The 51,664-nt window shown below is 43.9% G+C and overlaps 3 protein-coding genes across 4 annotated transcripts; all 3 read right to left on the reverse strand.

Annotated features, from left to right (window-relative positions):
* Positions 1-689: 689 nt before the first annotated feature.
* On the reverse strand, positions 690-14,813 carry LOC106604293 (vesicle transport protein SEC20). Of its 2 annotated transcripts, XM_014198788.2 has the most exons (6): positions 14,583-14,813; positions 14,219-14,311; positions 6,637-6,728; positions 6,340-6,444; positions 6,077-6,195; positions 690-2,093 (listed from the first exon to the last, which is right to left on the reverse strand). In XM_014198788.2, the coding sequence occupies exons 1-6, from the start codon at positions 14,661-14,663 to the stop codon at positions 1,897-1,899; spliced, it is 687 nt and encodes a 228-aa protein (XP_014054263.1). In that variant the 5' UTR covers positions 14,664-14,813; the 3' UTR covers positions 690-1,896. The 2 variants fall into 2 exon arrangements, with proteins under 2 accessions (XP_014054263.1, XP_014054264.1); XM_014198789.2 differs by lacking the exon at positions 14,219-14,311.
* A 738-nt stretch (positions 14,814-15,551) lies between these two features.
* On the reverse strand, positions 15,552-18,733 carry atp6v0e1 (ATPase H+ transporting V0 subunit e1). The gene is made up of 4 exons (XM_045717917.1): positions 18,470-18,733; positions 17,980-18,027; positions 16,641-16,774; positions 15,552-15,771 (listed from the first exon to the last, which is right to left on the reverse strand). Exons 1-3 carry the CDS (start codon positions 18,571-18,573, stop codon positions 16,681-16,683), a joined length of 246 nt encoding a protein of 81 aa, XP_045573873.1. The 5' UTR covers positions 18,574-18,733; the 3' UTR covers positions 15,552-15,771; positions 16,641-16,680.
* A 1,490-nt stretch (positions 18,734-20,223) lies between these two features.
* On the reverse strand, positions 20,224-24,145 carry LOC100194649 (ribosomal protein L26). The gene is made up of 4 exons (NM_001245841.1): positions 24,130-24,145; positions 23,091-23,266; positions 22,726-22,866; positions 20,224-20,389 (listed from the first exon to the last, which is right to left on the reverse strand). Exons 2-4 carry the CDS (start codon positions 23,256-23,258, stop codon positions 20,261-20,263), a joined length of 438 nt encoding a protein of 145 aa, NP_001232770.1. The 5' UTR covers positions 23,259-23,266; positions 24,130-24,145; the 3' UTR covers positions 20,224-20,260.
* Positions 24,146-51,664: the final 27,519 nt, after the last annotated feature.

Consider the following 51,664-nt stretch of genomic DNA (forward strand, 5'->3'; position numbering starts at 1 on the left):
ACACAACAAAACGTGGGAAAAAGTCAAGGGGTGTGAATACTTTCTGAAGGCACTGTAACACATTAAAAAGCCCTTTAGCCAACATTGTGTGGGGGAGCCCACTTCCCCTCACTCTGTGGTACTCAGTGTAGAACACAGTTCAGAGCCTGCCACTAAACAGGACCTATTCACATTTCAAGATCATGCACACCTCTCCTCTTGATTGACACTATCACGGTGCTATGTAAGAATAGCTCCATTTGCTTGACATAGAGCCGGGGCCATGCTATAAGTGTGCAGCTAAAGGGACAGGATGAGGAATTGGAAGAGCACAAATGGCTGCCACTTTAAAACGAGTAAGAACCGCTTAGCCTTCTCTTAGGTCTATCGACTCTCTCCACATGTATTCGCTAACGTGTCTCACTGTAAGAACACTAAAAAAGTTATATTGTCACATATAGGTGTAGGGAAATGTGTTGTTTTACAGGGTCAGCCATAGTAGTACGGTGTCCCTGCAGCAAATTATGGTTAAGTGCCTTGCTCAAGGGAACATCAACAGATTTTTCATCTTGTCAGCTCAAGTATTCAAACCAGCAACTTTTAGGTTACTGGCCAAATCCTCTAACCAATAGGCTACCTGTACCGTCTGTCCCCACTGATTCAGAGCCAGATATGATCCATAACAACACACACAACTGAGACAACTCAGATAGACAAAGTCAGAGGCCTTTATTGGTACACTGAATAGAAACATCAACATGAAAACAGATTTTTATTTCCCAAATGACATGTGAGACCGTCTTCATGTAGAGGGTAGAGAGGTCATGCAGCCACCAGCCCCCCTCTCCCCACATCCCTTCTCCCCCTCCAAGGTGTTGAAAAGGCAACGTCAGATAACAGGTCCACGCAAATCTTAAAATAACCTCCTCTCATCCTCCACCCCCGGTGGAAAGAAAGGGAGCAGGGACCAGGAGAGTGAAACGGGTCAGAATAATCTGCTTTTCCGGTTCCTATCTGAAGAAAGGCAGAGACGCATGTTTCCTTATCGCTGGCAATGTGATTACTGCCACAGCTTTTCAGATTTGTTCTGCCCTGGTGCCTGGCCTGCACAGACTGTACAGTTCCCCCTGCTGCTAGCTTTTCTGCCCTGGTTGGTCAGCACTGTACCCAGTACTGTTCACCCTGCTGCCAGCTACTGGGAGTAGGCCTCACCACTGCTGAGTCAAGTTAGCTAGCTCCATAAGGAAATACTGACAACCAGACGCTAGACCAGAGTCACTGAAACTTGTGTGGATGATATGTACATCCCACATGTCCACACTGGTGCTTGGGGAAAAATGTTTTTACACAATTTCATAATGTCAACATTTTATTGTGATAATCTCTTCGAAAACTGATTACGTTACAGAGAATGTGTTACACATTGACATGAACCCCTATACTTTAAATAATACTCCGGCGTAATTGGAATCACCAATTAAATAAGGCTACTGGTAATATCCATTTATTTCTCTTTCAGAGCAGGATATAAATAATTGGACAACAGCTTTAACTTCCTGCAATGGAATAATACATTAACATGATAATCATAAGTGGTTACATTAACCATCAAACTTTCCTATAAGGATTGCAAACAGCTGATGGCAGTCTGATATTTCCTTCCATGACAGACGCATAGTGTTTAAAATAGGCTTATCCCGGAAGCCATTACTACTGTGTGTGCGCACAAGACTTTAAATGTTGATATGGAATTACATGTGTCCACCTGTGGCAGGTAGGAATGATAAATAAGCAGTATATTCATCTGCCAATACTCATGTCACACAACTCACTTGTCGTAAATTAGCTTATATGATCATAGTTACTCTAATCAAAGTCGCTCTAAAAGTTACTTAGTTTAAGTTAGTTGTGTCTGGTCTAGAGGAAGAAGAAGACTCTCTTCTTGAGGATGTAGAAGACCGTGGCGAGGAAGAGTGCGAGAGCGAGGAAGATGAGCAGTTTGTCAGTGAGCTCCCTGCGGTTGTACTTAGTGATGAGCTTTCTCCCCAGCTGGATGGTTCCGGTCATGGCCTTAAACTCATCGTTGGTCTCCAGGACCGCCTGAGACGAGGTTGCTATGGAGGAGAGAGTCCACACTAGGCTTTGGCAAAGACTTTGTGTCTGGACATATCAAATAGCTGACTGTTGAAATGTGTCAGCTGCTTATGTTTGTATTTGAAAAAAGCAACTGAGAAACAGTCCTTGTGTCCTCCAATTTGAGGGCTTTTCAAATCAAAATCAAATCAAAGTTTTTTGGTCACATACACATGTTCAGCAGATGTTATTGCGGGTGTAGCGAAATGCTTGTGTTTCTAGCTCCAACAGTGCAGTAATATCTAACAATTAACAACAATACACACAAACTTAAAAGTAAAAGAATGGAATTAAGCAATATATACATTTTAGGACAAGCAATGTCGGCGTGACATTGACTAGAATACAGTAGAATACAGTATATACATATGAAACTCAACTGTAAAATGGCACCGGAAGAAATGGCAGCAGTTTTACGGACGCCCAACCAATTGTGCTATTATTTATTTTTTTCACATTATTTGTAACTTATTTTGTACATAATATTTCTGCCACCGTATCTTACGGCAGAAAGGAGCTTCTGGATATCAGGACAGCGATCACTCACCTCGGATTAGACAAAGATTTTTTTCTACAACAAAGACGACGCACGGGACATTCTCCAAACACCCCACAGGACCGACATCCCCGTTATTTGCAAGAAGAAGCGACGCAGGTACAGAGGACAAAGAGCCGGATGCCTGGTCAGGACCCGGAGAAGGCGACTGGGAAAGCTGCCGTTACCGTCAATACTACTCGCCAACGTGCAATCATTGGACAATAAACTAGACGACGTACGATCACGTATATCCTACCAACAGGACATCAAAAACTGTAATATCTTATGTTTCACGGAATCGTGTCTGAATGACAACATGATATTTAGCTAGTGGGATATATGCTGCACCAGCAGGATAGAACAGCACACACTCCGGTAAGACGAGGGGGGACGGTCTGTGCATATTTGTAAACAACAGCTGGTGCACGAAATCTAAGAAAGTCTCTAGATTTTGCTTGTGTGAAGTAAAGTATATTGTGATAAATTGCAGGCCACACTACTTGCCTAGAGAGTTTTCAGCTATACTTATTTACCACCACAGACAGATGCTGGCACTAAGACCGCACTCAGTCAGCTGTATAAGGAAATAAGCAAACAGGAAACCACTCACCCAGAGGCGGCGATCCTAGTGGCCAGAGACTTTAATGCAGGGAAACTTAAATAAGTTCTACCAAATTTCTATCAACATGTTAAATGTGCAACCAGAGGGAAAAAAATTCTAGATCACCTGTACTCCACACGCAGAGACGCGTTCAAAGCTCTCCCTCGCCCTCCATTTGGTAAATCCGACCACAACTCTATCCTCCTGATTCCTGCTTACACGCAAAAATTAAAGCAGGAAGAACCAGTGACTCGGTCTATAAAAAAGTGGTCAGATGAAGCAGATGCTAAACTACAGGACTGTTTTGCTATCACAGACTGGAACATGTTCCGGGATTCTTCCGATGGCATTGAGGAGTACACCACATCAGTCACTGGCTTTATCAATAAGTGCATCGAGGACATCGTCCCCACAGTGACTGTACGTACATACCCCAACCAGAAGCCATGGATTACAGGCAACATTCGCACTGAGCTAAAGGGTGGAGCTGCCGCTTTCAAAGTGCGGGACTCTAACCCGGAAGCTTACAAGAAATCCTGCTATGCCCTGCGACGAACCATCAAACAGGCAAAGCGTCAATACAGGACTAAGATTGAATCATACTACACCCGCTATGATGCTCGTCTTATGTGGCAGAGCTTGCAAACTATTACAGACTTCAAAGGGAAGCACAGCTGTGAGCTGCCCAGTGACACGAGCCTACCAGACGAGCTAAATCACTTCTATGCTCGCTTCGAGGCAAGCAACACTGAGGCATGCATGAGAGCATCAGCTGTTCCGGATGACTGTGTGATCACGCTTTCCGTAGCCGATGTGAGTAAGACCTTTAAACAGGTCAACATACACAAAGCTGCGGGGCCAGATGGATTACCAGGACGTTTGCTCCAGGCATGTGCTGACCAACTGGCAGGTGTCTTCACTGACATTTTCAACATGTCCCTGATTGAGTCTGTAATACCAACATGTTTCAAGTAGACCACCATAGTCCCTGTGCCCAAGAACACAAAGGCAACCTGCCTAAATGACTACAGACCCGTAGCACTCATGTCCGTAGCCATGAAGTGCTTTGAAAGGTTGGTAATGGCTCACATCAACACCATTATCCCAGAAAACCTAGACCCACTCCAATTTGCATACCGCCCAAACAGATCCACAGATGACGCAATCTCTATTGCACCACACTGCCCTTTCCCACCTGGACAAAAGGAATACTTATGTGAGAATGCTATTCATTGACTACAGCTCAGCGTTCAACACCATAGTACCCTCAAAGCGCATCACTAAGCTAAGGATCCTGGGACTAAACACCTCCCTCTACAAATGGATCCTGGGCATCTGGACGGGCCACCCCCAGGTGGTGAGGGTAGGTAGCAACACATCTGCCACGCTGATCCTCAACACTGGAGCTCCACAGGGGTGCATGCTCAGTCCTCTCCTGTACTACCTGTTCACCCACGACTCTGCATGGCCAGGTACGACTCCAACACCATCATTAAGTTTGCAGACGACACAACAGTGGTAGGCCTGATCACAGACAACGACGAGACAGCCTATAGGGAGGAGGTCAGAGACCTGGCCGTGTGGTGCCAGAATAACAACCTATCCCTCAACGTAACCAAGACTAAGGAGATGATTGTGGACTACAGGAAAAGGAGGACCGAGCACGCCCCCATTCTCATCGACGGGGCTGTAGTGGAGCAGGTTGAGAGCTTCAAGTTCCTCGGTGTCCACATCAACAACAAACTAGAATGGGCAAACACACCAAGACAGCCGTGAAGAGGGCACGACAAAGCCTATTCCCCCTCAGGAAACTAATAAGCTGCAACATCGAGAGCATCCAGACTGGTTGCATCACTGCCTGGTACGGCAATTGCTCGGCCTCTGACCGCAAGGCACTACAGAGGGTAGTGCGTACGGCCCAAGACACCACTGGGGCTAAGCTGCCTGCCATCCAGGACCTCTACACCAGGCGGTGTCAGAGGAAGGCCCTAAAAATTGTCAAAGACCCCAGCCACCCCAGTCATAGACTGTTCTCTCTACTACCGCATGGCAAGCGGTACCGGAGAGCCAAATCTAGGACAAAAAGGCTTCTCAACAGTTTTTACCCCCAAGCCATAAGACTCCTTAACAGGTAATCAAATGGCTACCCGGACTATTTGCATTGTGTGGCCCCCCCAACCCCTCTTTTACGCTGGTGCTACTCTCTGTTTATCATATATGCATAGTCACTTTAACCATATCTACATGTACATACTACCTCAATCAGCCTGACTAACCGGTGTCTGTATGTAGCCTCGCTTCTGTATATAGCCTGTCTTTTTACTGTTGTTTTATTTCTTTACTTACCTATTGTTCACCTAACACCTTTTTTGCACTATTGGTTAGAGCCTGTAAGTAAGCATTTCACTGTAAGGTCTACACCTGTTGTATTCGGCGCACGTGACAAATAAACTTTGATTTGATTTGAAATGGTGGAACCATCTCCACATTGTTCTCACCAGTGGTGCAGTGGAAGGTAAACACACGCAAACAGCATTTACGCACCTTTTTATGTTGCTCAAACGTTTACCCACCTATTACAAAAAAGTGCATTGTAAATATAGGGAGCATTACTTTATTCACTGTGAAAGGCGATCAGCGTTTACCCACTTTTTACCACTACATCACTGCTTCTCACTCATCTAGTTCTTCCAGATGTGTAAACACTGAAAGAAAAGGGAGCTAGGGGACGGGGTCAGGGGCCGAAATTATAAACACTACTACTCCTCTCAGAAACACAGAATATGACATGATTTACACTGTGTACTCTAGGGGGCGCCACTCACCCAGCGTGGTCATGGTTTCCTCGCTCTGCGTCACCTGCTGTGACATCATCCGGCTGATGCTCATCAGGCTCTCAGTGATGTCACTGGACGACTGGGCCAGCCCCTCTTTGGTCACCTTTCTGATTGGAGGAAAAAATAAAGACATTCTAAATCTTCAGAGTAACAGACAACAATAAGACAGAAACTATAAACACACAGTGAAATAAGGGAACGACAATGAAACATTACAGAAGAGTATCTAGAAACAGCCAATATCTGTTTACCTATGTCTAAGTTCACTATCTCCTCCATAGAGAAGAGATTCCTTCTCCAGGTTGTCTAGTGACAGTTTACTGGCCAGGTTGGCCTTCCTCCATGCTGTCTGGTTACTGCAGGGATAGGAAATATACAGTTTCATTAGGATGCTTGCTTATAGTTTATGCACTACCACTATATGTAAAAGGTCTATGGAAAACACCAGAAAACCATTCTAAAGGAGACATGCATCCTACTAACTACTACAGATTGGATCCAGCACTGAAGAAACAGCAGTAATCCACACTCCTACCATGCTCTCTTACCTGACCATCTGCTTGCGGTGTCTGTCCACCTCACTGAGTAGCGCCAACTTGTCTGACTCCTTGTCCTGCTCCCTCCCCATCTGATCTAGGTCCTGTCAAACAGTGATCATTTCGTCAACAATAACTATGACGAAAAATACTCGTCAAGTGCCTATTTTTCCTGACTAAAACTATGACGATTACGAGACGTCCTGGGAAAAAAAAACATAACTATTACAAATTACTTTTCATTTAGTTGACGAAAATGTGACGGGACGAGAATTCCATGTGAGATTAATCAACATTTAATTTAACATGAAGCTCATTTTCATCCATTTTGTCCAATCCAACGCATGCATGCAGAATATTTCATGCAATCCTCTCATTGACAGAATTGACATCTTTCAGTTGCGCGGTCTGATTGAGCTGAGCTGATCTGCCCGGATCTCCCACACAGTTCCCAGACGGTCTCTTCAGTCACTCGTCAATCTTCTGAACGGATGCGAAGCCAGGACAATGGACTTGTAACTAAACTCAACTATAAAGATGTTTTACTCTCGCACTCTTACTTTCAAGGCTATTTTTGCTTTGATCACATCAGAAGCTCTATTTTCCCATGTGCGCTGTTACTCATTAATCTGTGTTGCCGCTCTCGCGCCACAGACCGCAAACGCGACATGCGGTTGCGGTTGCTTTTTTCCTATGCTAAAAACGAATGCTATTTGTTGAATATTAGAAGTACATTAATACTTCTGGCATTTTTGTAAAGCTCATATCCCCTTTTCAATGAAACCACTTACAGTTGAAGTCGGACGTTTACATACACCTTAGCCAAATACATTTAAACTCAGTTTTTCACAATTCCTGACATTAAATCCCAGAAAATATTCCCTGTTTTAGGTCAGTTAGGATCACCACTTTATTTTAAGAATGTGAAATGTCAGAATAATAGTAGAGAGAATGATTTATTTCAGCTTTTATTTCTTTCATCACATTCCCAGTGAGTCAGAAGTTTATATACACTCAATTAGTATTTGGTAGCATTGCATTTAAATTGTTTAACTTGGGTCAAACGTTTCATGTAGCCTTCCACAAGCCTCCCACAATAAGTTGGGTGAATTTTGGCCCATCCTCCTGACAGAGCTGGTGTAACTGAGTCAGGTTTGTAGGCCTCCTTGCTCACACACGCTTTTTCAGTTCTGTCCACAACATTTCTATAGGATTGAGGTCAGGGCTTTGTGATGGCCACTCCAATACCTTGACTTTGTTGTCCTTAGAACATTTTGCCACAACATTGGAAGTATGATTGGGGTCATTGTCCATTTGGAAGACCCATTTGCGACCAAGCTTTAACTTCCTGACTGATGTCTTCAGATGTTGCTTCAATATAGCCACATAATTTCCCCTCCTCATGATGCCATCTATTTTGTGAAGTGCACCAGTCCCTCCTGCAGCAAAGCACCCCCACAACATGATCCTGCCACCCACGTGCTTCACGGTTGGGATGGTGTTCTTCGGCTTGCAAGCCTCCCCTTTTCCTCCAAATATAACAATGGTCATTACGGCCAAACAGTTCAATTTTTGTTTCATCAGACCAGAGGACATTTCTACAAAAAGTACGATCTTTGTCCCAATGTGCAGTTGCAAACCTTAGTCTGGCTTTTTTATGGCGGTTTTGGAGCAGTGGCTTCTTCCTTGCTGAGCGGCCTTTCGGGTTATGTCGATATAGGACTCGTTTTACTGTGGATATAGATACTTTTGTACCTGTTTCCTCCAGAATCTTCACAAGGTCCTTTGCTGTTGTTCTGTGATTGATTCGCACTTTTCGCACCAAAGTACGTTCATCTCTAGGAGACAGAACGCGTCTCCTTCCTGAGCGGTATGATGGCTGCGTGGTCCCATGGTGTTTATACTTGCGTACTATTGTTTGTACAGATGAACGTGGTACCTTCAGGCGTTTGGAAATTGCTCCCGAGGATGAACAAGACTTGTGGAGGTCTCCAATTTGTTTTCTGAGGTCTTGGCTGATTTCTTTTGATTTTCCCATTATGTCAAGCAAAGAGGCACTGAGTTTGAAGGTAGGCCTTGAAATACATCCACAGATACACCTCCAATTGACTCAAATGATGTCAATTAGCCTATCAGCCATGGCATCATTTTCTGGAATTTTCCAAGCTGTTTAAAGGCACAGTCAACTTAGTATGTAAACATCTGACCCACTGAAATTGTGATACAGTGAATTATAAAAGTTAAATAATCTGTCTGTAAACAATTGTTGGAAATATTACTTGTGTCATGCACAAAGTAGATGTCCTAACCGACTTGCCAAAACTATAGTTTGTTAACACGACATTTGTGGAGTGTTTGAAAAACGAGTTTTAATGACTCCAACCTAAGTGTATGTATTTGGGTTAATTGGTCAGCACTAATATTTGGCTTTGCCTTTTAGGTTATTGTCCTGCTGAAAGGTGGATTTGTCTACCAGTGTTTGTTGGAAAGCAGACTGAACCAGGTTTTCCTCTAGGACCTTATTTGCCTGTGCTTAGCTCTACTCTTTATTTTTCTACAAAAAAACTCGCTAGTCCTTGCTAGTGCTGTTGGGGTGACAATATTACCGCCACACCGGAAGTCATGACTGCAGTAAAATGCCACATGACAGTCGAGTCACGGTAATGTCCTTTAATGCACTCTGGACATGCTTTGGTAGTACCGAACTTGCTAACTACCATCCGATCACTAACGACCTGGTAGTCCGGGCTCTATTGTCCCGCTAACCCCTCTGACAATGTAAATATAATCGAAAATCACATCAAACACTTGTCATCAAATCAGTAGGCCTATCATACTTTTATAACGAACGTCACTGTGACGATCAATTTGAAGAAAGAAGTTCAACAGCAGGTTGAAACAGTGTAAAACATGGTTGTTGTGGATGTTGTTTAAAGCCTAACAGAACGAAACGGTCAGCGCTTTCTAAGGTGACGATTCATTCAAAACACCCATACGCATATTAGAGTTTATGCATAGGCTTATGAGACCAAAACACTTAATTAATACTATGATTGTGCCCTTATACAATACATAGCCTACTGCATATTACTCATGGCAGAAAAACATCAAACAAAACTGATTTAAGATCTTTGGTAGATAATTGGTCTAGCATATACTCCAAAATTAAACACATTTGAGTACTCGCCTTTGAGTGTGGACAGTGTTATTATGCATACTGGATTATGCAGACTGGTTACCCTATTCTACGCTCCAACATGTCTATCCATGAGTCGGTGAGAGAACATAGAGCCATAGTCGATGCTGTTGGTTCATTGATTGTACAGGGCTGCTTACAGTTAGACTATAATTAGTGTATTTGATTTTGAATAGCCTAGTAATAGGGAATGTTTTATATTTTCATAATTAATTGAGTGACACATTACATTTAGCTATACAGAATATCTCACCACCATGTGTTTCCTCCTCCTCTCTCTCTATTCCTTTCCAGATTTCGCAGACAGGCTGTCAACAGTTTAGTGAAATATGTTTCGTTGCGAAAACATGTTACCATCGATGTTCCCGAACAGGTTTCACTTGGTTTCCAAATTAAGCACTGGTTAGCTACATGAACAAGGTTGGAGCGCACATAGCATGCAAGCTGGGGCCAGTTGTACTGTTAGAGGGGCCGGTTACATTAGACGTTATTGTTGTCATATCGTTTTCTTCACTGCATTGCAGGCATTAGCAGGCAAAAGACCATGTTCATAATCATCATCGTTGCCACTGTCTAATAACGGATGTAAAAAAAGAACGATAGCAAAAATTTGTGATGTAAAAATTATTTCATACTCCACATTTAGGGGGGCCACAAGGGGGTCCAAAATTGTTGTCACAGGGGCACTGGCCCCCTCCCCCCAGAACCGCTAGTGCTGCCCATTTGATAATGAATGGTCCATTCTAAATCGAAACTAATTGTACATACTGTATTAGTAAAGACAAGATTAAATTGAGAATTGTCTGATGTGAAAATATGATCGCTTGATGAGAGAACAGCTGTGCAGCCTGAGGCAAGGAACAGAGCGCAAGCTTTTTCTGCTACTTTCTCAAATCATCACAAGCCTATAGTCGCACCATACAGCCCATATATGTTTTGATTTCTAAGACATTCTAATGTTTGTATCATTCACAACACAAGTTGTCAATTAACTCTAAATCTAGCTCAACATAGCCACTTCATACGCGCACGTGCTCCGGAATGGGAAAAATATAATTTCTATTTTATTCAGCTAAGCTCAATTATATTCTTTTTACTATAAAATCATATAACATAAAATCATTTTATGGGACTTATAAGCATATCTTGTCAGCTAAATGAACAAGCCTACAGCATGGAGTTTATAGCCAGATAACATAGGCCTACAGTAGACCAACTCATATACTGTTCTTCTGAAATACATTTTCTTCATATCATGTTTCTTTAGACCTGACAAAAATAAATAGTGGATTTATTGTGATGATGTATATTACATTTATTAGATTTTTGAAAATGTAGATGTTCTAAAGGCGTGCATCAGTGAGTGGTATGAGTGGAGTCCTGGAGATGCTAAACGTGTTTATGTTAATAAACTCGGCAACTGTTTTAAAGTCGCCATTAGCCCCATGGTGAAATCACTGAGTGGTTTCCTTCCTCTCCGTCAACTGAGTTTGGAAGGACGCCTGTATCTTTGTAGTGACAGGGTGGTTGATACACCATCCAAAATGTAATGAACTTCACCATGCTCAAAGGGAGATTCAATGTCCACTTTTTTTTCATTTTTACACTCAACCAACCTTACAGATAGATAATTGTATATGCGTGGGGTACAGAGATGGGTTAGTTGTTCAAAAAATCATGTTAAACGCCATTATTGCACACAGCGTGAGTCCATGCAACTTATCACTTAGGCAAATTTTTACTCCTGAAATGATTTGGGCTTGCCATAACAAAGGGGTTGAACACTTATTGACTCAAGACATTTCAGCATTTCGTTTTTTTATTACTGTGTAAACATTTCTAAAAACATGATTCCACTTTGACATTATGGTGTAGATGAGTGACACAACATCTACATTTAATGAATGTTAAATTCAGGCTGTAAAACAACAAGGTGTGAATATTTTCTAAAGGCACTGTATCTAGCAGTGGCCATCTGGCTAGTATCAAAAAGGGCTTTCTACAAAATAGCAACATCAGCACCAAAGATTTGTATTGTTACATCTGTGTCAGCAGAGAGAGTTTTGAATCTAGACCATAAGCAATATGCACAGATATGCATTTCCAAACAACGCTACTGCCACCTTCTGGTTTGGAGTATTATAACAAGGCTGAGTGGATGACGTCTTCCAAGGTCTTTGCTGTGTGAACCTTTAGAAACTATTGACTGTTGACACTGTTCAGCGGTGCTATGTACTGTCGGCAGGCAAACGTTTGACAATCCTACCGGTGTGTCTGAGCTTTTAAAGTTGGATTTATTTGGATAGTCCATCTGTAGATGCTCTACAGACTATATACTAACCCTAAACGTAAATCTTAACCTTATTCTAAACCTAACCTTAGCAAGCAGTTGCTTATCATCCTATTGTTTGTTGATAGTATGACCATCTGTAGAGCAAATCCACACAATCCAAATAAACTGACCGATATGACTAAAATCTTACTACGACTAAAATGTCTTTTAAAGATGAACTAAGACTAAAACTAAAATTGCTGCCAATATTAACACCACTGTCAAACACTCAGTTATAATGTGTCCTACAACTAACATTGATGTATACAGCTCAATATGAACTGATGTATCCAAGGTTTGAATCTCAATAGTCTTAAGTCTCCCTTCAACATATCTGATACAGTGGGCTCCAAAATTACTGGCACCCCTGACTGGCAATGCACAAACAATGCTTAAACAACAATAAACAATATAATTATAGAGATAAACTCAAAATACCAACATGTGAGAAATACTGTACTTTATTCATGTTTCAATGGAACCAACCAAAATAATTTATTGATTTAATTAAAAATCAATGTCCTCCAAATCAAGGTTTCACAATTAATGGCACCCTTAAATATTATTGTAAATAACATCTACGAAAATTAAACCACAAATTAAATTCCACTTATTTAAGTTTATCTAAGTCTTAAGGAACTGTATTGAGCCATTACATCACTTCCTGTTTCACTAGGGTATAAAAATGAGGTAACACACATGCAATATCCCAACACCACGAAGAAAAGAAAAGAACTGGCAGTTCAAAAGAGACAGATGGTCGTAGACCTTCATAAATCTGGTAATGGCTACAAGAAGATCCACAAACAATTGAATATACCACTGGGCACTGTCAGGGCAATTATTAAAACATTCAAAAGATATGGAACAGTTGAAAACCTCACGGATAGAGGACACAAATGCATTTTGCCCCCCAGGATAGGGAGGAGGATGGTGAAAGAAGCAACAAAATCCCCAAGAATCACTGTGAAAGAATTGCAGGCCTTGGTGGCATCTTGGGGTCACCAGGTTTCAAAAAGCACCATCAGACGCCACCTCCACAACCACAGGCTCTTTGGAAGGGTTGCCAGATGAAAGCCCTTAATGACCCCAAGACACAGATGCAAGCGCTGGGAGTTTGCCAAATGTCATTTAAATTATGACTGGAAGAAGGTGCTCTGGTCAGATGAGACCAAAATTGAATGTTTTGGTCAGATACAGCATCGGCATGTTTGACGTCGAAACAGAGATGCATACAAGGAGAGGAACCTCATACCCACAGTGAAATATGGAGGGGGGTCAGTGATGTTTTGGGGCTGGTTAATTCCAGAGGTCCTGGGGCACTGGTTAAGATTGATGGCATAATGAATTCCACCAAGTATCAGGCAATTTTGGCTGACAATCTGGTTGCCTCTGCCAGAAGGCTGGGACTTGGCCGTAGGTGGACTTTCCAACAAGACAATGACCCGAAACATACCTCAAGATCCACACAGAAATGGTTCTGTGACAACAAAATAAATGTTCTGCCCTGGCCATCTCAGTCGCCGGACCTCAATCCAATCGAAAACCTGTGGGCTGAGTGGAAGAGGGCATTTGATAAGCGCAAACCCAAGAATGTGAAGGATCTTGAAAGGATCTGCATAGAGGAATGGTCCAAAATCCCTCCAAATGTGTTCCTTAACCTTGTCAAACATTACAGGAAAAGACGCCATGCTGTTATCCTTGCCAGAGGTGGTTGCACTAAGTACTAAATGAGGAGTGCCAATAATTATGAAACCTTGATTTTGGTTCAATTTATTTTGTATTAAATACTTGTATAATTTTGGTTGGTTCCCTTGAAACATGAATAAAGTACAGTATTTCTCACATGTTGGTATTTTGAGTTTCTCTATAATTATATTGTTTATATTTTGTAAAGTTTTGTTTGTGCATTGCCAGACAGGGGTGCCTGTAATTTTAGCCCACTGTAGATCTGGACAGGTGAAATCTCCACCAGGCAGTTGAAGGACAGGAAATGAGGAATGAAGGCTATTTGTTTTTTAGAACATTGAAATGTTTTTGAGACAGGAGGATTAACTGTCTCTTACCTGAATCCGTAGCCTAAGGTTGTTGAATTTTGCTTTCACTTTGGCATTCAACTCTGTCAGCTTGACGTGTGGTCCTATACACTCATTGACATCCTAATGTCAATGAGTAAATGAGAGATATAGATAAAATCAGACAAATGGTTTTGTCATATATCCAAAGGTTCAAAAAGATGATCAGTCCAAATCTATTCAGACTCCCGGCCATTGTACCAAAATGGGTCAGTGGCCAACTCAAAAAAAAAGATAAGAGCCCAACCAGCTGCGACAGAAAATAAGGTTATTCTCCACAATGAGTACATGACAACATACAATATCGTTGCATTATATGGTCTAGAACAATAACCTACTGAATCAATATTCATACCTGTACAAGAGCTTTTATTTCCAAGTCATATTTGATGATTTCTTGCTCGCATATTCGGACGTGGACATCCGACGACGCCATGTTTGACAACAAACTCGTCTACGGCAAGCGAGGAGTAACTGAATTGACTTTCCCATAGTTCGTAGAAGTAGCGCGTCTCTTTACTTACACAGCAAAGAGGGCATTTCGGTCGTGAGCAACAAGAACCGGTTTAACAATGCAAAAACATGTAAATCAATACGTGGATTGATTGATGACGTTTAATATCTAACATTTCTAAGGACAATTCTGAATGCCATCACACAGACACAATGAAGGACACATGGAATAAAAAAAAGGCTGCATTACATGCAACATACATATTAATTTATGGGGTACGGCGAGTCCAATAATGGACTAAAGGAACCTAATGTTACTGTTTAGAGGGGAAATGGCTCTGGCAGCCAAAACAGCCAAATACTCCATCTAAACATGATTCAATTGTCCATTGTGGTAAGGTTCTAGAAAAGCCCTCTACTTTCAAACCACATCAAAATAATTTCACAAATGCAAAATATATACTTACTGCACTGATTTAACATGGTTGCATCTGACAGTATTTTTTTGTGACACATTTGTGGCGTCTTCCATTTACACACAGGTGTTCATAGACACAATCACAGGTATCTAATTAGCATGTAGTCGCTTCTTTCTTCCTGTCTTTTTTCCATAAACAAAACGCTGCAACATGGAAATATGGCAGCGTGGGAACCCTAACCTATAAAAGGTGCGTAGTAATTTCACCATACCACAAGCGATGAGTGTTAACGTTTAGAGCAACAAAACTCCCCTGGCCAGATTGTCAATAGGCGCTAAAGGTATTTAGCATCTATAAATGGGCTAGGCTAAATAGCAACATGCCTTGACAAGATCATATATCAATGTTAGAGAATCAAAATGTCATACAGCACATCACACACCATACAAATCAAAGGTTGATACTTTATTCTTAAAGCACTAAAGAGGATTTCTCTAGAAAAGTCCTTTTGGTGATCCGTTTGTACAAATCATCTTTGCAGGCATCTCTCCACTCTCACTAAGGTCAGGTGTCAAAGGCTGGGTTAAGGCTTAAGCTGTACAAGAACAGTTCCCTTTGTGAGGTGATAGAGTGAGGGCTTCATTGGTGTACAGCAGTGAGTCAGGTCCTCCCCTGCAGAGAACAAACAGAAAATTGTACAGATTAAAATAGATAAAGAGAGGAAGCCACGACTACAGACTATTGACAGAGAACGGTTTATTTCTTCATTGATTGATTTAATCTAGTGGCCAACAACATTTGCAGTTAAAAGGCTGAATCGCAGTATAGACTTACAAAATATAACAAAATAAATTGAGTGATGATATGGACCTCTCAGGTGTATCTGACTGGGTTTACCTGTAGCAGGAGAGGGGCCGAGGGCTGGTAGACTGGTAGACTAGGGCCAGTGGGTTTACCTGTAGTAGGAGAGGGGCCGAGGGCTGGTTGACTAGGGCCAGTGGGTTTACCTGTAGCAGGAGAGGGGCCGAGGGCTGGTTGACTAGGCCCAGTGGGTTTACCTGTAGTAGGAGAGGGGCCGAGGGCTGGTTGACTAGGGCCAGTGGGTTTACCTGTAGCGGGAGAGGGGCCGAGGGCTGGTAGACTGGTAGACTAGGGCCAGTGGGTTTACCTGTAGTAGGAGAGGGGCCGAGGGCTGGTTGACTAGGGCCAGTGGGTTTACCTGTAGCTGGAGAGGGGCCGAGGGCTGGTAGACTGGTAGACTAGGGCCAGTGGGTTTACCTGTAGTAGGAGAGGGGCCGAGGGCTGGTAGACTGGTAGACTAGGGCCAGTGGGTTTACCTGTAGTAGGAGAAGGGCCGAGGGCTGGTTGACTAGGGCCAGTGGGTTTACCTGTAGTAGGAGAGGGGCCGAGGGCTGGTTGACTAGGGCCAGTGGGTTTACCTGTAGTAGGAGAGGGGCCGAGGGCTGGTAGACTAAGGCCAGTGGGTTTACCTGTAGCAGGAGAGGGGCCGAGGGCTGGTTGACTAGGGCCAGTGGGTTTACCTGTAGTAGGAGAGGGGCCGAGGGCTGGTAGACTCATAGACTAGGGCCAGTGGTAGTAAATGTACCAGATGGTATCATTCTTTAGAGCTGGTCCAAACAGAGGGTTGAGCTGGGCCAGGATCGCTATCAGCCAGCTGAAAACATACAACACATACTAATGATTACACAACTACACATCTCTGTCATGGCTTCAATTATGTGTAATGGCTTTGTTTGTGCTCCCCAGGAAGAATAGGAGCATTTAAGGCATCTGATGGGGATCTAAATGAAGAATAAAGATACTTGTGCATGTCTTTCACTTTTAGACATTCTTGTTCTACCCTATAGTAATGGACAAACATGACAGCAGGGTCAGCTATAATAGAGGAAAACAACTAAGTGCTCAGTACAGCAGACTAGTTTCTTCCCTCAGCTGCTGTGGAGACTATCCCCATTACATGGTCTGCACTGGCCCCTGGTGGAGATATGGCAAAATAACATGACACGGTTATCTGCTCGCCTAACAACTTTGAAAGCTAAATAATTAACTATGAAATGAAATGGCATCTCAGGACTAACAGGTTATATTGAATGGGATCATTACCTACCGTACAAGTAACAAGTGTACTCTGGGATCATTTAACTACAATACTCTGGGATCATTTAACTACAATACTCTGGGATCATTTAACTACAATACTCTGGGATCATTTAACTACATTACCCTGGGATCATTTAACTACAATACCCTGGGATCATTTAACTACAATACCCTGGGATCATTTAACTACAATACTCTGGGATCATTTAACTACCGTACAAGCAACAGGTGTACTCTAGGCCTACACTTATTTTCTCTAACCGGCAAAACCGACCATGATCAACTTTCAGCTTGTCTACATTTGTGACAGACTGGTAAGCACTATGTATTGATGTTGGGGCATTGAAATCGAGCTGCAATTGGAGAATAACCTAAGGGTAAAGTGTTCTCTCTCTGTGCCTATGTGGGACATATGCATAGCACATAACTATCTCCAAATATAAGCTAATAGTCCAGTTTCACACTTTCATGGAAAGCAACTTAGCTAGGCCCAACATTATGCATGATGCAAGACTCAAACACACAACACTGGGGTGTAATCAATACGAGTTTCTAGTCAACAAATTCAGGTAGGTCCCTCACAGTTTTGTTCCGTTTGCTCTGTTTGGTTCATAAACAGTAAACGGTTTCCGTAATGAATACACCCCTGATGTTGCCTGCCTGCACCTTGTGCCAACCAACTGAGCCAAATAAATATAAGAAGGGCCCTCAGTGATACTGTGAAATATTCTGCTACATTCCTGAGAGGACTATACTTACAACAGGTAGCAGCAGACAGCAGTTAGCACCAACATTGTAACTATCACTCTGTGGGGGGGGAGAGAGAGGCATTATTCCACTGGGCCAAAACATTACTACAAAGTAGTAACAAGACATTAGGCTATACATTTGTACCACTACAAAAAACATGACTCATATCTATGGTTTATTATGACGCGTGTTCATTTCTCAGATGTACTACTAGACCTAGTTCATGCAGATAGGGCTTCATCATGCCAACTTGAGTCACCTGCAAGTGACAGAGCAGATGGGCACTAGACATGGACTGGGGAAGTTCCAAAATGACATCTTGATTTGTCTATATTCCATTACATTTTTATCCAACAAGGACAAAGAAGTTTAAAAACATTGTCAAATGTTAAAGTTTATTCTAGTTAAAACTAGAGCTTACTACTAACTTTTCTTGTTAGCAACATGTAAGTTAGCTAGATAGTGTTTTTCTATCATGTTAGCTAGCTAATATACTTACCCTCTGTTCGGTCCTTTGGGGATAAACCACGGCACAACTCCACCAATAATCCCCCAAAACAGAGTCATTACCGACATGGGAATTACAAAACTAAGCGCCGCCATGTCTGTCTTTGTAAATAGCTTTAAAAGTAGAGAAAGTAAACGTATACACTTGGCAACGCGACTCAACGCCAAAATAGCGAAGTGTTGCCGGACTAGGAAGTATGGATCACATGATGTCGCCACAGTAAACTGGGCGTGTGGCGGTAGCAAAAGAGTTTCATAAACTGATCCTAGACCAGTGTTTTCTCGAGGAAACTGATCCTATGGGAACATTTTGTTTTTGTAGGGTTTTTGGATAAACGCCGAAAATAAGGTCTGTGGTAACACAGGCTTATATCTTATACATTTTGTTCTATGAGATAGGCGTCATCACCTAACGTTACTTTTTGTGAATTTTGAAGCATTTACGTAATAAAAACACAAAGAACATAAAAGGCTTAATAATTCATAAAATAAATGTTAACTGGCTGATATTATCTCATAGAAACAAAAAGTATAAGATCTCCTAAACCTCAAAACTCTATTCTTTCCACATTCATTTTCCACATAGGAATGGCTGAACGAACCAGAGATATATTTTCCGGTTTTTAGGACTACAAGCTGACGAGCTCTATTCTCTCTTCGTTATTACACGAAGTCTAAAGCCATCCAACTATTTCATTCATGCAAACCTTTACATTTTCCTTGGCTAAAGCTTGGGTTTGTATAGGCAAAACACTGCCCGTTTAGTGCTAAATTAACAGTCCAGTGCTAAATTGATACGGTTTAACATTTAGATTAGATCATGATATCAGGGGATACAGATGATCCTAAATCAGCACTCATACAGTAACCACGTTTCCATCCACACTTTTTATGCGAATAAAGTCAAAACTTATTAAAACCAAGAAGTGTTGGTACAATCTTATTGGTACAATCTTGGTACAATCTTCGTCAGACGGAGGTGTCTTTTCGTGTCGGTAAAATGTGTTATGCGACAAATTGCGGTGGAAACCTTTTTATGCGCAAATATTGATATACCATCATATCGAACTAAACTTGTCAAGCGATGGCATGTTGTGTGGTCCTCCCACTACAACTCGGGAAAGCATGCTCCCGAGTGGCACAGCGGTAAAACATTGCATCTCAGTGCTGTGTCACTAAAGACACTGGTTCGATTCCAGGCTGTATCACAACCGGCCCTGATTGGGAGTCCCATAGGGCGGCGCACAATTGGCCCAGCGTCGTCCGGGGTATGCCGTCAATGTAAATATTTTTTACTGACTTGCCTAGTTAAATAACATTTGGCTAGATTAAATACATTATGAACTTCACAGGGGGTGGTGAAAGTGCACGATGATATTGATGCTCCTATTCAATAAATATCAATGGTCTTAATCTAGTGACATGATCGATGTTTGAAAAACAGTCTTGCACTTATCCATAATAATCTCAATATGTAGACTAGCCAACCCACACAGTATCTGTGAGTGCAGGTGCCAAGACCAGAGTAGGCACATTTGCTATTTAACGCAAGTTTGACAAAACTATCCGTAGAGTTCAAAATGTGATGTAAACACATTGAACTTTTGATTTTTATTCAGGACATGAAAACGTAATTGGAAAAGAAAATTGTGTGCACAAAGATTGTGAACCATCATGCAATCAGGCTGGTTCCACCATGCTAAACCAGAGTAACTTTAATACTTCCATTTACGACAGACAATGAAATTGATTTGTACAGCAGTTTATTGTAAGCAATAGATTTTCACTCTGCCATCTTCTCAATGGTTTCCTCCTTGTATTTGCCCTTCTCCTTTCCGTCAGCGCGGGACTTGGCCTTACGCTCCAGGATCTTCTTGCGATCCTTGTCCAGCTTTAGCCTGGTGATCACAACCTGGGAGGGAAGAGGGAAAAGACAGATGTGAGGATTTATTCTAGGTCGACTTCGATAAAAACAGTGGTGAAAACCGATTGTGAACCCCAAAATGAATTCCTCTTCACGAAGAAACATCTCAGCCCCAATACTAGTTAAACTACACCATGAAGAAACATCTCAGCCCCAATACTAGTCAAACTATACCATGAAGAAACATCTCAGCCCCAATACTAGTCAAACTATACCATGAAGAAACATCTCAGCCCCAATACTAGTCAAACTATTCCATGAAGAAACATCTCAGCCCCAATACTAGTCAAACTATACCATGAAGAAACATCTCAGCCCCAATACTAGTCAAACTATACCATGAAGAAACATCTCAGCCCCAATACTAGTCAAACTATACCATGAAGAAACATCTCAGCCCCAATACTAGTCAAACTATACCATGAAGAAACATCTCAGCCCCAATACTAGTCAAACTATTCCATGAAGAAACATCTCAGCCCCAATACTAGTCAAACTATACCATGAAGAAACATCTCAGCCCCAATACTAGTCAAACTATACCATGAAGAAACATCTCAGCCCCAATACTAGTTAAACTATACCATGAAGAAACATCTCAGCCCCAATACTAGTTAAACTATACCATGAAGAAACATCTCAGCCCCAATACTAGTCAAACTACACCATGAAGAAACATCTCAGCCCCAATACTAGTCAAACTATACCATGAAGAAACATCTCAGCCCCAATACTAGTCAAACTACACCATGAAGAAACATCTCAGCCCCAATACTAGTCAAACTACACCATGAAGAAACATCTCAGCCCCAATACTAGTCAAACTATACCATGAAGAAACATCTCAGCCCCAATACTAGTTAAACTATACCATGAAGAAACATCTCAGCCCCAATACTAGTCAAACTACACCATGAAGAAACATCTCAGCCCCAATACTAGTCAAACTACACCATGAAGAAACATCTCAGCCCCAATACTAGTCAAACTATTCCATGAAGAAACATCTCAGCCCCAATACTAGTCAAACTATACCATGAAGAAACATCTCAGCCCCAATACTAGTCAAACTATACCATGAAGAAACATCTCAGCCCCAATACTAGTCAAACTATACCATGAAGAAACATCTCAGCCCCAATACTAGTCAAACTATACCATGAAGAAACATCTCAGCCCCAATACTAGTCAAACTACACCATGAAGAAACATCTCAGCCCCAATACTAGTTAAACTATACCATGAAGAAACATCTCAGCCCCAATACTAGTCTAGCAACATCAGAAGCCAGCCAGGCTTCGGAAGATAAATTGTGAGTTTCTGCGAAACAGTGGACTTTATCTGCAACTCAGCATGCAATCCCAATCAGAAATGACAAATACACATCCAGACATAACATGGAGAGCCATTCTATTAGACAAACGAGAAGAGCCCTCTAATTCTACACAAGACCTGGGGAATCATATCAAATGTATTACTACTAATAGCACTGATGTCCAAGACTGGCTGGAGCCTAGGCCAAAACCTTATCTTCAGTTTCACAATTTAACATTGAGCCGAGACAATGTCCTACATGTCAGGTAAATGCAGTAAGTGGAGCACTAGCATGTAGTCAATGTTTCCTCCCCAGTTCAGCATACATTGGGTGCCTGTCTTACTACATGTTGTTCAAACCAGTCAAGTCATTCAGTAACTTACAGTCAGGCTGACTATATTCAACTAATCTTCCTTCGTAACAGAAAAACACCCGTTGCATTGACATCCGAAGGCTGAAACCAGTGGTGATTGGCAAATATCTACATTCGCTCAATTTACCCTCACCAGGCACCCTACCGAAACATTTGAACTCTTTCTAAATTAATTGTGCTTTGATTTTGCGCCTCCTTCTCAAAATACATTGGAGAACGTCAGAGGGTGGGAGAAAACATCTTGAAACTGAGGTGTCACCCAGACTTGTCCAACAGAAACATGCAACTGTTTTTTGTTTTTTTATCTCCCAATTGCGCCAACTGAACATGACACAGGTGTGGTGACCACTTAGCTTGGACACTGAAAAAGCTGCATGTATTTAAACATTCCAACAGGTATCCATCAACAGGTAGCTGCTGAGAAGGGTAGTTATTTAGATGTTTTTAACACCCCACAATGATACAATACAAAATAACGATTTGTTTAAAAAAAAAAACATTGTGAACCACTCAAATTGAGTTGAGAAACTAAAACAATGATTATCCAACATGGTACAGAGGTAATATATAATACATCTATACACATAAACAAACAAAGTACATGCATGTGACTACAGGTAGACGCTAGAGCCTTACCTTGCTGGGGTGGATGCCGACGTGCACCGTGGTTCCGTTGGCCTTCTCTCTCTGCACGCGCTCAATGTAGATGACGTACTTCTTCCTGTAGACCTGCACTACCTTGCCAATCTGCTGGCCTTTGTAGTGTCCACGGACAACCTGCACAGCACAAACATGGAAAATGACATTAAAAACAACATCACCCACTTGAACAAAATCCTAACACTAATTTGAATTGGTCTGAAATCAGGTGTTAGTTCGGGTCTGGCCTGTATTACAGGGCTGGAATTGTATGTAGTTCCTCATGCATGTTAGTAGCAGCCAGTAAGGCAACCTCAGAATTAGTGTAGTCTGTTGAAACGCGTGGTTCTGGGGGTCTTTACCTGGACTTCGTCGTCCTTGCGGATAGGCATGGACCTCGCATTGTACTTCTGACGGAGCTCCTTGGAGAGGGGGGAGGACATGATCTTCCTGCGGATGTGTGAGGGGGCATTGAAGTGCCTCTTGCGGTTCTTACGCCGCGAGGATGTCACAAATGGATTCAGCTTCATGTTGATGGCTGCAGGGCAAACATCAGATTAGAGGGTTAGCATTGACCGACAACTTGCTACATGTCAATCATTTGTAGTTTAGGCTGTGTGTTTGTTACAAGTAACAAACCAACACCACAGCATAGTTTATGTACAACACAAAGTGACAGAGCCAAGAGATTTCCCACCTAAAAGGTAACGTTTGTTCGCTAGCCTTATAAACGAGTACCTCAAGCTGCAAAATGTTAGTAAGGTGAAGCTAGTTAGCTACATAGATGGGTAACGTTAGCTAGAGTCATTTTCTGGATCTCATGTCAATACCTAGCTACAACAGCTAACGTTAGTTAGACTTCAGGCTATCCGCCCAACAAACAGCAGAACTAAGATTGAACAATGCAGAAACAATCACCGAGAACACTAACTGGAAGTTTATACACAGATCTATGATCTGCTATGCACGCGTCATATCCATGCATTAAACATGACATGGGTACACACAGTTAGCATTAGCAACCTAGCTAGGTAGCCATGTTAGATGATTGTCAAGCGCAGTTGACTTCAGTGTTAGTGAAAGACAAACTACACATCAATGCCATGGGTTTCTCTAAACGAAACACTATGCGAACATATCGTGTAATTAACGTTCAGGCTCGGTTGAATTCACAGCCTGTCTGCCATTCTCTAGAGTTGGTAGCTGCCAACACAGGTGGAGGGATGCAGATTACGGGACGTTTGATATAGCCATTAATATCCAATTTGTCTCCAATACTGACCACTATAGAATAATAACAGGGGTACCTGACTTTACATGTACTTTTGGGGATGTACAAAAGTGTATAACATAGGATGGATGTTGATTACGTTGGTGAAATTGTCAACCAGGAATTCTTACCCTGCCGATAACTCTTCTGTGGCCGGCGGAAAAGAGACCTTCATTGTACTTCCGCTCCGATTAGTTCACACACGAATCCCGCGAGAAGTACATTCACAGTTAGCAGGACAGGAAAATGGTCAAATTCACGCACTTCTCAAGAGAACATCCCTGCTTATCCCTACTCACTAAACACATATGCTTAATTTGTAAATTATGTCTGATTGTTGGAGTGTGCACCTGGCTCTCCGTAAATAAATAAAAAACAGAAAATGGTGCCTTCTGGTTTGCTTAATATAAGACATTTGAAATGATTTATACTTTTACTTTTGATACTTAAGTATATTTTAGCAATTACATTTACTTTTGATACTTAAGTACATTTAAAACCAAATACTTTTAGATTTTTACTCAATAACTACTTTGAAGTGAATTTCACTTTTACTTGAGTAATTTTCTATTATGGTATCTTTACTTTTAAAGATGTAAAGAGAATTGTATGAGAAGTATGAAAATTGGGTACTTTTTCCACCACTGAACCTATGCACAGTGGCGGTTCTAGACCATTTCAACTGGGGGGGGGCAAGCTTGGGCCAGTTGTACTGTTAGAGGGGCCAGTTACATTAGACGTTATTGTTGTCATATCATTATCTTCACTGCATTAGCAGGCAAAAGACCATGTTCATAATCATCATCGTTGCCACTGTCTAATAACGGATGTAAAAAAAGAAAGATAGCAAAAATGTGTTATTTAAAAATGATTTCATACTCCACATTTAGGGGGGCCACAAGGGGGTCCAAAATTGTTGTCACAGGGGCACTGCCCCCCCCCCTCCAGAACCGCTAGTGCCTATGCATCATACTGTATGTGTAGATGGCTTGACAGAAATGGTAGCAGAAGGGGAATGTTGAACTTTTGTTGCACACATATCCAGATGATACTGCGTTCTCATAGGCTTACAATTATGTTTTGATTATATCTTGAACAGTAGCTAAGATTATATTTGGTTGTGATCTTTGCAAAATAACTATTTTGGATGCAGCAGTTGTTAGCTAGAATGCTAACACTCATTGATTTAGGCTGTAGCAAAAGCTATCCAAAGAGCCATTTTACTAGTTGAAGTTGTGGTGTTTTTTTTAAAGTATTTGCAGTTAATTTATGATGATGACACACATTAGATCTAATCTAAAAGTAGTCTGAAATTCATTCATAAGCAACATGTAAATAGAGGCTTTTTTTGCTGGTGTTCTATAAGAACTCCCCCTTGTTCTGCCACCAATTTGCGCGCATCGCCCTCGTCCGTGAATTTTTGTAAACACAGAAAGTGTTCTATGGAAGTATGCTATTGTAGAATATTAGCAATATGGATGTTGACCAAGAGATGTCGCCATAAACCATGATGTAATTCCTTCGGACCTCTTGGACCTGTCAAGAGTTTCCATCTTCACTGGCTCACCCTGATCATCAATTAGTAGGCTAAACATCCGGAGAAGAGACCTAATACAAACTACTTTGTAGCCTGTTTATTGAGGCTTGCTTGACAAGGATTTATCACCATCATCATCTAGGCTATTTGTCAGTTTATTGAAAACATTATTCATATATTATCTTCTGTAGCCTAGCCTAAAACTCATGAAGGCCAAGAGCTGAAACACGGTGGCTTTACTTTTAACTATATATAAATTAGGCTATTCTGAGGAACCTCTGTCCTCAAAGAGGTGCGTAATTTCCCCTTCACTTCGCTCTCTAAATTATGGAATGATCTAGGCTACTTCGCTTTACTTTGCTCTCTAAATTATCAAATTATCTAGGTTATTTATTAAGAGGAGGGGGGGTAAAGGTTCATTTTGAATCACGCCAAGACAAGGCAATTTCCAACTCCGCCACACACTACCCCGTACCCCTCCAGCCCCTCCCTACCCACTCCTGTCAGATATCCGGGAAAAGAGGCGCACAACCTCCTGTACTGGCCTGCCAGCGCGAATCGGGATGAAATTACACCATGCAGATGAAAATGTCTGAACGCGGAAGCAAAAGGCGCGTTGTCATGGACACCGCACTTCTCCGCCGCGCGCTGTTATAACCGGTTAACGGACCATGCTCGGCTCTTGCTGTCTGTCTGGGTGAAAGTGATGCGGTCATAGAGCGAGCAGTTCCAGCTCGTTTCCTTCCTCTCCGATCTCTGGTCTCTCTCGCGGCAGTGCGGATGTGGAGTGAACACTGGAGCACTGCCTTCTGCTAAACGGAGAAGAAGATGAAATGTTTTTCCCGTTATCTCCCGTACCTCTTCCGCCCTCCCACCACCATCCTGTCTTCCACATGCCACACCGAAGGTAGGCAGAGACTCACCGGGGCTCTCAGGAGCTGTGTGTGTATTGTGGTTGATAGTAGAGGGGAGTTTAGATGTCTAGTATAGATATCGTTATATGTTGACCATTTGGTGAACTACACTGCATGTAGGCCTGTATGCTTTATCTGTTCTTCTGAACTTAACTGTGTGAGCTGTCAATGTGAGCTGTCATATAGGGTCTGTGTCCTGTCTGTAGTTTAATCCTGTAGCATGACATAGCCTAGTAAAAGTAGAACAACTGACTGCACTTATGAATGCAAAAGTCTGGCTATTCTAATGGCAAACTAAAATCAAAGCTGAAGTATGGGAAAGTATTTGCCATGTGATTTCACTCTGGTTGTGCTCGATAAGTGGATAAAAGTTTAGAACTGATCTGCACCACTGTGACACCAATCCATTCTGAGAAGCCTGATCATTCTGAGAAACCTGATCATTCTGAGAAGCCTGATCATTCTGAGAAGCCTGATCATTCTGAGAAGCCTGATCATTCTGAGAAACCTGATCATTCTGAGAAGCCTGATCATTCTGAGAAACCTGATCATTCTGAGAAGCCTGATCATTCTGAGAAGCCTGATCCTTCTGAGAAGCCTGATCCTTCTGAGAAGCCTGATCCTTCTGAGAAGCCTGATCATTCTGAGAAGCCTGATCCTTCTGAGAAGCCTGATCCTTCTGAGAAGCCTGGTCCTTCTGAGAAGCCTGATCCTTCTGAGAAGCCTGATCCTTCTGAGAAGCCTGATCCTTCTGAGAAGCCTGATCCTTCTGAGAAGCCTGATCCTTCTGAGAAGCCTGATCCTTCTGAGAAACCTGATCATTCTGAGAAGCCTGATCATTCTGAGAAACCTGATCATTCTGAGAAGCCTGATCCTTCTGAGAAGCCTGATCATTCTGAGAAGCCTGATCATTCTGAGAAGCCTGGTCCTTCTGAGAGCTTGTTGGTAAACAGCACTACTACACCTAAAAGGCCTCCATTTCATTAGAACTGTGTGATGTCTCTGTTTCAATGTTCTCTTGTTAATTTGTCTGGTATTATACAGGGGTATGCCACATTCTATGTGCTTCCTAAAGCAGAGCAGACAGGGCTGTTCTGTGATCAGGGCAGATAGGGAGAGCAGACAGAGCACTGAAGCAGTTGATTGTTACAGTGGTTAGTATTGTATACTGACTAGTCCTACAGGCCACAGTGGTTAGTATTGTATACTGACTAGTCCTAGAGGCCCCACTGTGTATCACTAGCTTGTATTGAGACATAATGTGGAGGGCTGGAGGCTGAGAATGACATACTATATTATTTAACCTAACAGCATCCCCCTTCACACACACACACAGACAGACACACACACACACACACACACACACACACACACACACACACACACACACACACACACACACACACACACGCGCGCACACACACACACACACACACACACGCACTCCCCCCAGCGGCCCTCTGGCTCAGAGAGAAAGAGAGAGAGAGAGAGACAGGCTCATATAGACAGTCATAGAGAGAAGCCTTCAGAATGAATATATGTGACCTATATTTTACTGAGAGGGAAAACTGTCTGGTTTGGATATCAGATGTATATATAAGGCTCAGTCAGTCAGTCCGCTACTCACTCAATCACTGTAACGGCTCTCGTTGGTGGTAGGAAGAGTAGACCAAAGCGCAGCGTGGAAAGTGTTCATGATTATTTTATTCACAAAACACTAAAACAAAATACCAAAAGGCGAAAACAAAAGCGCACAGTTCTGTCAGGCACAGACACTAAACAGAAAACAAGATCCCACAATATCAGGTGGAAAACAGGCTGCCTAAGTATGATTCCCAATCAGAGACAACGATAGACAGCTGCCTCTGATTGGGAACCACACTCGCCCCAAAAACAAAGAAACAGAAAACATAGAATCTCTCACCCGTGTCACACCCTTATCTAACCAACCATAGAGAATAATAAGGATCTCTAAGGTCAGGGTGTGACAGTACCCCCCCCCCAAAGGTGAGGACTCCGGCCGCAAACCTGAACCTATAGGGGAGGGTCCGGGTGGGCATCTACTCTCGGTGGAGGCTCCGGTGCGGGACGTAGACCCCGCTCCGCTTCAGGCTCCCCCCACTTCGGTGGCGCCTCTGGTGCAGGGATTGTTGCCGGGCCTCCGGACCGTAGATCGTTGTTCGGGGACTCCAGACTAGGAACCCCCACTGTCAGCTCCGGACTGGAGACCCTCGCTGGAGGCTCCGGACTGGGAATCTTCGCTGCAGGCTCCGGACCGGGGACCGTCGCTGGAGGCTCCGGACTGCCGACCGTCGCTGGAGGTTCCGGGCTATGGATCTTCACTGGAGGCTCTGGGCCATGGATCTTCACTGGAGGCTCTGGGCCATGGATCTTCACTGGAGGCTCTGGGCCATGGATCGTCACTGGAGGCTTCGGGCCATGGATCGTCACTGGAGGCTTTGTGCCATGGATCATCACTGGAGGCTTCGTGCCATGGATCATCAATGCAGGCTTCGTGCCATGGATCATCCATCCAATCCCCCCATCCATCCATCCCTCACTCATTCACAAAGACACGCAGGCATTCATACTCATACGTACGCCAGCTCATTCATTTACTCGTCCAACCCCCCCACACACACACACACGCCCTTCCCATCCCCTCCTGCCGGCACTGACCCTCAATATCGGCCTAGTGGAGCAGAGCTGAGTTCTCCACAGGGTGTGGGTGTGTGGTGGGTGGGTGAGCGTATGGGTGTGTGGTTGTGTGGGTGGGTGTGTATGTGGGTGGGTGTGTGTGTGAGGGTGTGGTTGTGGGTGGGTGTGTGGTTGTTGGTGGGTGTGTGTGGGTGTGAGGGTGTGTGAGGGTGTGTGTGCAGCCACATGTCAGTTGCTGGACCATGTGTCTGTTGTGTGTGTTTATCTGGAGCACAGATGAGAGACGGTGTGTGTGTGTGTGTGTGTGTGTGTGTGTGTGTGTGTGTGTGTGTGTGTGTGTGTGTGTGTGTTTATCTGGAGTACAGATGAGATATGTGTGTGTGTGTGTTTATCTGGAGCACAGATGAGAGACGTGTGTGTGTGTGTGTGTGTGTGTGTGTGTGTTTATCTGGAGTACAGATGAGATATGTGTGTGTGTGTGTGTGTTTATCTGGAGCACAGATGAGAGACGTGTGTGTGTGTGTGTTTGTCTGGAGCACAGATGAGATACGTGTGTGTGTGTGTTTATCTGGAGCACAGATGAGAGACGTGTGTGTGTTTGTTTGTCTGGAGCCTTGACGAGAGACGTGTGTGTGTTTGTTTGTCTGGAGCACAGATGAGAGACGTGTGTGTGTGTGTTTGTCTGGAGCACAGATGAGAGACGTGTGTGTGTGTGTTTGTCTGGAGCACAGATGAGATACGTGTGTGTGTGTGTTTATCTGGAGCACAGATGAGAGACATGTGTGTGTGTTTATCTGGAGTACAGATGAGATACGTGTGTGTGTGTGTTTATCTGGAGCACAGATGAGAGACGTGTGTGTGTGTGTGTGTGTTTATCTGGAGTACAGATGAGATACGTGTGTGTGTGTGTTTGTCTGGAGCACAGATGAGAGACGTGTGTGTGTTTGTTTGTCTGGAGCACAGATGAGAGACGTGTGTGTGTGTTTGTCTGGAGCACAGATGAGAGACGTGTGTGTGTGTGTTTGTCTGGAGCACAGATGAGAGACGTGTGTGTGTGTGTTTGTCTGGAGCACAGATGAGAGACGTGTGTGTGTGTGTTTGTCTGGAGCACAGATGAGAGACGTGTGTGTGTGTTTGTTTGTCTGGAGCACAGATGAGAGACGTGCTAACATAACTGTCTCACCTGCGGCTAGTCTCTGGGGCTGTGTGTGTGTCGCTGTGTGTGTTTTTGTGTGTGTGTTTGTGTGGGAGGGCTGGAGAGAGAGAGCGGGAGAGAGAGAGAGAGAGAGAGCGGGAGAGAGAGAGAGAGAGTGGGAGAGAGAGAGAGTGAGAGAGGGGGAGGGCTGGAGAGAGAGCGGGAGAGAGAGCGGGAGAGAGAGAGAGAGAGAGAGAGAGAGCGGGAGAGAGAGAGTGGGAGAGAGAGCACAGATGAGAGGGAGAGAGGGAGAGAGAGAGAGCGGGAGAGAGAGACACAGAGAGAGAGAGCAAGAGAGAGAGAGTGAGTGAGTGAGTGAGTGAGTGAGTGAGTGAGTGAGTGAGTGAGTGAGTGAGTGAGTGAGTGAGTGAGTGAGTGAGTGAGTGAGTGAGTGAGTGAGTGAGTGAGTGAGTGAGTGAGAGTGAAAGAGACAGCGATAGTGATAGAGGTGGAGGGAGGTGTTGGGGAGGGGGAATTCCACGGTAACGGAATTGCGCTGGGACTCTGATTTTTCACTTAAAATATGTACAGTACCTAACAAAAACCATTGATTTCAAAGTTTAACCATTCACAAGGTCTACTTAAAAAAAATGATACACTGAACATTTTTGAAAAACACATTTACTGGAAGAACTGTACAGATGCAAAGGTTGCTAACAGAATTGAGGTAATTTTAGGTCTCCTTCAGTTCTTTACCACATTTTCCAAAGACGGTTAAATATTTTCTCCAAATGAAGACTCAAAGATGTCTGCAGAAAGAATGGGGTGTCAGCTATGACAGGACACCTTGAGTTTGGAAACATCTATTTTGGTTACAGAACTACAGTAAGTGAATTGGATTTACACCCGGTAACATAATTGCGGTAACAGAATTTCTTCATGAGTCTCTGATCTGTACTACACAGAAATGCATAATTATGGATATGAATGACATTCTCTTCATTTATCCTAAATTGGTACGCAAAGGTAGAAATATGCAATATCTTCCTTTGCATATTTTTGTATTATTCTACATACTGGCTTTTAGTTTAATGAGCTCCGCCACCAAACAAGACCACATTTGGTCATCTGGACTGGACCAAATCTGAACCAATCATAGACGTCTATGTTTCACAAGTTTGTACATCAAAGTACAGCATAGTTGAGCTCTGTAAAGTACAGTACAGTATAGTTTAGTACAGTACAGTACAGTAGAGTAGAGTAGAATATAGTAGAGTTCAGTATAGCTAAGTACAGTACAGTACATTAGTATAGTTCAGTACAGTAGATTAGTTCAGTACAGTAGAGTAGAGTATAGTAGAGTTCAGTATAGTTAAGTACAGTTCAGTACATTAGTATAGTTCAGTACAGGGGTATAGTTCAGTACAGTAGAATACAGTACAGTACAGTAGGTGTAGAGTAGAGTAGAGTTCAGTATAGTTAAGTATAGTTCAGTACAGTAGTATAGTGTACTCAACTCTAGTGTGCTCTACTTTGTACTGACCTGTACTGTACTCTACTGTACTGTACTGTACTCTACTTTGCGGTACTGTATGCGACTGTACTCTACTTTGCTCTACTCTACTGTACTCTACTTTGTTCTACTGTACTCTACTGTACTGTTCTCTGCTTTGCTGTACGCGACTGTACTCTACTTTGCTCTACTCTAATGTACTGTACTCTACTGTACTGTATTCTACTTTTCTCTACTCAACTGTAGTCTACTGTACTGTACTGTACTGTAGTCTACTCTACTGTACTGTACTGTACTGTACTGTACTGTACTGTACTCTGCTTTGCTGTACGCAACTGTATTCTACTTTGCTCTACTCTAATATACTGTACTCTACTGTACTGTATTCTACTTTGCTCTACTCTAATATACTGTATTCTACTTTGCTCTATTCTAATGTACTGTACTCTACTTTGCTCTACTCTACTGTACTGTACGCTACTCTACTGTACTCTACTTTGCTCTACTCTACTGTATTCTATTGTACTCTACTGTACTGTACTCTACTGTACTCTAATTTGATCTACTCTACTGTACCGTACTCTACTTTGCTCTACTCTACTGTACTGTACTCTATTTGCTCTACTCTACTGTATTCTATTGTACTCTACTGTACTGTACTCTACTCTACTGTACTCTACTTTGCTCTACTGTTCTGTACTCTACTGTACAGTGCAGTCCAAACTTGTGAAACATAGACGTCTACCACATGATTGGTTGAGATTTGGTCTGGTCCGGACCGTGGATTATGATTGGTTGATATCTATTGTACTGTACTCTACTGTACTGTGCTGTCCAAACTTGTGAAACATAGACGTCTACCACATGATTGGTTGAGATTTGGTCTGGTCCGGACCGTGGATTATGATTGGTTGATATTTGGTCTGGTCCGGACCGTGGATTATGATTGGTTGATATTTGGTCTGGTCTGGACCGTGGATTATGATTGGTTGAGATTTGGTCTGGTCCGGACCGTGGATTATGATTGGTTGATATTTGGTCTGGTCCGGACCATGGATCTTGGATGTCTATGTTGGGCCAAATTAAGCCACAAGGTAATATTTCTCAAACTTACAGAAGGTAGAAAAAAGTATCTTTAACTAAATAGAAGTGTTGATATTAGTTGTCAGGGGTCTTTACTTCTACATTACTGTGTGTTGATGTATGTGTGATACTTTAAGTCTTTTTCTGGTAGATGTTTTCTAAGATCCCTTTCCATCTGTTTGACAACAAATCAAAACCTTAGCTTTTTCCTAATTTTTAGGATGGAAAATGGTTGAAAAATGTATACAGTGAGGGAAAGAAGAATTTGATCCGCTGCTGATTTTGTACGTTTGCCCACTGACAAAGAAATGATCAGTCTATAATTTTAATGGTAGGTTTATTTGAACAGTGAGAGACAGAACAACAACAAAAAAATCCAGAAAAACGCATGTCAAAAATGTTGTAAATTGATTTGCATTTTAATGAGGGAAATAAGTATTTGACCCCCTCTCAATCAGAAAGATTTCTGGCTCCCAGGTGTCTTTTATACAGGTAACGAGCTGAGATTAGGAGCACACTCTTAAAGGGAGTGCTCCTAATCTCAGTTTGCTACCTGTATAAAAGACACCTGTCCACAGAAGCAATCAATCAATAAGATTCCAAACTCTCCACCATGGCCAAGACCAAAGAGCTCTCCAAGGATGTCAGGGACAAGATTGTAGACCTACACAAGGCTGGAATGGGCTACAAGACCATCGCCAAGCAGCTTGGTGAGAAGGTGACAACAGTTGGTGCGATTATTCGCAAATGGAAGAAACAGAAAATAACTGTCAATCTCCCTCGGCCTGGGGCTCCATGCAAGCTCTCACCTCGTGGAGTTGCAATGATCATGAGAACGGTGAGGAATCAGCCCAGAACTACACGGGAAGATCTTGTCAATGATCTCAAGGCAGCTGCGACCATAGTCACCAAGAAAACAATTGGTAACACACTATGCCATGAAGGACTGAAATCCTGCAGCGCCCGCAAGGTCCCCCTGCTCAAGAAAGCACATATACATGCCCGTCTGAAGTTTGCCAATGAACATCGGAATGATTCAGAGGACAACTGGGTGAAAGTGTTGTGGTCAGATGAGACCAAAATGGAGCTCTTTGGCATCAACTCAACTCGCCGTGTTTGGAGGAAGAGGAATGCTGCCTATGACCACAAGAACACCATCCCCACCGTCAAACATGGAGGTGGAAACATTATGCTTTGGGGGTGTTTTTCTGCTAAGGGGACAGGACAACTTCACCGCATCAAAGGGACGATGGACGGGGCCATGTACCATCAAATCTTGGGTGAGAACCTCCTTCCCTCAGCCAGGGCATTGAAAATGGGTCGTGGATGGTGTATTCCAGCATGACAATGACCCAAAACACACGGCCAAGGCAACAAAGGAGTGGCTCAAGAAGAAGCACATTAAGGTCCTGGAGTGGCCTAGCCAGTCTCCAGACCTTAATCCCATAGAAAATCTGGGAGGGAGCTGAAGGTTCGAGTTGCTAAACGTCAGCCTCGAAACCTTAATGACTTGGAGAAGTTCTGAAGTTCCTTCCTGAAGAGCTCAGTGACTTTCAACGTGGCACCATCACAGGATGCCATTTTTCCAACAAGTCAGTTTGTCAAATTTCTGCCCTGGTAGAGTCAACTGTAAATGCTGTTATTGTGAAGTGGAAACATCTAGGAGCAACAACGGCTCAGCCGCAAAGTGGTAGGCCATACAAGCTCACAGAAAGGGAAGGCTGAGTGTTGAAGCAGGTAGCGCATAAAAATCATCTGTCCTCGGTTGCAACACTCACTACTCAGTTCTAAACTGCCTCTGGAAGCAACGTCAGGACAAGAACTGTTCGTCTGGAGCTTCATGAAATGGGTTTCCATGGCCGAGCAGCCACACACAAGCCTGAGATCAACATGCGCAATATCAAGCATTGGCTGGAGTGGTGTAAAGATCGCCGCAATTGGACTCTGGAGCAGTGGAAACACATTCTCTACAGTGATGAATCATGGCAAGGTGAATGGAAACATGACCGAATACAAACTGTAGCTATTCCCTCCGCAAGGCAATCAATCAAGCAAAGCGTCAGTATAGAGACAAAGTTGAGTCGCAATTCAACGGCTCAAACATGAGACGTACTGGTTGTGGCAGGGTCTACAGTCAATCACGGATTACAAAAAGAAAACCAGCCCTGTCGCGGACATCGACATCTTGCTCCCAGACAAATTAAACATCTTCTTTGCTCGCTTTGAGGACAATACAGTGCCACTGAACGGCCTGCTACCAAAGCCTGTGGGCTCTCCTTCACTGTTGCTAACGTGAGTAAAACATTTAAACGTGTTAACCCTCGTAAGCCTGCCGGCCCAGACGGCATCCCTAGCCGCGCCCTCAGAGCAGGCCCAGACCAGCTGGCTGGTGTGTTTACGGATATATTCATCAATCCTTATCCCAGTCTGCTGTCCCCACATGCTCCAAGAGGGCCACCATTGTTCCTGTCCCCAAGAAAGATAAGGAAACTAAGATAAGATAAGATAAGGATAAAGAAAAATAAGATAAGGATAAAGAAACTAAGATAAGGATAACTGAACTAAATGACTATCGCCCTGTAGCACTCACCTCTGTCATCATGAAGTGCTTTGAGAGACTAGTCAAGAATCATATCCCCTCCACCCTACCTGATAGCCTAGACCCACTCCAATTTGCTTACCGCCCCAATAGATCCACAGATGATGCAATCGCCATCACAATGCACACTGCCCTATCCCATCGGGACAAGAGGAATACCCATGTAAGAATGCTGTTCATTGACTACAGCTCAGCATTTAATACCATAGTACCCTCCAAACTCATCATTAAGCTTGAGACCCTGGGTCTCTAACCCGCCTTGTGCAACTGGGTCCTGGACTTTCTGACGGGCCGCCCCCATGTGGTGAAGGTAGGAAACAACATCTCAACCCCGCTGATCCTCAAAACTGGGGCCCCACAAGTGTGCGTTCTCAGCCCTCTCCTGTACTCTGTGTTCTCCCATGACTGCGTGGCCATGTACGCCTCCAAGTCAATCATCAAGTTTGCAGACGACACAACAGTAGCAGGCTTGATTACCAACAATGACAAGACAGCCTACAGGGAGGAGGTGAGGGCCCTCGGAGTGTGGTGTCAGGAAAATAACCTCACACTCAACGTCAACAAAACAAAGGACATGATCGTGGACTTCAGGAAACAGCAGAGGGAGCACCCCCCTATCCATATCGAAGGGACAGTAGTGGAGAAGGTGGAAAGTTTTAAATTCCTCGGTGTACACATCACAGACAAACTGAAACGGTCCACCCACACAGACAGTGTGGTGAAGAAGGCGCAATAGCGCCTCTACAACCTCAGGAGGCTGAAGAAATTTGGCTTGTCAGCCAAAACCCTGACAAACTTTTACAGATGCATCAATTGAGAGCATCCTGTTGGGCTGTATGACCGCCTGGTATGGCAACTGCTCAGCCCACAACCACAAGGCTCTCCAGAGGGTAGTGCGGTCTGCACAACGCATCACCGGGGGAAAACTACCTGCCCTCCAGGGCACCTACAGCTCCCGATGTCACGGGAAGGCCAAAAAGATCACTCCACTACCATCCAGAAGCTGAGGTCAGTACAGGTGCATCAAAGCTGGGACCGAGAGACTGAAAAACAGCTTCTATCTCAAGGCCGCCAGACTGTTAAACAGCCATCACTAACAGAGAGGCTGCTGCCAACATGCAGACTCAAATCTCTGGCCACTTTAATAAATGTAATAAATGGATTTAATAAATGTATCACTAGCCACTTTAAATAACGGCACTTTAATAATGTCTACATATCCTACATTACTCATCTCATATGTATATACTGTATTCTATAACATCTACTGCATCTTGCCTATGCCACACGGCCATCGCTCATCCATAGATTAACATATACAGTTGAAGTCAGAAGTTTACATACACTTAGGTTGGAGTCATTAAAACTAGTTTTTTAACCACTGCACAAATTTCTTGTTAACAAACTATAGTTTTGGCAAGTCTGTTAGGACATCTACTTTGTGCATGACACCAGTCATTTTTCCAAAAATTGTTTACAGACAGATTATTTCACTTATAATTCACTGTATATCAATTCCAGTGGGTCAGAAGTTTACATACAATAAGTTGACTGTGCCTTTAAACAGCTTGGGAAATCCCAGAAAATGATGTCATGGCTTTAGAAGCTTCTGATAGGCTAATTGACATAATTTGAGTCAATTGGAGGTGTACCTGTGGATGTATTTCAAGGCCTACCTTCAAACTCAGTGCCTCTTTGCTTGACATCATGGGAAAATTAAAAGAAATCAGCCAAGACCTCAGAAATTTTTTTGTAGACCTCCACAAGTCTTGTTCATCCTTTGGAGCAATTTCCAAATGCCTGAAGGTACCACGTTCATCTGTACAAACAATAGTATGCAAGTATAAACACCATGGGACCACGCAGCCGTCATACCGCTCAGGAAGGAGACGCGTTCTCTCTCCTAGAGATGAATGTACTTTGGTGCGAAAAGTGCAAATCAATCCCAGAACAACAGCAAAGGACCTTGTGAAGATGCTGGAGAAAACAGGTACAAAAGTATCTATATCCACAGTAAAACGAGTCCTATATCGACATAACCTGCAAGGAAGAAGCCACTGCTCCAAAACCGCCGTAAAAAGCCAGACTACGGTTTGCAACTGCACATGGGGACAAAGATCATACTTTTTGTATAAATGTCCTCTAGCCTGATGAAACAAAAAAATATAACTGTTTGGCAATAATGACCATCGTTATGTTTGGAGGAAAAAGGGGGAAGCTTGCAAGCCGAAGAGCACCATCCCAACCGTGAAGCACGGGGGTGGCAGCATCATGTCGTGGGGGTGTTTTGCTGCAGGAGGGACTGGTGCACTTCACAAAATAGATGGCATGATGAGGAGGGAAAAGTATGTGGATATATTGAAGCAACATCTCAAGACATCAGTCAGGAAGTTAAAGCTTGGTTGCAAATGGGTCATCCAAATGGACAATGACCGCAAGCATACTTCGGAAGTTGTGGCAAAATGGCTTAAGGACAACAAAGTCAAGATATTGGAGTGGCCATCACAAAGCCCGGACCTCAATCCTATCGAAAATGTGTGGGCAGAACTGAAAAAGCGTGTGTGAGCAAGGAGCCCTACAAACCTGACTCAGTTACACCAGCTCTGTCAGGAGGAATGGGCCAAAATTCACCCAACTTATTGTGGGAAGCTTGTGGAAGGCTACCTGAAATGTTTGACCCAAGTTAAACAATTTAAAGGCAATGCTACCAAATACTAATTGAGTGTATGTAAACTTCTGACCCACTGGGAATGTGATGAAAGAAATAAAAGCTGAAATAAATCATTCTCTCTACTATTATTCTGACATTTCACATTCTTAAAATAAAGTGGTGATCCTAACTGACCTAACAGGACATTTTTACTAGAATTAAATGTCAGGAATTGTGAAAAACTGAGTTTAAATGTATTTGGATAAGGTGTATGTAAACTTCCGACTTCAACTGTACATATTCTTATTCATCCTTTGTGTGTATAAGGTACATTGTGTATATAAGGTAGTCGTTGTGAATTTGTTAGATTACTTGTTAGATATTACTGCGCTGTTGGAACTAGAAGCACAAGTATTTCACTGCACTCGCATTAACATCTGCTAACCATTTGTATGTGACCAATACAATTTGATTTGATTTGAATCAGGCTTCACCATCTGGCAGTCCGAGACGGCCCAATCTGGATTTGACGGATGCCGGGAGAACGCTACCGGCCCCAATGCTCTAACTCTACCTGCATGTACATATTACCTCAATTACCTGGACTAACTGGTGCCCCCTCACATTGACTCTGTACCGGTACCTCCGTATATAGCCCCCTCACATTGACTCTGTACCAGTACCCCCTGTATATAGCCCCCTCACATTGACTCTGTACCAGTACCCCCTGTATATAGCCTCCTCACATTGACTCTCTACCGGTACCCCTTGTATATAGCCTCCTCACATTGACTCTGTACCAGTACCCCCTGTATATAGCCTCCTCACATTGACTCTGTACCAGTACCCCCTGTATATAGCCCCCTCACATTGACTCTGTACCAGTACCCCCTGTATATAGCCCCCTCACATTGACTCTGTACCAGTACCCCCTGTATATAGCCCCCTCACATTGACTCTGTACCAGTACCCCCTGTATATAGCCCCCTCACATTGACTCAATACCAGTACCCCCTGTATATAGCCCCCTCACATTGACTCTATACCGGTACCCCCTGTATATAGCCTCCTCACATTGACTCTGTACCTGTACCCCCTGTATATAGCCCCCTCACATTGACTCTGTACCAGTACCCCCTGTATATAGCCCCCTCACATTGACTCAATACCAGTACCCCTTGTATATAGCCCCCTCACATTGACTCTGTACCAGTACCCCCTGTATATAGCCCCCTCACATTGACTCTGTACCAGTACCCCCTATATATAGCCCCCTCACATTGACTCTGTACCAGTACCCCCTGTATATAGCCCCCTCACATTGACTCTGTACCAGTACCCCCTGTATATAGCCCCCTCACATTGACTCTGTACCGGTACCCCCTGTATATAGCCCCCTCACATTGACTCTCTACCGGTACCCCTTGTATATAGCGTCCTCACATTGACTCTGTACCAGTACCCCCTGTATATAGCCTCCTCACATTGACTCTGTACCAGTACCCCCTGTATATAGCCTCCTCACATTGACTCTGTACCTGTACCCCCTGTATATAGCCTCGCTATTTTTATTTTACTGCTGCTCTTTAATTATTTCTTACTTTTATTTCTTATTCTTTTCAGGTATTTTTCTTAAAACTGCATTGTTGGTTAAAGGCTTATAAGTAAGCATTTCACTGTAAGGTCTACAACTGTTGTATTCGGCGCATGTGACAAATAACATTTTATTTTATTTTATTTGAAGTTTGTTTTTCATGGTTTGGGCTAGACCCCTTAGTTCCAGTAAAGGGAAATCTTAACGCTACAGCATACAATGACATTCTAGACGATTGTGTGCTTCCAACTTTGTGGTAACAGTTTAGGGAAGGCCCTTTCCTGTTTCAGCATGACAATGCCCCCATGCACATAGTTTGGTCCATACAGAAATGGTTTGTCGAGATCGGTGTGGAAGAACTTGACTGGCCTGCACAGAGCCCTGACCTCAACTCCATCGAACACCTTTGGGATGAATTGGAACATCAACTGCGAGCCAGATCTAATAGCCCAACATCAGTGTCCGACCTCACTAATGCTCTTGTGGCTGAATGGAAGCAAGTCCCCGAAGCAATGTTCCAACATCTAGTGGAAAGCCTTCCTTTGCTGTTATAGCAGCAAAGGGGGGACCCAACTCCATATTAATGCCCTTGATTTTGGAATGAGATGTTCGACGGGCAGGTGTCCACATACTTTTGGTAATGTAGTGTATCTGCATAGCCTAACTAATAAAGAAAGAGAAAAAATCATGCTCTCCTGGTGAGGACTTCTCTTGCCCCCCCTCTCTCTTCCCCTCTCTCTCTCTCTTCCTCTCTCTTCCTCTCTCTCTCTCTCTCTCTCTCTCTTCCTCTCTCTCTCTCTCTTCCTCTCTCTCTCTCTCTCTCTCTCTTCCTCTCTCTCGCTCTCTTCCTCTCTCTCTCTCTTCCCCTCTCTCTCTCTCTTCCTCTCTCTCTCTCTTCCTCTCTCTCTCTCTCTCTCTCTTCCTCTCTCTCGCTCTCTTCCTCTCTCTCTCTCTTCCCCTCTCTCTCTCTTCCTCTCTCTCTCTCTTCCTCTCTCTCTCTCTCTCTCTCTCTCTCTCTCTTCCTCTCTCCATCTCCCTCTCCCCTGCCCTCTCTCTCTGTTTCCCTATCTCTCTCTTTCTCTCCACCTCTCTCTACCCTCCCACTTTCTCTCTCTCTCTCTTCCTCTCTCTCTCTCTCTCTCTCTCTCTTTCTCTCTCTCTCTCTCTCCATTTCCCTCTCACCCACCCTCTCTCTCTGTTTCCCTATCTCTCTCTTTCTCTCCAATTCTCTCGCTCTCTCCCTCTCCCCCTCCTCTCTCTCTCTCCCTCTCTCTCTCTCTCTATCCCTCTCTCCCTCCCTCTCTTGCTCTCTCTCAATTCAATTTAAGGGGCTTTATTGGCATGGGAAACATATGTTTACATTGCCAAAGCAAGTGAAATAGATAATAAACAAAAGAAATAAACAATAAAAAATAAACAATAAAAATGAACAGTTAACATTACACTCACATGTTTCAAATGTCATATTTTATATATATATATATATATATACACAGTTTTGTAATGATGTGCAAATAGTTAAAGTACAAAAGGGAGAATAAATGAACATAAATATGGGTTGTATTTACAATGGTGTTTGTTCTTCACTGGTTGCCCTTTTCTTGTGGCAACAGGTCACAATTCTTGCTGCTGTGATGGCACACTGTGGTATGTCACCCAGTAGATATGGGAGTTTATCAAAATTGGATTTGTTTTCAAATTCTTTGTGGGTCTGTAATCTGAGGGAAATATGTCTCTAATATGGTCATACATTTGGCAGGAGGTTTGGAAGTGCAGCTCAGTTTCCACCGCTACCTCTATCTCTCTTTATCTCGCTCTCTCTCTCTTTCTACCTCTCTCTCTCTCCCCCTCCCTCCCTCCCTCCCTCCCTCCCTCCCTCCCTCCCTCCCTCTATTGTCAATGTTTATAGTGGAAACGGGGACATCGGGTCTTGATAACATTACTACTGTTCAGAATGGAGTGACTGTATGTATAGTGTGATGTGTGATGTGTGTATAGTGTGATGTGTGATGTGTGTATAGTGTGATGTGTATATAGTGTGATGTGTATATAGTGTGATGTGTGATGTGTGTATAGTGTGATGTGTGTATAGTGTGATGTGTATATAGTGTGATGTGTGATGTGTATAGTGTGATGTGTATATAGTGTGATCTGTGATGTGTGTATAGTGTGATGTGTGTATAGTGTGATGTGTGATGTGTGTATAGTGTGATGTGTGTATAGTGTGATGTGTGTATAGTGTGATGTGTATATAGTGTGATGTGTGTATAGGGTGATGTGTGATGTGTGTATAGTGTGATGTGTGATGTGTGTATAGTGTGATGTGTATATAGTGTGATGTGTGATGTGTGTGTAGTGTGATGTGTGTATAGTGTGATGTGTATATAGTGTGATGTGTGATGTGTGTGTATAGTGTGATGTGTGTATAGTGTGATGTGTGTATAGTGTGATGTGTGTATAGTGTGATGTGTGATGTGTGTGTATAGTGTGATGTGTGTGTATAGTGTGATGTGTGTATAGTGTGATGTGTGATGTGTGATGTGTGATGTGTATATAGTGTGATGTGTGTATAGTGTGATGTGTATATAGTGTGATGTGTGTATAGTGTGATGTGTATATAGTGTGATGTGTGTATAGTGTGATGTGTGTATAGTGTGATGTGTGTGTATAGTGTGATGTGTATATAGTGTGATGTGTGGTGTGTGTATAGTGTGATGTGTGATGTGTGATGTGTGTATAGTGTGATGTGTATATAGTGTGATGTGTGGTGTGTGTATAGTGTGATGTGTGTATAGTGTGATGTGTGTATAGTGTGATGTGTGTATAGTGTGATGTATGATGTGTGTATAATGTGATGTGTGTATAGTGTGATGTGTGTATAGTGTGATGTGTGATGTGTGTATAGTGTGATGTGTGTATAGTGTGATGTGTGTATAGTGTGATGTGTGTATAGTGTGATGTGTGTATAGTGTGATGTATGATGTGTGTATAATGTGATGTGTGTATAGTGTGATGTGTGTATAGTGTGATGTGTGATGTGTGTATAGTGTGATGTGTGTATAGTGTGATGTGTGTATAGTGTGATGTGTGATGTGTGTATAGTGTGATGTGTGATGTGTGTATAGTGTGATGTGTGTATAGTGTGGTGTGTGATGTGTGTATTGTGTGATGTGTGTATAGTGTGATGTGTGTATAGTGTGATGTGTGTATAGTGTGATGTGTGTATAGTGTGGTGTGTGTCACGTTCTGACCAGTAAAGGGGTTATTTGTTATTGTAGTTTGGTCAGGACCTGGCAGGGGGTGTTTGTTTTATGTGGTTCGGGGTTTGTTGGGTTATGTTATTATGTAAGAGGGGTGTTTGTTTAGAGTGTTCTGGGGTTTTGGTTAATGTTCTTGTTAGTTTATTTCTATGTTAGTTCTAGTCTTTCTATGTTTAGTTAATGGGGTTGACCTTCAATTGGAAGCAGCTGCTCCTCGTTGCTTCTAACTGAAGGTCTTATTTAAGAGGGGTGTTTTTTGTATGGTATTTGTGGGTAGTTGTCTCCTGTTTAGTGTCTGAGCACCTGATAGGATTGTTAGTGTCGTTCGTTTGTTTTGTATACGTGATTTGTTTGTTTTTCCTTCTTCACATTAAAAAGAAGATGAGTATACACGTTCCCGCTGCGTTTTGGTCTGATCCTTACGACACCCGTTACAGAACTACCCACCACCAAAGGACCAAGCAGTGGAGGAAGGAGCAGCAGGTGGACTACAGGGAGTCGTGGACATGGGAGGAAATTCTGGACAGGGCTGGACCATGGCACCAGGCTGGTGAACACCGAGAGAGGCTGAAGAGGACCGGGAACGCTACAGGGGAACACGGCTGGCAAGGAAGCTGGAGAGGCAGCCTCAATAAAGTTTTGGGGGGGGGCACACGGGGAGTGTGGCTAAGTCAGGTCGTAGACCTAAGCCAACTCCCTGTGCTTATTATGGGGAGCGTATGGAGTGGAGAGCGCCGGAGTATGCGGAAGTGCGCACGATCTCGCCCATGCGCACGCACAGTCCGGTACGAGCGATCCCAGCCCCTCGCAAGTGCCGTGCTAGAGTGGGCATCCAGCCTGGGAGGAGGATGCCTGCGCAGCACATCTGGCCACCAGTGCGCCTCCTAGGCCCAGGCTACCCTACGCCTGCTCTACGCACGGCAGCCATCAGGCCTCTGCACAGCCCAGTTCGCCCTGTGCCAGCACTCCGCTCGTACAGGGATACTATTACCATCCAGCCAGGACGGGTTGTGCAGGAGGTGTGCTCGAGACTGCCAGTGCGCCTCCACGGACCAGTGTATCCTGTTCCCGCTCCCGCACTAGCCCTGAGGTGCGTGTCTCCAGTCTGGCGCCTCCACTACCAGCCCCACGCACCAGGCCTCCAGTGCATCAGCCCAGTCCTGCTCCTGCTCCTCGCACTAGCCCTGTGGTGCATGTCCTTAGTCTGGCGCGTCCTAAGCCAGCCCCACGCATCAGGCCTTCAGTGCGCAGTCCCCGTCCAGAGCTTCTGACGACAGTGCCTCGTCCAGAACTTCCGGCAACAGTGCCTCATCCAGAGCTTCCGGCAACAGTGCCTCGTCCAGAGCTTCCGGCAACAGTGCCTCGTCCAGAGCTTCCGGCAACAGTGCCTCGTCCAGAGCTTCCGGCGACAGTGCCCCGTAGAGAGACGGCCCACAGTCCAGAGCCAGCAGAGACAGCCCACAGTCCGGAGCCAGCAGAGACGGCCCACAGTCCGGAGCCAGCAGAGACGGCCCACAGTCCGGAGCCAGCAGAGACGGCCCACAGTCCGGAGCCAGCAGAGACGGCCCACAGTCCGGAGCCGAGAGAGACGGCCCACAGTCCGGAGCCGAGAGAGACGGCCCACAGTCCGGAGCCGAGAGAGACGGCCCACAGTCCGGAGCCGAGAGAGACGGCCCACAGTCCGGAACCAAGAGAGACGGCCCACAGTCCGGAGCCAAGAGAGACGGCCCACAGTCCGGAACCAGCGCAGCGAGAGTCGCCCTACATTCCGGAACCAGCGCAGCGAGAGTCGCCCTACATTCCGGAACCAGCGCAGCGAGAGTCGCCCTTCAGCCTGAGGTCTCCAGCAACGCACATCAGCCCGAGGTCTTCAGCGATGCGCCATAGCCCAGAGACTTTGGGAAGGGTAACATTTAATAAGTATTTAGCGGTGGTGGACAGGTTAGGTTGGGGAGTAAGGCCAGAGCCTGAACCACCTCCATAGTAGGTGGGTTGGGGAGGTGGGGGGTGTAGCACAAGAACCGTCGGTGATGGTGGCCACCCTCCCTTCCCTCCCTTTAGTTGGAGATAGTTTTTTTTGTTTATGTTTAGAATTATTGGATTAGGTTTTGTTTTGTGTTTTAGGTGCATCCAGGGTCTGCACCTTTGGGGGGGGGGGGGGGTACTGTCACGTTCTGACCAGTAAAGGGGTTATTTGTTATTGAAGTTTGGTCAGGATGTGGCAGGGGGTGTTTGTTTTATGTGGTTCGGGGTTTGTTGGGTTATGTTATTATGTAAGAGGGGTGTTTGTTTAGAGTGTTCTGGGGTTTTTGGGATATGTTCTTGTTAGTTTATTTCTATGTTAGTTCTAGTCGTTCTATGTCTATGTTTAGTTAATGGGGTTGACCTTCAATTGGAAGCAGCTGCTCCTCGTTGCTTCTAATTGAAGGTCTTATTTAAGAGGGGTGTTTTTTGTATGGTATTTGTGGGTAGTTGTCTCCTGTTTAGTGTCTGAGCACCTGATAGGACTGTTAGTGTCGTTTGTTTGTTTTGTATACGTGATTTGTTTGTTTTTCCTTCTTCACATTAAAAAGAAGATGAGTATACACGTTCCCGCTGCGTTTTGGTCTGATCCTTACGACACCCGTTACAGTGTGTGATGTGTGATGTGTGTATAGTGTGATGTGTATAGTGTGATGTGTGTATAGTGTGATGTGTGTGATGTGTGTATAGTGTGATGTGTGACGTGTGTATAATGTGATGTTTGATGTGTGTATAGTGTGATGTGTATAGTGTGATGTGTGTATAGTGTGATGTGATGTGTGTATAGTGTGATGTGTGTATAGTGTGATGTGTGATGTGTATAGTGTGATGTGTGTATAGTGTGATGTGTGATGTGTGTATAATGTGATGTGTGTATAGTGTGATGTGTGATGTGTGTATAATGTGATGTGTGTATAGTGTGATGTGTGATGTGTGTATAGTGTGATGTGTATAGTGTGATGTGTGTATAGTGTGATGTGTGATGTGTATAGTGTGATGTGTGTATAGTGTGATGTGTGATGTGTGTATAATGTGATGTGTGTATAGTGTGATGTGTGATGTGTGTATAATGTGATGTGTGTATAGTGTGATGTGTGATGTGTGTATAGTGTGATGTGTGTATAGTGTGATGTGTGATGTGTGTATAATGTGTATAGTGTGATGTGTGATGTGTGTATAGTGTGATGTGTGTATAGTGTGATGTGTGTACAGTGCGATGTGTGTATAGTGTGATGTGTGATGTGTGTATAGTGTGATGTGTGATGTGTGTATAGTGTGTATAGTGTGTATAATGTGATGTGTGTATAGTGTGATGTGTGATGTGTGTATAATGTGTATAGTGTGATGTGTGATGTGTGTATAGTGTGATGTGTGTATAGTGTGATGTGTGTATAGTGCGATGTGTGTATAGTGTGATGTGTGATGTGTGTATAGTGTGATGTGTGATGTGTGTATAGTGTGATGTGTGTATAGTGTGATGTGTGTATAGTGTGATGTGTGTATAGTGTGATGTGTGATGTGTGTATAGTGTGATGTGTGTATAGTGTTATGTGTGATGTGTTATGTGTATATAGTGTGATGTGTGATGTGTGTATAGTGTGATGTGTGATGTGTGTGATGTTTGATGTGTGTATAGTGTGATGTGTGTATAGTGTGATGTGTGATGTGTGTATAGTGTGATGTGTGATGTGTGTGATGTTTGATGTGTGTATAGTGTGATGTGTATAGTGTGTATAGTGTGATGTGTGTATATAGTGTGATGTGTGATGTGTGTATAGTGTGATGTGTGTATATAGTGTGATGTGTGATGTGTGTATATAGTGTGATGTGTGTATAGTGTGATGTGTGATGTGTGTATATAGTGATGTGTGTATATAGTGATGTGTGTATAGTGTGATGTGTGTATAGTGTGATGTGTGATGTGTGTATATAGTGTGATGTGTGTATATTGTGTGATGTGTGTATATTGTGTGACGTGTGATGTGTGTATATAGTGTGATGTGTGTATAGTGTGATGTATGATGTTTACTGTAATTACATGTGACTACTTCCTGTAAGGCAGAGGGGTAAAGGATGTAGTGAATCTTCACTTTACTGTATTTACATGTGACTACTTCCTGTAAGGCAGAGGGGTAATGGATGTAGTGAATCTTCACTTTACTGTAATTACATGTGACTACTTCCTGTAAGGCAGAGGGGTAAAGGATGTAGTGAATTTTCACTTTACTGTATTTACAGGTGACTACTTCCTGTAAGGCAGAGGGGTAAAGGATGTAGTGAATCTTCACTTTACTGTAATTACATGTGACTACTTCCTGTAAGGCAGAGGGGTAAAGGATGTAGTGAATCTTCACTTTACTGTATTTACAGGTGACTACTTCCTGTAAGACAGAGGGGTAAAGGATTTAGTGAATCTTCACTTTAGTGTAATTACATGTGGCTACTGTACCTGTACACAGCCCATCTGTAAATAGCCCACCCAACTAGCTCATCCCCATATTGTTATTTATCTTTTTGCTCTTTTGCACCCCAGTATTCTCTACTTGCACATCATCATCTTCACATCTATCACTCCAGTGTTGATACTAAATTGTAATTATTTTGCCTCTATGGCCTATTTATTGACTTACCTCCCTAATCTTCTACATTTGAACACACTGTACATAGATTTTTCTATTGTGTTATTGACTGTACATTTGTTTATGTGTAACTCTGTGTTGTTGTTTTTGTTGCACTGCTTTGCTTTATCTTGGCCAGGTCGCAGTTGTAAATGAGAACTTGTTCTCAACTGGCCTACCTGGTTAAACAAAGGTGAAATAAAAAAATAAAAAAATAAAGAGGGGTAAAGGGTGTAGTGAATCTTCACTTTACTGTAATTACATGTGACTACTTCCTGTAAGGCAGAGGGGTAAAGGGTGTAGTGAATCTTCACTGTACTGTAATTACATGTGACTACTTCCTGTAAGGCAGAGGGGTAAAGGGTGTAGTGAATATTCACTGTACTGTAATTACATGTGACCACCTTGACAGATTACAGGAGGACACAGAAGCGGTCGAGTGTTAGTGTTTAGAATTCCAGGCTTTCAGCTATCTTGATCAATCAATCAATCAAATATATTTCTAAAGCACTTTTTACATCAGCCGATGTTACAAAGTGTCACAAAGTGCTATACAGAAACCCAGCCTAAAACCCCAAACAGCAAGCAATGCAGATGTAGAAGCTCTGTCTATGCTGATGTTTTTCCATCAGTAAAAAGGTGAGTAAAATGGCTCCAGAGACTACGGCCCAGACAGTGATATAGACACCAGGAGATCCAGAGACTACGGCCCAGACAGTGATATAGACACCAGGAGATCCAGAGACTACGGCCCAGACAGTGATATAGACACCAGGAGATCCAGAGACTACGGCCCAGACAGTGATATAGACACCAGGAGATCCAGAGACTACGGCCCAGACAGTGATTTAGACACCAGGAGATCCAGAGACTACGGCCCAGACAGTGACATAGACACCAGGAGATCCAGAGACTACGGCCCAGACAGTGATTTAGACACCAGGAGATCCAGAGACTACGGCCCAGACAGTGATATATACACCAGGAGATCCAGAGACTATGGCCCAGACAGTGATATAGACACCAGGAGATCCAGAGACTACGGCCCAGACAGTGATATAGACACCAGGAGATCCAGACTACGGCCCAGACAGTGATATATACACCAGGAGATCCAGAGACTACGGCCCAGACAGTGATATAGACACCAGGAGATCCAGAGACTACGGCCCAGACAGTGATATAGACACCAGGAGATCCAGAGACTACGGCCCGACAGTGATATAGACACCAGGAGATCCAGAGACTACGGCCCAGACAGTGATATAGACACCAGGAGATCCAGAGACTACAGCCCAGACAGTGATATAGACACCAGGAGATCCAGAGACTACGGCCCAGACAGTGATATAGACACCAGGAGATCCAGAGACTACGGCCCAGACAGTGATTTAGACACCAGGAGATCCAAAGACTACGGCCCAGACAGTGATATATACACCAGGAGATCCAGAGACTACGGCCCAGACAGTGATTTAGACACCAGCAGATCCAGAGACTACGGCCCAGACAGTGATTTAGACACCAGGAGATCCAGAGACTACGGCCCAGACAGTGATATAGACACCAGGAGATCCAGAGACTACGGCCCAGACAGTGATATAGACACCAGGAGATCCAGAGACTATGGCCCAGACAGTGATATAGACACCAGGAGATCCAGAGACTACGGCCCAGACAGTGATATAGACACCAGGAGATCCAGAGACTACGGCCCAGACAGTGATATATACACCAGGAGATCCAGAGACTACGGCCCAGACAGTGATATAGACACCAGGAGATCCAGAGACTACGGCCCAGACAGTGATATAGACACCAGGAGATCCAGAGACTACGGCCCGACAGTGATATAGACACCAGGAGATCCAGAGACTACGGCCCAGACAGTGATATAGACACCAGGAGATCCAGAGACTACAGCCCAGACAGTGATATAGACACCAGGAGATCCAGAGACTACGGCCCAGACAGTGATATAGACACCAGGAGATCCAGAGACTACGGCCCAGACAGTGATTTAGACACCAGGAGATCCAAAGACTACGGCCCAGACAGTGATATATACACCAGGAGATCCAGAGACTACGGCCCAGACAGTGATTTAGACACCAGCAGATCCAGAGACTACGGCCCAGACAGTGATTTAGACACCAGGAGATCCAGAGACTACGGCCCAGACAGTGATATAGACACCAGGAGATCCAGAGACTACGGCCCAGACAGTGATATAGACACCAGGAGATCCAGAGACTACGGCCCAGACAGTGATTTAGACACCAGGAGATCCAGAGACTACGGCCCAGACAGTGATATAGACACCAGGAGATCCAGAGACTACGGCCCAGACAGTGATATAGACACCAGGAGATCCAGAGACTACGGCCCAGACAGTGATATAGACACCAGGAGATCCAGAGACTATGGCCCGACAGTGATATAGACACCAGGAGATCCAGAGACTACGGTCCCGACAGTGATATAGACACCAGGAGATCCAGAGACTACGGCCCAGACAGTGATATAGACACCAGGAGATCCAGAGACTACGGCCCAGACAGTGATTTAGACACCAGGAGATCCAGAGACTACGGCCCAGACAGTGATATATACACCAGGAGATCCAGAGACTACGGCCCAGACAGTGATATAGACACCAGGAGATCCAGAGACTACGGCCCAGACAGTGATATAGACACCAGGAGATCCAGAGACTACGGCCCAGACAGTGATTTAGACACCAGGAGATCCAGAGACTACGGCCCAGACAGTGATATAGACACCAGGAGATCCAGAGACTACGGCCCAGACAGTGATATATACACCAGGAGATCCAGAGACTACGGCCCAGACAGTGATTTAGACACCAGGAGATCCAGAGACTACGGCCCAGACAGTGATATAGACACCAGGAGATCCAGAGACTACGGCCCAGACAGTGATATAGACACCAGGAGATCCAGAGACTACGGCCCAGACAGTGATATAGACACCAGGAGATCCAGAGACTATGGCCCAGACAGTGATATAGACACCAGGAGATCCAGAGACTACGGCCCAGACAGTGATATAGACACCAGGAGATCCAGAGACTACGGCCCAGACAGTGATATAGACACCAGGGGATCCAGAGACTACGGCCCAGACAGTGATTTAGACACCAGGAGATCCAGAGACTACGGCCCAGACAGTGATATAGACACCAGGAGATCCAGAGACTACGGCCCAGACAGTGACATAGACACCAGGAGATCCAGAGACTACGGCCCAGACAGTGATATAGACACCAGGAGATCCAGAGACTACGGCCCAGACAGTGATATAGACACCAGGAGATCCAGAGACTACGGCCCAGACAGTGATATAGACACCAGGAGATCCAGACACTACGGCCCAGACAGTGATTTAGACACCAGGAGATCCAGAGACTACGGCCCAGACAGTGATATAGACACCAGGAGATCCAGAGACTACGGCCCAGACAGTGATATAGACACCAGGAGATCCAGACACTACGGCCCAGACAGTGATTTAGACACCAGGAGATAAACCTGTATTTATGTTGTTCTTTATACCCCGTAGGTGGAAGGTTTTTAGATCTAGTATGTGTCCTAAATGGCACCCGATTCCCTATAAAGTGCACTACTTCTGACTAGAGCTCTGGTCAAAAGTAGTGCACTATATAGAGAATAGAGTGCCATTTCGGGCGGACCCTAGATCTAAGAACACTCCTCCAGACAGGCGCAAGCCAGTGTTGTTATTTTGTCCCTGTTTCCTCTGGGAGGAAGGGTATGAGGATCGTAGGTCTGTGTTTCCTCTGGGAGGAAGGGTATGAGGGTCATAGGTCTGTGTTTCGTCTGGGAGGAAGGGTATGAGGGTCTTAGGTCTGTTTCCTCTGGGAGGAAGGGTATGAGGATCGTAGGTCTGTGTTTCCTCTGGGAGGAAGGGTATGAGGGTCGTGGGTCTGTGTTTCCTCTGGGAGGAAGGGTATGAGGGTCTTAGGTCTGTGTTTCCTCTGGGAGGAAGGGTATGAGGGTCGTAGGTCTGTGTTTCCTCTGGGAGGAAGGGTATGAGGGTCTTAGG

Source organism: Salmo salar, chromosome ssa05 (genome assembly GCF_905237065.1).
Source record: "Salmo salar chromosome ssa05, Ssal_v3.1, whole genome shotgun sequence".
NCBI classification, from domain to species: Eukaryota; Metazoa; Chordata; class Actinopteri; order Salmoniformes; family Salmonidae; genus Salmo; species Salmo salar.

What these genes read in the sequence shown, in the direction of transcription:
- LOC106604293 (XM_014198788.2), bottom strand. Translation starts at nt 14,663, where the DNA reads ATGGCGTCGTCGGATGTCCACGTCCGAATATGCGAGCAAGAAATCATC. An exon ending in AAATAAAAGCTCTTGTACAG is followed by an intron (nt 14,312 to 14,582) that starts GTATGAATATTG and finishes CATTGACATTAG; the next exon opens with GATGTCAATGAGTGTATAGG. An exon ending in ACCTTAGGCTACGGATTCAG is followed by an intron (nt 6,729 to 14,218) that starts GTAAGAGACAGT and finishes ACTGTTTGACAG; the next exon opens with GACCTAGATCAGATGGGGAG.
- atp6v0e1 (XM_045717917.1), bottom strand. Translation starts at nt 18,573, where the DNA reads ATGGCGGCGCTTAGTTTTGTAATTCCCATGTCGGTAATGACTCTGTTT. An exon ending in CCCAAAGGACCGAACAGAGG is followed by an intron (nt 18,028 to 18,469) that starts GTAAGTATATTA and finishes CCCCCCCCACAG; the next exon opens with AGTGATAGTTACAATGTTGG. An exon ending in GCTGTCTGCTGCTACCTGTT is followed by an intron (nt 16,775 to 17,979) that starts GTAAGTATAGTC and finishes GTATGTTTTCAG; the next exon opens with CTGGCTGATAGCGATCCTGG.
- LOC100194649 (NM_001245841.1), bottom strand. Translation starts at nt 23,258, where the DNA reads ATGAAGCTGAATCCATTTGTGACATCCTCGCGGCGTAAGAACCGCAAG. An exon ending in GCAAGGACGACGAAGTCCAG is followed by an intron (nt 22,867 to 23,090) that starts GTAAAGACCCCC and finishes TGTGCTGTGCAG; the next exon opens with GTTGTCCGTGGACACTACAA. An exon ending in TCGGCATCCACCCCAGCAAG is followed by an intron (nt 20,390 to 22,725) that starts GTAAGGCTCTAG and finishes CTTCCCTCCCAG; the next exon opens with GTTGTGATCACCAGGCTAAA.